General features: G+C 52.2%; 8 protein-coding genes across 8 annotated transcripts; 2 read left to right on the top strand and 6 right to left on the bottom strand.

The window, feature by feature from the left end:
- Positions 1–3354: 3354 nt before the first annotated feature.
- Positions 3355–3855, bottom strand: COL26b_013652 (uncharacterized protein; the record flags this gene model as incomplete). Its single annotated transcript, XM_053186247.1, has 2 exons — positions 3355–3761; positions 3819–3855. The coding sequence occupies 2 exons, from the start codon at positions 3853–3855 to the stop codon at positions 3355–3357; spliced, it is 444 nt and encodes a 147-aa protein (XP_053029815.1).
- A 6487-nt stretch (positions 3856–10342) lies between these two features.
- COL26b_013651 (uncharacterized protein) lies at positions 10343–12348 on the bottom strand (the record flags this gene model as incomplete). The annotated part of the gene is made up of 2 exons (XM_053186246.1): positions 10343–11696; positions 12080–12348. 2 exons carry the CDS (start codon positions 12346–12348, stop codon positions 10343–10345), a joined length of 1623 nt encoding a protein of 540 aa, XP_053029814.1.
- A 5553-nt stretch (positions 12349–17901) lies between these two features.
- On the bottom strand, positions 17902–23381 carry COL26b_013650 (uncharacterized protein; the record flags this gene model as incomplete). The annotated part of the gene is made up of 10 exons (XM_053186245.1): positions 17902–17919; positions 17966–18123; positions 18186–18567; positions 18620–18720; positions 18794–18901; positions 18965–19348; positions 19542–19989; positions 20046–20276; positions 20351–23263; positions 23322–23381. 10 exons carry the CDS (start codon positions 23379–23381, stop codon positions 17902–17904), a joined length of 4803 nt encoding a protein of 1600 aa, XP_053029813.1.
- A 1552-nt stretch (positions 23382–24933) lies between these two features.
- COL26b_013649 (uncharacterized protein) lies at positions 24934–25813 on the top strand (the record flags this gene model as incomplete). Its single annotated transcript, XM_053186244.1, has 2 exons — positions 24934–24990; positions 25040–25813. The coding sequence occupies 2 exons, from the start codon at positions 24934–24936 to the stop codon at positions 25811–25813; spliced, it is 831 nt and encodes a 276-aa protein (XP_053029812.1).
- A 443-nt stretch (positions 25814–26256) lies between these two features.
- On the bottom strand, positions 26257–27087 carry COL26b_013648 (uncharacterized protein; the record flags this gene model as incomplete). Its single annotated transcript, XM_053186243.1, has 2 exons — positions 26257–26741; positions 27057–27087. The coding sequence occupies 2 exons, from the start codon at positions 27085–27087 to the stop codon at positions 26257–26259; spliced, it is 516 nt and encodes a 171-aa protein (XP_053029811.1).
- Positions 27088–27737: 650 nt separating this feature from the next.
- On the bottom strand, positions 27738–28118 carry COL26b_013647 (uncharacterized protein; the record flags this gene model as incomplete). Its single annotated transcript, XM_053186242.1, has 1 exon — positions 27738–28118. The coding sequence occupies one exon, from the start codon at positions 28116–28118 to the stop codon at positions 27738–27740; it is 381 nt and encodes a 126-aa protein (XP_053029810.1).
- A 951-nt stretch (positions 28119–29069) lies between these two features.
- On the top strand, positions 29070–30613 carry COL26b_013646 (uncharacterized protein; the record flags this gene model as incomplete). Its single annotated transcript, XM_053186241.1, has 7 exons — positions 29070–29312; positions 29501–29568; positions 29638–29804; positions 29852–29930; positions 29981–30147; positions 30202–30280; positions 30361–30613. The coding sequence occupies 7 exons, from the start codon at positions 29070–29072 to the stop codon at positions 30611–30613; spliced, it is 1056 nt and encodes a 351-aa protein (XP_053029809.1).
- Positions 30614–38018: 7405 nt separating this feature from the next.
- COL26b_013645 (uncharacterized protein) lies at positions 38019–39375 on the bottom strand (the record flags this gene model as incomplete). The annotated part of the gene is made up of 4 exons (XM_053186240.1): positions 38019–38780; positions 38820–39053; positions 39101–39117; positions 39207–39375. 4 exons carry the CDS (start codon positions 39373–39375, stop codon positions 38019–38021), a joined length of 1182 nt encoding a protein of 393 aa, XP_053029808.1.
- Positions 39376–51864: the final 12489 nt, after the last annotated feature.

Below are 51864 nucleotides of genomic sequence, written 5' to 3'. Positions count from 1 at the left end.
TGATCACCTTAGCCTCTGAAGACTTGATCTACTACAGCCTACGACCTACGACCTACGACCACGACCCCAGTGTACTGTTTAAACGTCAATCCCCAACTTCTGTTAGCAGACCCTACTGTCGGATAGCTGACCGTAACACTTCCATAAATAAGCTGTTGCCTCCTTCTCTATCAGATAGAAGTTAGCTTACACACTTCGTGTCATCAAATCTTAGCCAGTGGGCGCATTGTTTGTTCCACGCCCTGGTTGAATAATGAACAGTGGTCGATGTTTTCTCAATCTGTGTTATAAACGGTGAATTATCTGGTAGTCACCGCATGTAAAAGAAAATATCGCATCTAAACAAATTGAAAATACAGTAAGTTCTTGTCACTAAAAACGTGAGGTGGAGACGAAATATAATGACGTCACACTCTGCCCGCTCAAAAATGTGAAGCCCGGTTAGTGGATAGATCTCACACTCCGCATACCTAGAAGGCCCAGTTAGCGGACAGACCTCACAGTCTGGCCACTAAGAAATGTGAGCTGTGGACAAAGCGCCGAGGCCTCACATTTTGTCCACTACGAATTGTGAGGTTTGAACAGAGTGGACAGACCTCACTCTCCGCACACCCGGAAGGACTGAATTGTGAGGTTTGGATAGAGTGGACAGACCTCACACTCTGCATACCTGGAAGGCCCGGTTGGCGGACAGACCTCACAGTCTGGCCACTAAGAAATGTGAGCTGTGGACAAAGCGCCGAGGCCTCACATTCTGCTCACTAAGAATTGTGAGGTTTGAACAGAGTGGACAGACCTCACATTCTCTACGAAGCACTAGACAGACCTCACATTTTGCCTAGTAATGAGTGTGAGGTCTGAGCCATCACAAGCTTGGTGCCACATTCAACGTGCATCTAGGCTCCCTGCGTTACACACGATCGCAGATATTTCAAAGCTGCTTGTGCCATGTAAGAACTTCACGGTTTCTGTGCATTCCCCGTCGTAAATTGCTGAACAGGACACACAGTCTTAGGTAGGGCGCAAGAGTCCAACTTGTCACAGCTCAGCTGAGCGAATGCTCAAGGTCTTCGGCGTAGCCTGAGTAGACATCCTTAGCAAGATCGCTGGGATCGCCCAAAGCGGTGGTATTGCAAGGACGCTGGAGGTCTCTGGTCATCGCTGACAGCGCGAAGACCGCCGCACAAGAAACGTGCTCATGATTGGCAATCAACTTCGGGCTTCAGAGCCTGTAGAGGTTGCGACTGCATTAATGTGGCCTGGTTCCTGCATTCTCTCCACCTTTAGCATGTTGACAGGGTCGGCTTTTACCAGAGAGACAGCTCGTCCAGACCCATGTTATACCAGGAAGCTGCCTCACCCACAAACCACGGCCACTTCATGTCTCGCAGTCTCTACCCCTGCGACTTTTACCTTAGTCTACCATTTTGTATGCACAAGACAGGTTGCCGCTCCTGTTGTAGGCGCGGTCAACTGGTCCGCTTCAACTTCCGCCGATTTCATGAGCAGCATCAACGATGCTCGAATTGATGGAGGGCTGTGATCTCCCGCAGCAGTTATCTTCTAAATACTAGGGGTCAGCAACATGTTTGAAAGAAAATTATACGCCTGTATTTCTTCCCTTCTAGAATTTCTTATTCTCAGTCTGCCGCCGGGAGGCGCACGTTCAGGCACTATAGTCCTGATACCGGCCGAGTTGGAGTGGAGGCTACAGCAGTCGCGAAGTCGACGCACAAATACCAGCAAAGGTTTCTTAACGCTCTGGCAAGCTTCCTATAGGCGTCACTAAAATGGCCTTATTTAAAAGGCTTATAAACATTAAGCATAAGTTGCGACCTTGATTGCAGCGGTATGCCTCCAAGACCAGCTGCATACCGGTAAGAGTTGCAGCCTTTTCGCCAGCAAGGGACACCTCATAGCTTCACCCTTCCGACACCTAATTTGGTTGCCACCAGCTCTTAAGACCATTTCGCTTTAGGAACGTACATTGAGAAGCGGGCAATAAGCTTAGAAAAATATGTTTGAAAACATTCTAGGGGAATTGTTGTGAAAAGCAGAAAGATTGTCTCTTTGTCCCAGTCGTCTAGAGTTCGGGCCTTGAGTTTCTGTTATTCGATTTCCTCAACAAGGGCTTCTCTTGCTGTGGCCTTTTCGCGGTGCGACTGCACCGGCACATTTAGAGTAGCAGCCGCAGCTCATGTCGTATAAGATCAGATCGCCCTGTCAGTCGAAATGAATACAGCGTTCGTCCTTCTAAGTCGCGCAAGGTTCATTCAGTCTGCTGAAGGGCAGGACTACAGTCCAGTAGCTTTAGGATCCGGTTAGATCTCGCTTTTCACGCAAAGTGTTCCTCAGGGGCGGAGCCCGCAAGGGTACACCAATCATTGGACAAGATCTGTCTTCCAAAACACCTGGTTGAATGAGTTTAGGGTCAGAAGCCCACAGCAAGGCTTATAACCATCCAAGTACTTCATTTCCTTCGCTGAAATATAGCTTAAGGCCATTTGAAAGAGTCGTTAATAAGCGGTCTCTATCCTCGTGCAGACTCGCCGGAGCTTGGTAATGAAGAAGGCGAAGCCTCCTCAGAACGCGTTCAACCTGCTGATGAACCTCCAGGTAAATCTAGATTTTGCGGGCGTGGCCGTCGTCACTTTAAGTAAAGCGGAAAGCAGTCTACTCAAGACTTGTAAGACACGACCCTTGACTGTCACGTATTTCATAAACAATCTTTGAACGAGCAAAGATCGCATCTTAAGAATGCCGACGGCAATTCTCCATATGTTCTGGCCTCGTCCTTAAAGGCGTCCTCCCTCAAGCTTGGATCAGCGTAATGGCGACAAGCGAGGCAAGTCGAAGGACTGACGCCGTATTACTACTCCCGCCCTGCGTTCTTGCTTCTAACGGCTTAAGACTGCAAAATGCCAAGTCGTTTTGCTGGAGTGTGCACGCAGTACCTTGCGATAACTGGGGGGTGGTAGGTCCAATCCTGCCATGCAATGCCCCAAGATTTGAGAAAGTGAATGTCTTTAAGGTACGTGACCTTGGTCTGTAGCCCAGGGGTTGATAACCCATGACGCCTCGCGTCCAAGACTACTGCATATGATGCTCTTCCGCCTGGCCCACCCTTTTTGCTTCTCTTTACGAGATTGGCGCGCCAATCTGATCGCAAACGACCTCACGAACAGTCGTTAGGAAAGCACTAGGTCTTGTAGAGGTCATAGGCGTTATCTATTCATTCTCAACTAGCGATCACTTATCGATACAAGCTGAATGCCGAGGGGCTCTGCACCCACGTATTGTATATCACCCTGGCAGGCCGAACTTTCTGTGCATGGTGTCCCCGTCTTGACTCCATCACTCCTGCTCTCCGTCCGGGAGGGCGTCAAGCTTGCGGCCGAGTCTCCTGGCCATTTCCACCACCTTCAGACGGTCACCTTCAACTTCAGCCTTGGCGTTTTCAAGCTTTGCAAATTCAAGAGCCACTTCAAGCTCTTTTATCTTCAACTGCCTCTGAGCTGCCTCCAGCTTAGCCCACTCAGCTCTGATTGCAACTCGTTCGGCCGCAAGATCCTTCTTCAACGGAGCCTCCCGACTCTCGACATCCTCCTCTTCATCCTCTTCTATGTCGTTCGAGTCCTGAACAACCCTTCTAGCAAAGGCCATTGGTCTGTTGCGCATGGCGGGGGTGCCAAAAAGGACTGCACGCGGCGTCTGAGGTGTATGTAGTCGGATGGGAGCTCGGCGCTGAATCGGAGTCGCGGCTACAGGAGTTTGGGTGGGTTTCTGCGAGCACTCTGCCGGCTCTGCGAGTCGTGAACTCGGAGTCGCAGGGACCTCGTCCGGAATGAGAGTCATGTTGGGGGAATGACTTGTATAAAGAGTTGTAGTCTGTATATACACCGCGCGAATTTCTGAGGCTTGAAGGTGTCTTTACACTGGTGCTGGTGATGGAGCTCTGAGGTCTGCGGGGTGGCTGTTGTTGAAGACGTCAAAATGCAAATGGTGGTGATTTCCGCCAGAGATCAATGCCGAGACTCTGAGAAGGTGAATAGGGGGAAAGCGCCTTCTGAGGCAGGAGGCCATGTTGCCTTGACTTTGATCAGCGTGGCAGGAACTGGCTCAATTGTTCTGGCCAGATCCTCGTGCATAATTGTCGGTTGGCAAGATCGATGAGTCGAAGGGAAGCTCAGCCCCCAAGAACGGGTGATCTGCAGCTGCGTCCGTTGCAGTTTCCATTGCGTCCAGAGTTGCCGTGTTGCCGGGAACAGAGGAAGGAAGGCGGTCTACATCCCGGGACATGTCTCTGGAGAAAGAGTGAAGGTGCAGCCAGGCCATTGTTGCCCAGTGGCCGGTGAACATCTCACTCGCCCGTCTTTCGGCGGTCTTAATCAGCAGGATCCAGGCAGGGACCCGAACCAGACCCTTCCGGCATCTCTCGTCAATTGCGCAGCGCTGAAACATCACGAAAACTTCCTGCGCACAACACAAACCACCGTGAGATTGCAGCATAACCACCCACAGAAAGAGTCCCCCAGCATCTGGGGACTTTCTCAGCCATCACCCAAAGTTGTCTTCTCGACCTCAGCCGCAACATCAGCGTTGGCGAAAGGAGTACGCCGCTATCGCCAAGCTACATCAATTCTTCCTTTCGCATATCCCGAATCGTATCGCTGTTCCGCCGCCACGATTCTCTCACTGCGACTCCGCCGGCCTTGCAGATCTCCAAGCCCTGACGGCCTCTCGAGCCGCGCATCCTGCAGCGACATTATCCGGACATCACACCTCACCACCCCACGCAGACGCATTGCACGACATAACGCATCAATCAAGCTCGAAAGAGATAGCAATGCTGGATTGCAGTTGGCACCGCTACAAGGGGGACGCAAGGATCATGTGGAAACGTCAGGGTTCCGGTTCTATGATGTGATGGAGGGTTCCTGTCATGCCACGTGGCTATGCCCTCACGTCGTCCAAGATGCACCCTCCCCATGATCGAACATGGGCACCTCGATAGACATCAAATGCCACTTCACAGCTAGCGAGCATACAACTGCGATCAGGACCTAGTACCATTAACGGGCCACCCCTCCTTCAACCTCTTTCTCATTCCGAACCAACTATTGGTCGCATCCGGGCCTGCGACACACCAGACAGCGCCTTCAATGGCAAGATTAGAATAAGTTGGAGGAAGAGTACAGTTCAAAAGGGTTGGCGATGTGCACATCGCTGCAGCAGCATTGTGAAGGCCTGCAATGGTCCACAACCCTTATGGACCGGGCAACGTTCCCCATTTTCAATGTCGTCTTGGTCGAAGCTGACCTTCGAGCTTTGCTTCTTCGTGGTGGTGGTTTCGTGATAGGCTCAAGATACTACATACCTGAAGCTAACGTTGAGCATCTGTGCGATGCAGACTCTGGCGTCGTCCCAGCAGATCGTCTTCTATGCTTATAGGTTGCCCTCTGTAAAGTGGTCGAAGCCGCTTGAGATGTTTGCTCTGGTTAAGGTCAATGTCAGCATCAAGCTTAGTGGAATTAGATACTTCGCTAATACCCTTGCATCCTTGAAGGATCATTTCGTTTTTCGAGCGGGGCCGTGCCATTCAAAGGCTGCAGCACACCAGTTGTGGGGTTTTCAACGATAACCTTTTACAGCGTCAAATACCTAGATAATAAGTTCTAGGAAGCTCTATTGCTGACCTTTGTTAGGATATCTTCTGTCGAAGACATGTTCTTGATTGGATTATCTCGAGACTCCTTTGATTACCACAGTCTATCATAGTGAGTTCAAATGAAGAAACAGCTTTCTGTCTTCTCACTATCTCTACGTCAAATCGGAAATCAAAGCTGATTCCATATAAGTACTTCAATCGAATGTCGGGCAGCAGAAGTCGTGAATGAAGAACAGGGCGCTTTGGTAGAAATTCATAACGTAAAAATTCCGGAGCCTGACAAGTCTCTCTCGGTCGGTCACCATCATAATGTGGGACGTCACATCTTCGCAGCCGCGGACGTTCTTCTCACCCGAACCGGACACAAGTAGTCTCTATTACTGGAGTCTGCACTGCATACTACTGCATGCTCATCCGCCCGCCCTCCCTACGCATGAATGCCTTTGGTGTGGCAAGTCCCGGCCATGAAGTATGCGGGACCGTCGTGAAGAGAGGCGTTGACGTCAGAAACTTCGATATCGGCGACTTAGCGGGTTCAAGCCAATTTGGAGTCCATGCGGTAATTACGCGTGAGCTTTACCTCGGAAGTAAGGAAGCCACTGTCCAGGACGAATCAAAACAGATCTTGCCGTCGCCGGAAACCTTCAACATTATGTCGTAGCCAAAGCAGACCACACAGTTGCGATGCCGCAGGTGATCCCATATAGTATGACAGCCACACTCGTGCTCAACTGCGCACTCCTTCGTCGTATTAGCTGGTCTACAACCTGAATTAGAAGTTGTGCTGCTTGGAGGTAGTGGTGATACCAATGCACGCAGGTCCTCGCGAAAGACAGACACTGCAAATTAGGCAATAGCGCCGTCGACTTCTTGACATTCAAGACATTGCCGATTCAGCGGCCAAGCTCTTGAGATTGACCCATAGCAGAGCCTCAGGTCTGTCTTTCACCGCATCATATCCTTACAGTACGGCTTTCAATTATAATGGTAACCGAGTGCTCACAACCATGTGATGCAGGATGGCTAGGCTTTTCCTCAAAGAAGTTCATGATAGCCCAGTTGATCACTGGGGAAATTTGCTTCTTCTCCTCAAATATAGCCAGTTAAGCCGTATTACCTTTACTGCCACATGATTTCCTAGGAACAACTTCGAGATATAAAGTCTTTGAACTATTATCCTATGACCGGGTGGTAACTGACTTTCTGGACAGACTTTCGTCCATACAGGAGTCTAACAAGTCGAATTCCACGTCACACGGTTGTGAACCATCCACCGAGAGGCTGGAAAGAGAAGCTGCAAGGACAAGTGAAGACGCTGCTCCCGTCGACAAAGATACCAGCTCATCAGGTGAAGGCGGGTGTTAGCACCGCTGATAAAATTGACTTAGACAGCGAGAAGCTAGTTCTGACATACGAACAGCTCAGGAAGTGAACAGGGGTGATGTCTAGTAGGCTGGTCTACTTGGAGACTGTCTAGTACCGTCTAAAAGATGTGTGAAGGCTCACAACTCCTAGAACAACAGGAATTCATCGCATAAAATCATCAAAACGAATCAAATCACCCATATGTATAGCTTGAAACATGACGCGGAAGACAAAGACAAAGGTAATGACCGGACATCAAGACACAGGTGTACAACTCCGCACCAGGCGTCGCCTACCAGCTCATCAGTCTCAACGGGTAAACAAAATAAACTACTGTCGCAATCGTTCGCCTACGGCGGCCTGGTTATTAGGCGGCAGCCGCAATTCAACTAAACCGGCGTCGTTAGATCAAACCCGACGCAGAGTTATGCAGCAAGTCGAAGGTCAGTCGTTGCCGCATTTGGATATCCCTGGCGCGATCTCGGATCGCTGGCTAGAAGATCTTGTTACGTGTGACGTCAAAAGAAAACAGGTACCATGCCATTGAAGCTCTGTGGCCTGAACCCACAGAGTCTGAGTTGTCCAAAACGGAATTTATCTAAACTTGTAGCAAGTCTGGTCGTCCTGGAGTAGAGGACTCAGTCTGGGACAACCTGCCCCAGATACTTCCAGGGAGCATTCTATTTAGTAGCAATCGAAGTTCGATTCAGCACAGCTCTGAAGATCTTCACATTTTGTGACTGCCAACTTAACGTCTGCATATCAAATACAATCTTACTTTGCGTCTCCAAAACTTTCTTTGAGCACGCAGTAATTCAAGGGACGTCAATAAGGAGTGATACCTGTATTTGGGCCCTCCTACATGGAAGATTTCCGCCTGGATCGCTAAGGACCAAGGAGCGACTCGTCTTATCATAGTTTCCCTTTTCAGAAGCTCAAAGACACACCGGACCTGATGGACCGCCCGGTTATGCCAGCTGCAATGTCCGAAAAAGACAAGCTTAGACCTCGCAAGAACGTTGCCGTCGAGTGTGAACAGAGCTTTCCGGAGTGTGTCACAAAACCTGCACTCGATGGTACTCTGTGAGGTGTCAACATCCTCTACTGGGTGGCTTCAAGCTCGCCGAGTTGGAAGAGAGCGCCAGACTCCCACCGAATGACTGGCCGTACCCTGAAAATATTGAAGGCGATATTATCGTGGATTTTGCGAAGAATATGGAACGGGCACCTACCGGATGCCGGCTTGGGACAATCGCACCCCCGATCATCTTGCTAGACACGGCACTAATCTTCTCATAGCCTGCCTGCCACATCAAATGTTCAAAATGGCAAGGAGAGACTTCTAATGATCACGCTTTGCGCAGAGCCTATAGAGCTACCTCAGGGCCGTACAGTTCCGCTCCGGTATATGATCAATTCGCACTTCTCAGAGACACCAAAGAACGACGCACTTGGACGGGAGCCCTTCTTTACCACCCTGAGCGACTGATCATTCACGTCGCGTAGGGGAATGGCCCGTTCTCCTCCTGCATGGCGTCCTTTTAACCGGTAAGACGTTCACCACTAGTAGGCTAAATCAGGCCTTGGCTCGACACGACTCAGAAACCATTACAAGCCTGTATGAGGTTTGAAAACAGAGTGCGCTGTTGAGTCTTTCTTGTATTCTAACTCTTCTTTCGCTGTCACTTCTTCGAATCATATGCAGTACGTGAATGCCCCAGCTCATCATTCACTTCGGCTACCAGCGAGTTGCGACATGTGCCATTCGTTCAGAGTTACAAGAAGTGGTTTTCCCCTTCCTGGCGGCCCGGACTGCTTCTTGTGCCTGGATGGAGCAGATATCTTTCTCGCTTGGATGAAATCGATGGATATCCACAGAAGTGCTTCTGTCTGTCATACACTAGCATAAGCTAGAGTCCAATCGCACAGGCGTCGTTGAAAGATGCCTGGCCTTGACCGACTACTACTCTTCTCATACATGCGCTACGACTATGACTATTACCTATTTCTCACAGCGTCAGCGTCTTTAACGAGGCCTTTGAATCGCGTATCTATGTCTCTGTACAACCTGCGGCTGGATCAAACCGGAGCGAGCTGCCTATCCGGAAGATGAACCAAAATGGTATCGAAGCCGATGACCGCGAAGTGATGAAGCGTGTACATAAATCTGGAACTACAAGAGAACCCAGGGCAAGGAACTTAGATAGAAGGTTACAAATCCGAAACGTGTTCCAGTGCGCCATCGCCCTCGCCGGCTTTCGCAATCCTCTGGGCAAGCAGCTCGCCCTGTCTCGAGTATTTCCGCCGCGTTAACGAGCTCTCTGACTAGTTCAGCAGGTAGATCTTCAGGACGAAGCATGACATAACTGACGCCGATTAAAACCTTATGAACATGGCTCACGACAAAAACGGCGACGCGTCCCGCTGCTTGGGAATAATGGTGATGGTGCCGGCAACAGAGCAGGCGCCGATGATTGATTCATTTGGACGGCTGGCTACTGCGGGGATCCACAATACAGGGGCCGACAACGTCATCTCCGAGATCGCATCCGGCCTTTCAACGTCCAGTAAAAATGGAGCAGATACAGATCAACCCGTTCGGGAAAGCACTCGCACTCAAATAATGCAAGACGCATTGCACTGGTTTGCGCGTATTCAGACCGGCCTTTCGCCGTACGCAAGTCCGTGTGAATGTCCGGAGTGGGGCATCGGAGTGGGGCATCGGAGTGCAAGCGCCGGGGTGGCGCCGGGCGGGGGAAACCACCAAATCCATATGGAATATATGTTGTTTGAAGTATGATCGCCCTCCGTAGAAGCCTGAGCGAGAGCGCAAGCTATATAGCGACTCGATTGAAAGTATAGTTGCGCCTACGTAAGCGATCAGCATCTGGAGTTACCTCGTAGCGCGACATCATCACATCTACAGCTCTATCAGTCGCCTCAGGTTATTCTCAGGAAAGGAAATAAGATGGAGTGCGCTTATAGTAGGAAGAGAGGGCTCCGATTAGTAATGGTGTATGCTTGTAGCACAAGCCGGCGACGTGGGTGTTTGCGATGCGGGCATAGCAGAAAGTTCCCGGGAATATCCGGGACATTTTCCCACACGCTTCAGTGACAACACCACTTCTGCAATCAATTTCCGAGTCGACGCCTACTTAGACAGGTGTGCTGTCACGTCAGAATTCATTTTAACCAATGCGACATCTCATATCTATTGTGGTTGTGCTATCTACGTTTGTCGCTATCATCTGTGGATAAACACCCCACACCTAAGAACAATGCAATCTACGCGCGCATCCCTTCCTCACTTCACGTCCACTGCTCAACCATTTCCTTCTCGCCATATGAAATATCATGATCGGTATCTCCATAGTCACGGGCCTTGTCGTCATACAAGGGCGGAAGCTCCTCCATCGCAGCCTCCGCGAGAGCTCGAATGGCCTGTCTAGCGATTTCGGCCTTCTCAGCAACCTTCTGCCATTTCGCGCTCTCCGATCTTATGCAGAGATCCGCGACCTTCCTTTTCCGATTGGCTTCTGCGATGCCTGTCTCGATCTCCTCAGCGGATGGGCCTTTGTTCTTGGTGGCATCTGTACACGCTGCCGCCCGAGTTGCCTTGTCGCCCAGCAGATCGTCGTGTGAAACGCTGAGGATAAGGTCGATACGCGCATGGTGCTTTTTCCGAAGCAATTCGATCTCCTTGTTGGCCTCTTGCTGCTGTTCGCGCGCGCGTCTGCGGTACTCCGAATCGTTCCCTGCGCCGATGACCGCATCAGCCAAGTCTTTTCTCATGTCCTCCACAATGGACGGCATCGCTGGCTGCTGTTCTTCGGATCTACCGAACGTTTCTTTCGCACTTGGGGACTTGTTCCCCTGCGTGTCGTGCCTGATGCTGATGACTTGTGGCAGCGTGATTCCCGTGTCCAATAACGTGCTGCTTTCGGGTTCGTGGCTGAAGACGCTGTCAAAAAACTCCTCTTCCGCACATTCTGTATCACTGTGTTGAATCGCGTCGTCCCAAACCTCGCCGCCGGGCGCTGTCTCTCCAGGCTCTGAGTAGTTTGACTCTGCGTCGAGGAACCCCTGTCTTGTCTTGTGCTGCGGCGTACTTGTGGCTAACTGACTTCTGATATCCGTCCCGAAGGTGTCGTCGTTGTCGTAACTACCAAAGTATGGGTTTTGGTGGTAGCCGTCGTCTTCGGAGTCCTCCTCTCCCCTCCCGTCGTCTGCGTCGATCCCAGCGCGCTGATTGTCAAGTATGACTGGACGAGTGGCGGTAACCAGATTGCCAGGTGCGTCCTCTGCCTCTTCCTGATTCGGTCCTGCCCCGGTGTCACTTTCGTCTTCGCTGTCCAGGTCTGCAGATGCCACTCTGCTGTTCTCGGGGATATCCTGCTGCCCACTGATCTTTGCTAACACAGAGCCGTCAGGGGGGCCTTGGAGCTCTCCTATGTCCTCGGGCATCTGACTGCCGCCCCCAGCCTGGCTGTCTGATGCCTGAGTGTAGGCCTTCTGCTGTCGGCTGGAACTCGCGTTGGTCGACTTTGCCTTGATTTGACGGGTGGTATTGTCGTTGCCGTCGGCTTTGGCCTGGGATGGTCGCGCAGAACTCGTGGAAACTGAGTAAAAGTCAGCGGCTGCGCGTACGGAGCCACCACGGTATCTGCCATGGAATACGCAGTGCACCTACTAATTCTCTTCACCTTTGTGAAGTCGCGGGAATTGAAGGGCTCTCTGATGTAGTTATCGTTTCGGGGCTCCCGAAAACCCGTCTTTCTCGCCTCGAGTAAGTGCCTGAATAGCTGCTCGGCGTCAAGTTTCGCGAGCGCTTGCCAATTTCTTTTCCAGCACTGCTCGGAGCCAACCGCTGTCTTCCCAAACCAGAGATATAGTTCAAAGACGTCTGTGAGGCCAAGATGCTTTGCCGCTCTCGTGCGATAAGCTTCCTGATCTCTTTTTTATGCGACGTAGGTGTCCCAATGCTCATGAAAAACCACTCGCAAGGTTCGGAAGAGGGTGTCTTGTGGCATGCATTCGGTAACCCACACGGCGAATGGGTTGCGATGTCGCCGGGCTCGATTGCCCTTGCTGATGTGAGCGCCAAAAGCGGTCTGGGCTTCGTCCCACCGGGCCCGTACAACGGCCTCACTGTCGTCAATTGCTTGTGCGAGATTGGTGAAAAGCTTTTCCAGTTCGGGCGAGCCTTGATCGGATTGGTCGTCTGACGAGGGGGTTGGAGAGCGCTCCGACTGGGACCTGGTGTCGCGTTCGAGTTGTTGTTGGGCTTTGGTCGCCGCGGCGCGAGTGCGGGGCATTGAGGGATGTCGGCCGGATCGCAGCGGCGGGAGTTGTTTGTGGGAAAGCTGGGCCTTCGCGATGCCGACGACGATGAATTATCGAGGAAGAGCGTGAGGGAGGATCGCAAGCTGATGCTGGAAGAGACCACCTTCACAACGTAGATGCCGTGGGCGGGCGGAGTGGTCAAGGTTTATTAGTTGCTCACTTTTGGAGTTGATGACTGCTGCGGCAGAAATTTCAGGAAGGCACAATTGCACTGTAAGGAAAGAGCAGTTCGCTTAGGTCGTTGCTGCCTTCCTCGGCCGTGATGAATGCGAACCTGGGTGGGGTCGCGCAAGAAGGAGAGAAGGACTGTTCTGACCCCCAGGTCACCTTCTTAGGCAGAAGAAGAACCCACCGCCTTGGGCTCTAATGTCTGCCGCGTGCGAAAAGCTGCCACACCCGTGGCAGGAAAATGCAAAGACCTGCCATGCCTCCCACATCGCGACCTGAGCAAAGCCAGGAAATATGAACCAACGTACTTGGACCTCATGTAAAGACCTTGAAACACGTGCTTTTGTCCAGCACTTTTACACACACACAGTAGAACTTATGCAATTTCAAGCAGCGCTTGTCAACCGTGCAGTCTTGGCTTCAGCGTCATTTGCATTCACCGTCTTCGGCTCCAACTCGGAAGACGTGGCCGGGCCGTCCATTCTTCACCTTGTGACCAGCCTCCCGTGAAGCCGCTATACGTAGTCAAACATTGAGACTGATTTATCAATCACACCCGCGCCATCAACGACGGCTACACATCGGTTCCAGCCTCGGAGGGCCAAGCCATGACCCATGCGTTGGTCAAGTTCCATCCTACTGTGTGTGTGTCTGGTCGCTTGAAAAGCTTCAGTGTGGCCTATATTCGAGTCATCAATACAAAGACGGTGCAGCTGTCTTTCCTTTCATCGAGGGACGTCTTCGATCGCATCGGCTGGCGTTTGTGCGGATCGGGATGTCGGGCCGGGCTGCGTCTTGAACTCAGGTGGCGCGAGGCACCTGGAAAATCATCGAATTAGCGTGGTTTCGTGCACGAAGGGTGGTGAGTCTCCGATCTGGCCATAAAAATAGCGTTGGTTTACTGGGCAACCCTGGCGCTGATAGGCGTAGAGGTTCCAACCAGACTGAGTCCGCCATGATATCAAGAGGAATCGCACAAGACGTTTAGAAGTCAACTTATCTCCACATGGGTTCCTGCGTGGGGATGCCGCATCCACATTCGGGGTACATGAGGTGGAGCACAAGGAGCCAGGTGGACATTTACTTCAACTGCAACCGTCCCCCCTTTCGAGGCCAAGGCGTGAGACTTCAGGGTCGCAGAAGCTGCAACTACGATGGCAAGCCTCTTTTCTTCGTTGTGGCTTTGCAATTTGCAAGTGCTTTTGGACGCTGTAATTGATTAGTCGAGCGACAGCATGGATTACTTTCAAAATCCTTCCACACTGGCGGTAGTCGTCTCACTCGTCACGATAGGACAATACAACTCCTTCCTGAGGAAATTTATTTGCTTTCTATCTGATCGAAGTCCCTGTGATCGTTGTATACTTGATGTTGTGATTTTCGCGGTGAGCCGTTAAAACATGGCGGCTTGGAAGTAGAAATCTCTCCGTTGTACTCGGAGCGGAGCAAACTCCGGCGGTGGGGCACGGCCCGGGACCCACAGTAACTTGGGCCACCGATGTGGTCTGTGCAGTCGGCCTCCACTGATTGAGTAATCGCGCCGCGAGGCCTTCGAAATCGACGCTGGGTTCTGCCAGTGTACTGACAGACATGAGCGTCAATCCATGCGCGCCAGGGTTGGGTTCGTCGGTGATGTTGCCTGGAGTCCGGCTGGGCTTGGCTACCGCTGTCAATGTCGGCGATGTTGGTAAAACTTCAGCGGCTTGTCCCACGTCTGTCCGTGATTGTTGTGACGTGCGTTGAGATTGCGTCTCTACTTGCAGTCATGGTTGGGCAAGTGTTGTTTCCCTTTCATCCGCTTTGCTGAGCGCTTTGCTGAGCGCGAAATCGCATGTTTGCTGAGGCTGACCGCACTTCAACACTACGTCAATCACCATGACACAGAAATCTGGAAATTCTTCGGCCTAGGAGGAGCAAATGCAATCATGTTCGAGCAACCCCTCGCACGAGCCGAAACATGGCATATCCGAATCCTGCGCACGAACTTCACAAATATGCGTTGGCCAAATCTATAACGATTCGTCTGAGCCGGAGTTGTTGCATCATCGTTGGCAGCGGACTGGCCCGATCCGAGCCTGGAAGTGGGGATGGCCCATCTGCGCCCAAGCCAATGTCAGACTGATGCAGCTCAGGTACAGCAAAAAGCAAGTTACAGAATGAACCAGACCGACGCTGCTGGTTGTGGTGACAGCGATAAAATGCAAAATTTGCTGACGCATGCCGAAATGTAACCTTCTTTTCCGTTGAGGGTCGGGTATGAGACATGCGAGAAGGGACAGCAGAGTTCGCGAGTGGCTTTCAAGAGAGGAACAAGGAATGCCATCGTGTATAGTAGCTACGGGGGCTTCACTGTGAAATAGTGTAAGGGCAGTGGGGACTCGTTCCAATGGCCGATGAACTATTTCAGGCACCCATGTACCGAAATACCCGCACATGTACCCATGTATGGGCCCATGGGCGTATTTCTGTGCATGAGCATGCTAAAATGACGTACCCTCAGACGTCCCAGCTGTACCTGTTCCATCATATGTAGGTTTTCCTGCTCATGTAGTCACACAAACAATTGTGTGAATGTGGGGAACTTCTCACACTTGACCGCAACCTTGATTGACAACCTTGGTCAATGACCTCGATCACCATAGGTCGACGACAATCAGTGCACACAAACTGCTTCCAGATTGTACACTCCCATTTTGGGCGTTGAGGTAAGGAAATTGATTCTCTTTCTGTAGCTTCGACGTTTTTCTGCGCAGATCCTTCTCGATGCCCTGATTTCTCGGGACGTGCACAAATGTCCAGAACGTGCTGGTTTCCGTGGACCGAGGACAGATGCTGCTATGAAATTTACTTTGCAAAGAAGCCATTGAATCTAAGGCCAAACTCCGAATTTGACGTCATTCGCAATTAAGTCCGGCGCACTCGGAGGTATCTGCGGAAACCTCTTCCCTCGTTACACTCAATTGCAGGATGACATCACTGCATTGGCACACACCATCCCGTCTCAGCCAAATGACAAAACAACTCTTGGATTTGGGGACCACGAGCTCCCCTTCACAAGCTCCCACGGCCTTCCAGAGCTTACGCAGCGCAAAAGAGCTAGGGGAGGTTCTGGATTCCGCGCCCGCCTTAATCATGGAAGCCTTTCACCTCCGCCGCTCTCCAGAAGCTACTTCGACGGTGACAGAATCTGTATCTGGGGCCCACAAGCTGAAGCTATCACTATCACTCGACGGCATCGTGGTGTAGGCTTTCAGACGGTAATCAAAAATTGGCCTGTCACTCTGCGTCGAAAACTGCCGAACTGTGGTGCGGAGACCACCAGTTTTACAGTGGATATGTGACGAAGGGGAGCTTAGCTGAGGTGGTACAGGGATATATGGGCTTTTCCCCCTTAAAGTTGTGATCATCCCCCGAGAAGTTCGAATGTGCCCCCGGGCCCTGGCATAGAGGATGGAGCGGCCCAGCCATCAGCAGTTCCGCGTCGGTCACAATTTTACCTGTCACTGCTGCTGACGACATGCCTATATAACGTGAATTTCATCGACAACAGTCCCTCCAAATTACAAAATTTACAGTCAATAGTCTGGCTACGTTCATCTCGAGCGGAGGATCCAGCGTCCTACCTGCGTTTAATCACTGGTTCCAGTCGCAAACAAAAACAGCTCTAGCGGCGATCAGCTCGACGCGACTCGCAGTTGCTCCCAGCACAAGCTTTGATGACTGGATATGAAGGCCCACGTCACTGTGCAGACAGCATCCCTTGATTCGGTTGGATTCCAAGAACATCGTAGCTGGGTGCGCTGTGCCTTCTCTTTGACTCAATAGATCTGACCCGGTGACTCGCCATCGTATTCTACGGCCGTCAACCTGACTCCAATGCCACTGTTGTCCAGCATCATGCTACTCAGTACACTCGTTCTCAACTTGCCCGACAGGCAGACACCACTCCGACTTCTAGCTGGGAAGGAGGGTTTCGCGCATAACGGCTGATCCTTTCAACCACACGTTCCACTCACCTCCTTCAAAAGAGTCACTTCTATGGTGCAGGTGCGTCGCGCCCTGGGAAAGACAATCCTTGTGACAGCTCCTCCGACATGTTGCCTGTCTCATCAAGGCCGCGATATTCTTTTTCTCGGGGCTCGACGCGGTACTGTTCAATCTCGACGACACACGCTGCTGCATTCTGCTGGAAATTGAGATCCTTTCACTCCTCTGCAATGAAGCGTCTCCGAAAAGCTCCTGACTTGTTGCGTCCCTGAAGAAAGTTTGATCCGATCTCATTCAATGTGACCTAGGTCAACGCGGCCGAGATAAGACACGTCCACAACGCGAGTCCAAGCCACAGCCCTTCCAGACCTAGAAGCTGGTGCTGCGAAGATACGTTGTGTCGAATTTGTCGTCGTCATGGCTGATTCATGGATCCAAACTTTCAACATCCGCACGGCTGACACTTGCGTCCTTCACCCGTTGTAATTGTCAATTCCTCGCATTCACCACACCCACTCCATCTACGCTGGGGTTGCTTGAGCAGGTGAAAAGGTTCCCGCCGCGAGGGCTGCCCGGATCAAGCTGAAATACCTTTCGAACTCGACAAACTTGAGAACGTTGCTATTGTATTGGGTGCAGATGACGTTATCGAACACTTCATGCGCGGTTACGGACTACGATGTTCGGCTATGTCCACAGCGGCGGTTGTAAGCTTGGATGATGGAGGCTTAGCTGATTCTGACGACAGTGCAGCAAACAGCTCTAGAAGGGGCTTACCGCCGGCGAAGTCGCGAGCCACGGCCGCGGGTTGCTGTCTTGGCTCCAAAAATATCAACTAACGCATCTCCGACTCGCTGCCTCGCTCTACGATGCTGTTGACCTTTCTCCGCTGCACTTCGTCATCTACATCGACGGCGACAGTTAATGCGAGCCCGAGAACCAAGAGCCTTCAGCCAAGGCGCTGGAAACCATTCGAGAGCTCTGCCTGGCTGGCATCGACCCCTCTGCCAAGTCGATGACGAATATTAGAGCCCTGCCTTGTTTAAACCGCCATTCAGCCCGCCCCCCGGGTATTGTAGACCACTTGGGGGACAGAATGATGACTATGTCGACTTCGGGAAAGTCTGGATGTGTTCTGCCAGTGAAGGTCATCTGCGCATTTGACTCCCCGCCGTATAACCTTCCATGAAACCTGAATCTGAGAATTGCAGCATTGATTCTAGTTGATATTGCCTGCTAGTAGTCTTATGAAATATGGAAAAAAGTGAAATGTAACGCGTTATTCTTGGATGGTACAAATGGCGGTGACAGGTGGTACAGAAAGAAAGAAAAAGTGGTTGATGCTCTCTTCCTAGCTGAACCTGGCTGTTTTACTCCTGAGGATCAAGCTTTGTCCAGAGGGAAGAGTATCGCATCTAGTGTAGGAAGACTGACTGAGACGGAAGAGTCGCTAGGGCTGTCTTTCGCGGAAGCTGGAGGTGTCTCAGCTTCGGAAACAGAGGCTTCTGTCTTCTGTCCGGCGTCTTGCTTCGCCAACAAGTCCCAGTCAACGTCCTCGCCCACCACGAAGTCGTCATCAAGCATCGTAACGCCTGTAGGATGACGGGTCAGAATTCGTGCTCAACGGTGTCAGTGCACAGAAAAGAGATCTTACCTGTGATTTCCCACTGGCCCTTTTCGCCTGCCGCGTCGCCTTGCGACCTCTTCGTAACGGCAGCCCCGAAATCAACCTTACAGCGGGAGTACCGGTAAGAGCCCGGCCACCCATTCGCTGCGTATGAATCGCCCCTGTAGCAGAGACCGTTGAACTCCGCCGCATTGCCCTGCCTCGGGTTCCGGTAGTAATCGTCCTGGTCAAAGATGTTGACAGCGCAAATGACGGAAGAATATCCGTTGGGGTTGCGGAACGTGTAGCCGGTGTTTGTCGTAAACTGCTTCCCGGTGGCGTCCCACCAGTTGCTGGCCTGGGAGCCGTCGTCAATGACGCTAAAAGTGTAATTACGTTTGAACGTCCAAGACTTGTCGGCTGGTTGACCCTGGTCGCCGTGTCAGACAAGTAGAAATGCAACGAGGGTGATATCAACTTACACTCCAGTTCACGGGGTCATAACCGACGGGAACGGGCTGGTTCTCTTCATAGCTGCTCCAGCCCTGAGTAACGCCGTCGACTGTCTTTTGGGTGTACCAGACTAGTCGGCAGTTAGTACGATGCGACCCGCTGTGAAAAGAATTTCAAAATGATGAGAACATGAGACCACTCACACTCAGTGTTGGACCCTTGAAACCAGCCTATCCACAGGTCGTCACGGTCGTCAGGATCTGTCTCGGGGTCCATCTTGCCGACGTTCTGCGTCATGTAGTTCATCATCCCTGGAGAATCACATGCTTGTCAGAAACTCGACCCTTGATTCAGAAACACTGAGGGCAACATACCAATGCATTGACCTCCCAGACCGTTTTGGACGCTAGGAACACATTCCTGGCTCCGTTCGTTTGTTGCCCGGAAGTTACCACCCTCCTCGCTCGACGCCCAAGGAAACTCGTCGCACTCGAGTTTCATCAACGAGCCTGAATATCCGATGGCCGAGTGCATGAAGGCTGTCTCGTAAGGACATGAATCCAGGTCGCTGACCAGATTCGGGCATTGCTGTTTGCGACGTTGGTTGGCTCTTTCCTTGTGCTCGGGCAGGATGGCCGGGGCATGGGTCAAGGTGGTTGGCAGGGTCGTCGTCTTGTACCCCTGGCACAGAGGAATAGTTCCCCAGACTTGACCCGAAATATCGGTGAGTTGAAGAGGGGGGAATGCGCCACAGTTGACTGCGGTTCTTGTTAGTTTTATCCGCAGCCAGGCGGGATTGAGCGGCTTATTGACTGACATCGAAGTTCCGGCAGCTTCAGAGAAGGGCTGTCACCTGCAGGGCACTGAATCTGCTGCGTGAATTGGGGCAGCTGGGGGTCTGCAAAGGTTCATCAGCCAAAAGAGTCGATGTGATGAACTGGATTTTCATACCCAGGTCCATGCTGTCATCATCTTGTCGCTTAAAAAGATACATGGGGTCGAGAAGCGCAGTCTCGGCCAGGGTGTCGTTGGCGTAAGACTGTCCGATGTCGTCTTCAGAGTCCGGTTGGTCTATCAGCCTGACCATGCGTTTCCTATTCCCCTGTAGGTCTATTGAGCCCGAGGACTTGTAGATGGTGTACTTCCTTGGGTCAGGTGAATAGGCCAATCGATCTTTGAGCGCCCAATTCGCCCAGTCGAGAACGGTGGCCTTGGCCTTGAACCCAAGTTGATAGTAAAAGTACGAGCCGTAGGTGTAGTCAAAGCGACCGGTGGAGGTACTGATGGTGCCAGTCGCGATGAATTGCAAGATACTGGTCATGAAGGCCGTGATTTGGGCACTGATCAGAGTCCTGCCAGCAGTGTAGGAGCCGCCACCGATCTGGATACCGACATTGGCCTATGGAAAAGATGTCAGGATGGCTGGAGCGAGTGTATTGGACAGGCCAAACTTACCTCTGGTTGTAGAATGACGTCAATTTCGGCCTTTACTTGGACGCCGGCTTCAAAGGTTGGTGTCACGTCGAGTCCATTGGGCTTCTTGGGCTCTTCAGTCAGGCCGAGGTTCAGAATTTCGTCGTACTTTTCAACGTCACTGCTATCCTGTGGCCAAAACACGCGTGACTTATCGAAGGTGACTCTCGCACCCGCTTTCGCCTCTCCGTGAATATTGACGTATCCGTTGATCTGCTCTGTTAGTCGCCAACTTCCGAGAGAACAAGGCAGCTTCGTCTAGCTACAGTAGGTGTTGATTGACTTACTTGGCCATATATATCGAGCGTGGGACCAATCGCAGCAATTCCCTTAACAGCCAGCCCGGGGTATCCAAGAGTGTCGACAATCTTCTTCTTGTTGGTAGTATAGCGGAGCTCTGCGTTTCCAACCATCTTGAGACCGACGTAGGCCTCTGGCTGAATGCCGAAGAAGAAGAACACGTCTGGTTTTGTGGGCGGAATGAACGTGCCGGAGTAGTAGTAGGCATATGTGGACTGCATAGTGATCTCAGCCTCCAGGTCCATGCGCAGGTTCGCCGACCAGGTCTTGCCAGGGCATCCCCACGACGCCTTGAACAAGTTGATCTTGTCGGCCCAGCCCATAGGAAGATCGCCGACTTCAGACCGCGTCACCGTGGTCAGCTTCGCCAGCCAGCGCGTGAAAGTTCCCCACCAGCGTTTGGCGATGTTGCTTTCTCGCGACACAAGGCAGTTGTCCGGCTTCGGGTCGGCCGGCTCGGCCTCGAGGGGCACCGTGGTCAGAATTGTATCTCCTGAGCGTTTGGGAAGACGCTTCTCCAATTCTTCGGCCTTGGCGACGCGGTCACGGAAGTGGCGCATCGTGAATCCATCGTCAGGGATGTTTCTCTTTGCACGTCTCGCGGTGTTTCCGTCTGCTTCCGAGTCTGTCAACTCAGACCAGTACCCCAGCAGATTAGTAAAGTCGACACGAATCTGGACGGGGCCGCGATCTTGACGAGCGAGGTGGAAGTTGTAGTCGACCTTGACTTCGTAGACGGGGTTATCATGAATCCCGTCCAAAGAGCGATGCTGGAGATGATGCTTGGGCAACTGGTAGTCGTTACCCACGGGCATCATCGAGATGACGCGCGCAAATGGTCCTTCGCCGACGTGGTCTGGCAGGCGAATGATGGTATCCTCGGCGCCGCCACTCCAGACGGCCTCGCACTCCTCGGCTCCGGGAGGAAAGTTGCAGTAAACTTGGAAGGTCTCTTCAACGTGCTCAAAAACCCGCTCAAGTACCGTCTGGTTCTTGGTCAAGATGTCTCGCTTTACACGGGGGACCGAGACTGTGCGCCGGACGACTGTGTACGACTTCTGGAAGTTGTCATCTATGGCCTCTTCTTCGCCGTTGAGCATCATAAATCCGTAAGCGTCCGAGCCGTCGGGAACAGTCCCATCAGCGCGAATAGGGTCTCGGTCGTTGCTTTCGTATTGGGTGTCGTACTGCCAAATTGCTTTGTCGGTTTCAGGGTCGTTGAAACTCAGCTCGTAAAGTCGGTCAGGGTCGACAGGCCAGTCTTTATTCCAAGTAGACGGCGGGTCGCAACAGAAACCGAAAAACGGATCGTAATTTGGCGGTAAGGATACACCATCACACGACATCTCGAAACGACCACCACTGTAGGCGTTCGCACGCGGGGGGTTGAGGCCATCTGCAATTTCCACCTGCGTCTGCTTGCAAGGTTGGGGCAGACAGTAAAGTTCTGGATTGCCGTACTCTAAATCAGAAGAGGATTGCGGGTCGTTGGCCCAGTTGCAGTTGCTGTAGCTGCGACCTTTGGGACAGCACAATGCGCTCTTGAAAGGCTCCATCAGAGGACTACCCTTCTTTCCTGAAACGGGTGACACATACTCCTCTCGACAGAGACCGACACCTTCTGGCTTGTTGTAGCGGTACGTCTGGTAGTCGTAGCCGTCGGGGCACTCAGGGTTCTGGCTAGGGGAAAGAGGTCCTTGACAGCCGCTCCAGATACAATCATCAATGACCTTGGTACTACGGCAACACAAGGACCTCTTTCCAGAGTAACATTGCTTGTTCCCTTTGGGCTCCATGGCTGTGTCGGTGTTAAGCTCGAACGTGCCCGGGCCGCATTTCCCGCTGCACCCAAACACGTTACGCTCTGGTTCGCCGTTCCATTCACAGTCTTGCGGCATCGAGCTTTTCGGACAGCAAATATGGCGGTACCAGCCCTTCTTGCATGTTCCACCGGAAAGGGGCATGGGGTGTCTTTGCAAGGGGTTGTGGGCGGTCTCGACGGACATGGTCCCAGCAGGGCAGACTTGACCAGCTCCACGCTCGCCCGAGGTTCCGTCGGTACACTTCTCCGTAACGAAACAGTCTTGGCCAGTAAACTGGCCAAAAAGATCGGATAACCGGTCGGCGGAGTCATGATCGAGACCTTCAAGCTGCAGGTGCGAATAGTCTCCAAATAGCTCGCCCATGGCGGTGAAGTTGGACGTGTCTTGATCAATGGCCCAGATCATGAGACCGCTGAGACATCTGCTGGAAAGACGTTCGAGCTTGGCCTTGAAGGAAACAGCATTGTCGTACGACACCCACTGGCTTCCTTCGAACACGTTATACAGGACCGTTGTGTCTGGGTCGTAAAATGTCTGAACATCGAGGCTGCTGTTACGACTGGCAATCTCCTGGTAGGTCAAGACGCCAGCCGTATCAGAGCAGGAGCCAGGCATGCCTCCAGTTCTGAAGCGACAGACACCGTCAGGTCGGAAGCAACTGGGGTCCGACATCGTGAAGGATCGGCCGTAAAAGCCAAACCCCATGACGACATTCTCAGGCTGAATGCCGTTGCGCCAGAGCAGGTCGAGGCCGTTTTCGATCATGTCCCAGTCTGTGTGGCCTCTGAGGTAAGGACCAGTCCACTCATTGTCTTGATCCCACATGCCGAAAATGTCGTACGACATGAGATTCAAATAGTCGACTTGTCGCTGGAGATTTTCCAGATTGAACCCTCGAAGATACCAGTAGCTGCTGGGGATTGCGATTGATATTTCCCATCCGGAGCCTTCGTCTTCGAAGGCATCTCTCAATTCTGCTAGCAGTTGCACATAAGAGTTGACATCTTGGGGACGACCACCTCGGTCGAGAGCACCAGGGTACTCCCAGTCGATGTCAACACCGTCCAAGCCATAGTTCTGGTAACATTATCAGCTGAAAGTATTTGAGTAGCTCTACTACATGTCCACAACTTACCCGCAGATAATCGACCACAGACCGGATGAATGTTCTTCGGCCATCGTAACTCGATGCCATGTCTGAGAAGTAGGTTGATGTCGGAGGGTCGTTGAACGCCCATCCTCCGATAGCGATGTTGATCCGCAAGTTGGGATACCTCAGCTTTCTGAGGACTAGCCGTCGTACCCACTCAGAATGCTCGTCTATCAACTTGTAATCGCTTCCAAAGTTGACGAATGCGAGATTGAGATGCGTCAGGGGAGCCAGTGGTAGATCCTCAGGCTCCCTGACACCACAATCTCTTCCTCGAGTGAACAACTCATAGTAAGCAATGCGTCTCTCGTATGTCAAGGGGTCAGAATTGATGGGACACGTCTTTCGTCTACCCACCGCCGTTAGTATCTATCTCTTAAGAAGTTCCTTTGGAGGCCTGCGCTGAGCGAGTAGTACTTACGTAGGACTGCCGCAACCTCCGCCCTCAGAGTTCGGCTGGCAGCCGTCATTGCAGAACTCTTCCGTGGTGCCGCAAAATCCATGTTTACTTCACGATGATCACGTTAGCTCAAGTTCCAAAGCCGCATATAGGGGGTAGACAAACCTGCAACAAACGTTGATCGGGCAGTCGAAGTTATCTTCAAGGGCGTACTGTCCACACTCTGCTGTTGCGTTACAGTTGGACTTGCAGCCCTCCCCGCAGTAGTCGTCACCAAAGCCGCATACACCAAAAGGCCCACAGCAGCCTACCCTGCATGGATTGGAGTCGTCACAGAGAGCATTCTGCTGAGCAGTAACGTGAATAGAGTTCAAGAAAAGAGTGACATAGATGACGCAAAGAAAGGGAATGAAGGGCCCAAGTGAGCCGCGGAAGGAAGCCCTCATGATTGAGAGTAAAGGAAAGAGATGATGTTTGGCAACAGAAGGCTTCGCATATACCAAAGAGTGAGACTTGATCATGATTAAATTGGGACCGCCATTTCAGGTCTTCTGCTCTTAGGTCATGAATGCAAGGATGATTAGGGGTGCCATGGTGCTGCATCCCAGGTGAAGAAAGTCCGGAATACAACTTGCATCAACTAAGTAGCAGCTGGATCGGAAGACAGTATACAACGAAACTATCTGCACCATTCAAATGGAACTTTAGTCTGGTGGCCCATTCCACGTGAAGGCTGTCAGTCTGCAGCCAAGAAGAACGCCTTGCGAAGGGGAGATTAAGCCATGCGGCGTAATTACATGAGTAGGTTGCAATGCCAGGAATCCTGCCCCGATAAGATAATATTTGAATAGCAGTGTCAAGGGTTCAGTAAGACCAAGCCCCGCAATTACTACGCTAATCCTGCACCGTGTGATAGGTGTAACAACAAGACTCCAAGTCGGACGGAACCTTGTTGGAACCTCCAACAAGGCCCAACGGCCGCTGGCAGGCATCACATGTAGGCCAAGAGCGCAAGCGCCAACACAAGGCTTGGCGCAAATCCCGCTGCGCTCTTACAAAAGACCCCTTTTCCGTGCGTCGATGTCACTTGTCTCTCTCTCTCGTCATTATTCCCTGCCTCCTTCCGCTGAAAAAAGTCCTTCCGCTGAAAAAAGGCAACAAATCAGCACTCGGCAAATAGAAATCCTCCAATTTAATATGAATGGTGTCACCTCGCCCCCATGGGGAAGCTTCCCAGCCGAGCAGTATCTCATCGTAGGTCGACTATTGCCGCCAAGTACGGCACAGGCTGATATGGTCGCAGCGCAAATGGAACCCTTCCTCCAACCTTTCACCGAATGACCAGATCCGCGAGCTTATCAGGTCCTTCATGACAATGGACGAGATTCCAGCCGAGTGGCGTGCAGGCAGGAACGGCACCATCAGCCGCATTCCCACGACCGAAGAGGTTCGCGAAATTCTTCAGCCTTGGCGGCCGGACAAGATCCGGAAGATTGCGGACCAGCTTCTCCACGAAACCTGCGACAACTTGGTCGTCCTCCGGACGTGCTACGACAGCGAGGGCGGCGATGAGAAAATGCAGCAGCTGATCACGCAGGAGGAAGATGCCGACGGCATGGGTTTTCTTCACGAAGAGCTTTGGTGGCGTTATCTCGACGACCGAGAGCTTTTCGACTTTGGCGATGATTGGAGCAGGGTCTTTGATCTGCTCCCGGAGCTCGTCGGCCACTCTGGACGACGAAGAAGCATCGAACCCGCCAAGCTGGCCGAGGCCCGCGCATCGGAGAATCCCGAGGATGATATACAGTACTTGGCACTGTCTGATCGCCCGCTTCTAATTGCCTCTAGAGACGTTCTTGAGTCGGACGACGAGCCAGAGTACGAGGTGGTGTTCCTCGACGGATATGGAAACCCGGTCCGATACTCCAGTGTTGGACCGGAGGACATGATGTACCTGCGCATGGCTCCCCAACGGGGAATGCAGCTGTCTCAATGGTGGGCAGATGGCGATGTTGCCGAGCCATACGAGGCCGACGGCGAGATGGGCCGGGTGCTTTATCGAGCTGCCGAGACTTAGTCGACCTTTCTGGCCAGATGAGACCACAATAGATAGCTTCGTACGGAAATTTGATCAGCATGTACGTCTGTAACATGCATTTTCCATGCTTGAACACACCGGTCTGCTGCCTACCTTGGCGCTTCTGCTGCTACTGCAACACTGGAAGTGTAAGAATCTTCTGATTCATTTTAACCTTGTCTGGTAAGGGAAGCCTGGGAAGGGTTGGATGCACGTTGGTCTAACGCTCATGTGTGTCCCCTCCAGATGCACTTAAGCAGGCAAATGAGCAATATTAACAGAAGTATTTAAGCCCTTGCCTAAGAAACCTTGCAGACTTCGAACCAACAACCCCCTGTAGCGTCCATGCAACTTCAAAATGGAACTTCGGTGCCCCTCCCCCGCCAATTTCACCCCGAAATGTCTCTCGCAATATAAGAATCGCTCTCCAATCACAATCAGAATCATCTCCCTGTAACCCTAGCCGCCGGCGTTACGGTGGGGACCAGCCGTTCGTCGTACCCCACACAAACCCACACGCCGAGCTGCAGGTTGCGACAGTCCGATCCCACGTCAGGGTTCCACTTGTAGAAGTCATCCAGGTCGATGCCGTATTCACTGGCAACATCGGCACAGAACTGGCCGCTGGCAACTTTGTGGAAGTTGCTGCATCCGGGGGTGAGATTTGGCTGATGCGGGGTCGGGGTGACGACGGGGTCCGGCGCTGGCTGGAGGGTGTACTGACTCCTGTCCGGCGTGCAGACGGCGGGAGCGCGGGTGAGTGGTGTGGGAGACGGCATGCCCTCACTGTAGTAACAGTATGTGTTCATCAAGTTCAGACACGCTGCCGGGAAAGCGTCCGCGTCGTAGCCTTGGGCCCAGTCCTCCTCGGTGATCCAGCAGTACTTTGTGTAGTCGCTGATGATTGACTCTTTGGACGAGTCTAAAGCTGTATGCGTTTCTGCAGGGGGTGTATATGATGGATCGAAAAGAGTTGTTGTGCCCAAGGGCCCCCCTTCATACGTTGTCTCAACGGAGGCCGTCTCGAAGGATGTGAACAGGGGCGAAGAACTGCGATATCATCAGTTGAAAAGTCGTCACAACAGTTGGCTTCCAAGTCTTCATACAGAGTCCATGAACGTTTTGTCGTCGATTCTGCGGTCGTGGGAAATTCGAACGGACCCGGCGCTCTACAAAATGAATTGTGTAAGCTTCCACATATAGTTACGAAGCAGATGCAGGCCGGGGTGAGGGTGCAGCTTACTCGACGCAGATGCTTCTTCCAGCAAGCGCATCAAGATTGGGAGTGATGTTGCTGTCGCACTTCGTCTTCAAGGTCCTGAGTTGGGAAATTGCACAAGGTTAGTCTTCGTCATTGAGATGTTCGGGTTGACTCACGGGTTCCAAGAGGTGAGCTGAACTATAGTAAAGCCTTTGCCACTGGTTATATCCTCGCAAGTCTGCCCTTGTTGGATCTGTGCGATGGTGCAAGTGTCCTGAATGCATAGCTTCATTCCGACCGCCAACTCTCGACAGGAGTAATCCATGTAGTTGTCGGCAATCATTCGGTCTGTAGCCACGCTGTTTGCTCGAGATATCGACTCGCAAGTGTCGCCCTCCTGAACCGTGATCGTCGTCCCACGGCAAGTCGGAGTCGGGGACGGCGGCGCTGAGCTTCCGCCGGTGGTCGTGGCCAGCGGCGGTGGTGGTGTGTAGCTGTAGGTATAGCTATTGGCTGGTGCCGAGCATGACGATAGCAACTCTTGGAATCCTTCTTCGTCTACATGTCCCCGGCCATAGTCGGTGCTGACCATAGTGGCGGCAAATTTGAGACCGCAATCAGAACAGAGCTCCTTTCCGCCATCGTAGAGCTCTGGCAGACAGACACCTGACCTATCATGAGTGTAAGAATCCAGCAGACTTCGCAGTCGGCCACAATTTCGACTTACTCGTCTTGAATGCAAAGGAGGCTATTCGCCCAGAGCAGCCCTTCTGCCATAGCCTGACCGGAAGCTGTCATTGTGCTATTCTCCCACAGCTTGTATTGCGTATGCCCGCATCCAGATGTCACGCTACTCGTGAACGAGCGCAGCGAGTCTCGGCAGGCGGAGTTGCAAAAGACATCAGCCGCTTCGCCGACGACGACCTCTCCGTTCGCAGCGCTATCAGCCGTGACCAAAAAGTCGCAGGTAATGTTGGTGCTCAGCGCTGCACGACATCTGGCTGGCACGTCAGTCGGGATTTGGCCGGGCGTCTTCCAAAGTTGGATTCCAGAGACGGAGGCAGCGGCAAAGAGCCCGGTTGACAGTGCTTTGAGCCCAAACATGATGGGTCGCTTCCTATTCTGCTACCTACGAAGAAAGTGAAAACGAAATTCGGACGTAGGCCTCGAAGTCAGAGTTAACAAAAACCGCGAATGATGGTTTGACTAGATGTATTCGCGCCAACTGTACAAGGCTTCGCTGGATAAGTTCCAACCAGTGACACGCATCGGCAAAAATGACTGGATCCTGCTCAATCCCCCCCTCAAATGGCGTTTGGTGGGTGCACAACCTGCAGGATCACCAGCACGTTGGACGGCTCATTACATTGCATGATAGTGTGTGAGTAATTTAATCTTGATTTCCTGCGAGGCACAGCCACCAAGCCTTGTCATGCAGGCAAGATGTTGTCTTCTTGGGTTTAAAGTGATATGTAGCCTCGCCAGAAACAAAGACATTCGTCCGATGCGCCAAGGAGGCAACGAAGGATTCCGCCGTCTTAGCCGCTGCATGAACGGATATTTGCGGTGGAGAAGAATACAACAGTAAAAGACTGGCTTCGACCCACAGTCAGCTACATGATTGGGCCAGCCAAGCTCCCCTGTCACTGGACATGACTACTGCAAAAGAGAGGCACATAGATCAGCAGACAACTAACATTATGAGTTCAATATTGTCATAGCAGCATGTAATTAGTATGACTATTGGCTTGGCTCGACCCTCCAAGTTCCTCAAGGCACGAACGAGGCGTTGATGAGAAAAAAATGTGTTCTTTGCTGCAGGCAACAGCGTTACGTTGGGCAAGCGCCAATCTCCTGTTCCTTCCGGGCAACTCTCATGGCCTCATAATAATAATAGAAGTTAACTCGACGCCCAAAGACAGGGCGAACCTGCCGTGCATCCTAGGCCAGATCGAAACCCACCAACTCACTCAAGTTGGTCCGTTGAGGCTTCTTCTCTTCTCGTCGCTCCCTCTCATATCCCCCCACCTCATTGCACACACTTCATCTGTCATTATGAAGTCCTTGAACTGGTCCTTGACCCTCATGCTAGGGCTCAGCAGCTCTCTGACAGTGGCCGCAACCCTACGGACTCGCGCATGCACGTTCACCTGGGCGGCTGTGGAGGGCGAGACATGCGAGTCCATGTCGTCGGACTGGGGCATACCCTTGTCTCAATTCCTCACACTGAACCCTTCCGTTGGACCCAACTGCGAGAACGGACTCACTCCTGGCGTGGAATACTGCGTTGAGGGAGAGGTTGGACCCGGAACAACTTCTACCGTGGCATCCGTAACCGCCACGTCCACCAGTGCGTCTTCAACGACTTCAGGCCCCTCTGTCCCTTCGCCAACTCAGCCGGGACTTATTGAGACATGTGAGTTGTTTTCAACTTTGGTTCGAAGAAGAATATCCTATTGAACGTTGCAGGTACCTCATTTTATCAGGTCGTCTCCGGCGATACGTGTGAAGTTATCGCCAGCAAGCATAACAACGCCTTCAGCCTTACGGAATTGTGAGCGGTCCCAGGCCCATTTGTCAATCCAAGATGAGTCCAGAGCAGCCTGACTAACAAGTTTTATAGCTATGCTTGGAACCCAGCGGTTGGCAACGCTTGCACCGGTCTCTGGCTTGGATACTTCGTTTGTGTCGGAATCCCCGGCACCCCAACGGCTGCACCAACAGCGAGCCCTTCCGCCACAGGCGGACCAAGTCCCCCGTCACCAACGCAGCCGGGACTGATCTCATCTTGTAAGATTTCGCACAATAATAGTCACTACTCAGCTAACATACCTCAGGCCAACGGTTCCACTTAGTAGAGTCTGGAAACACCTGCGATGCGATCACGACTCAATATGGCATCAGCTTGTCGGATTTGTAAGCCACATCGTCCTATGTGTCAACAAGATTACTGATTCAGACGATAGCTATGAATGGAATCCTGCTGTTGGTTCCGCCTGTTCGGGACTTTGGCTCGGCTACTACGTCTGCATCGCTGTGCCCGGCACGTCGACAAGGCCTCCGTCCGTGACTCCAACAGCCACTAGCGGACCTAGTCCTCCGTCGCCTACCCAGGCCGGACTTATTGAGTCTTGTGAGTTTTTATCTTCGCTCAGGTAACGTGTAAAGCCGTCTGACCTATTTGCAGGCAACAAATTTCATTTGGTTGAGTCAGGCAACACGTGTGAAATCGTCGCAAACCAGTATGGTATCAGCTTGGCAAACTTGTAAGTGTACAATGACACGACCCTATGTGATAGTCGTACGGCACATGTGGACCTCTGAAATGACACTGACACTATCACAGCTACCGATGGAACCCTGCTGTTGGCTCCGCCTGCACCGGACTCTGGCTCGGATACTATGTTTGCGTAGGCGTGCCAGGCATGTCACCCCAACCAACACCAACTACCAGCACGAGCGCACCGCCGACAGGACCGACGCCCACACAGGCTGGAATCGTGACGAACTGCAACCGATGGTACCAAGCCGTCTCGGGAGACTTTTGCCAGAAGATCGTCGACACTCATAACGGCGCTTTCACTCTCGGTCAATTGTAAGTTCTCGTCTCGTCTCCCCCAGCTCATCGACCAGACTCCTTTGATGCATCAAGAACTGTTGCTGACCCCTCTGAATGAAGTTACTCCTGGAACCCAGCTGTTGGTAGTGACTGTAGTGGCCTTTGGCTCGGGTATTACTACTGCGTTGGCGTTGCGTCTCGGAAGCGAAGCTCGTGGATATCTTCTTAATGTCCTGCAACTTTTCGTCAGAGGTGTTTAGTGGGGGAGCCTGTATGATGGGATTGTGTGAGAGGCAATCAGAGATGTAGGATTGGCTCTTGCAATACCGCCGGGGCCATAATTCTGCGCATAGACATGGGTGCCTCGCGGCGCGCTCAGTCAGGGGGATGAATGATTGGCATCCCGGTTGCAACGCGATCCTGGCGGTCTCTCTGCACACTAGCCGCAGCCAGGCGTGCCTCATGCACTCTCTCAAGTAGTCCGGCTTCTCTTGCACAACCTGATTTTTGAGAAAGTCACCTTATTCTCTTCGTCGGAGCGTGGATATTGAAGCTTTGGCAAGGTGGTTTTATAAATTGGCTGTCAATCTGGGCGCATGTAGGCGTGAGAATATGCACAAGAGGTTTGGCACCCGAATCATTCCGGTCTCATCCAGTGGCGATATGAAGTCATTGAAATGTGGTGCTGCGAGCTTCGTTCTGCTGCGGGTAGATGTGCTTCATAAGCATGCATATTCTTGGGCGTACAAGAAAAGATTGCAATCTTCCCAGCGGCTGATATCCCTTCTTACACAGCGCTTGAAATATCGATAGAATAGTAGTAGTGAGGAAGCAGACAACAGCATTGAGAGCCATGACGAGACCTACAAGTGAGACGCAGCACCTTGTAAGCTTTTATGATGTTTCTGAGGTGCTTTATTGTGATGTTCCTCGGCAAGCTTGTGCCAGTTATGCAATGTATAATAACAGGCTGACAAGAGATCCTTTCATCTTGGGATTTCAAAAATCATCATGAGAGAATTTAAGTTCTGGCAGGTTATGTTATGAATACCAACTTTCGAACGTTTTCATGAATGAATAACCTCAGAACACGACGATTACAAACTAACTTATACCAGCATCAGCCTTTGAGAACCGGAAGGCTCACAGCCAAGCCGCAATAGCCTTTAACTCCAATGGACTGGCTGTTCTCACTGCATTTCCAATGGATCAAGTAATGTAATATGAATGCAGGTATGACGTTCATTATGCTTTGTTTCCAAACCTGCAGCAGATAGCGGTGCATCGCAAAGTTTTACTGCTATATTGAGTTGATCTGATTTAACTGTCCCTCTCTGGCCCCCTCAGCAGCCCTTCATTGGAGTTGGCCCCATCGCAGAGTTCGCTACGCTACTTTGAAGCGCTGCTTCAAGGCAATTTCAAATTGTGACCGGCCGCCGCTGGGGGCAGCATCTGGACCTGAGGCGTGAGGAATCAATTCCGTGATGGCGCATGCTATCACACTCAATCATTGGTCTCTGGCAATGCATCGCGTCGTTGTGTCAGTATTCGCTTGAAGGGATTTTGCCCATGTCGGGGCCGTTCGGAAGGAGCACCTGTGTCCCTGCCTCAAGAGGTGCCTGCCTCCAGAGGTCAGCTGCCGATTTCAGCACCCGAAATGGCGGTCGGTACCTAACAGTACCTTAGGCAGGCGGTTGCCTCTAAGTCCACGAAAGGCAACTGCCAATCCCTGCGACGTGAACGGGCCGCAACTACCGGAAAACACCACATTCACACTTCAGCAAAACATCCGTCGGTACAAGACACACGTCAACCTCGAAGAGATCGACAAACTCTTCAACGTTTCGATAACAGAACCTATTCGGCTTGGTTTGTATCGCCCTTCTTCAAGACCATTGAAAAGGAACAAATGCTAACTGCCAATTTGAGCAGGGCTGACCGCTCCTCCCTCATTCAATTGTCCGATCAACCGACGCAATGCCACACAGGACCCGCACTGTTCGCTTCGGAAGACCCTCGCCCATCTTGTCGCACTCTTCTGTCATGTCAGTGTCTTCTGATGACGACCCTCCTGCCTTCTTACTCGTCGAAAGAGACACGGATCTATCGAGCATCGCCCTGCCGCAGCCCCACCTCGGCCCAGACAGGCGCAGACGCAGCAGCGCCTCGGACGACCACATCACAGCCTAGAGTGCCGTGACGACGACCCCCGCCAGTATCTGGTACCGGTTCTGTGCTGCTGTCCGCCGAGGCCACCATCCCGCCTTGGCATTCGACGAGGACGAGATGGAACGCGTCCGCCTCCGAGCTTTGGCAAATGAATGGGACTGGGAGAGCTGGGTGGCCCTCACCGTCGAAATGGCCTTCTTCATCGGCCGTCAGCTGTTTACGGATATTTGGGAGACAGAGCGGGGGCGGTAACGATGGTCAGTTTGACGGAGTTGCCAAAGGTCGACTGCTGCTGCTGCCGCAGTCAAAGCGATGCGATTTCACTCCTAGTAATGTACAGATGGATGGGTCTGACCGGATAATTAGCATGGTAATGTAGCCCATAAGGGCGTTTGCAAGGATGGAATGATCATGGTAGCTACAGGGACACTTTTTTTGCAGAATGTTCTGGTTTTGTACTCCACGTAGCGATCAATTATCAACGCGTATTGCGTGAAAGGCCCCCGAAGATTTCGTCGAACATCATTAGACAAACACACTCAATCTCTTTCCGCCAAGATCATTTCACGTTGACGGTCTTTTTGCCGTTCTATGCCCCAGCACCATTAGTCCCCACGGCTCACTGGACGAAGGAGCGCTTCTCTTCAGCCTGTCGTCCACCGGCATTTCATCAGAGCTCTCTAGACCTCCCTCGATGATCCCCAATGGCTCTTGTTTGCCACCAAAGCACCCGTTTGCACCAAGCACAATTGATGTCCATAGTGTCTGCTTTCTCCATAATGATATCACCGACGTCAGTGAGAGTATACGTCCAGACTGGCAACTCTGCAGATGATATTTCTTTGATGGATCCTGCTCAACTGCAGGTCGCTACTCACTTTTTCTAAGGACCCATCTTGTTGCCGCAAAGCAGCCCTTGACGAACAGAATGCCTGAATGCAACAATAAAATCTGTTCTTCCAGCCTTGAGGAGTCTGACGCGTGGCAGAGGCAAGGGGATGAACATGTAGAAGGCTCAACATCTTCTCGTTGTCCCTTGCGCCACCTCGTCAGGGATCCATCAATGGCAGATCACGCTATGATTTCTGCCAAACTAAAGTGACAACGACCTCAACCGTGTGCTTGGATGGCCGCCTCCCTTCGACAGTTGATATAGGATGCATGAAATAGGCAAAGCACGCTCCACGGCTGTCTGAGAAAATCCGCCATGACAAGCCAGTAATACTTGCTTCAGATCATCATATGTCTTTCTACCTGGTGTAACCTGGTCACATGGTGAAACAGTCTTCAATTCATTGTATGCGCCCGCGAACATGTCAGGTAGGCGTCAAAAAGCACAGCCAGCAAAAAGGTGCTGATGTACGAAAGCATTCGCGCTTGCCATCCTTCTTTCGGGCACCACGGTTGACGTTGTCTTTGACTCTTTCATCCATCCATGTAATCATGTTGTTAATAGGGCCATCGGGCCTGTTACGCCCCCCCCCTTGCATCAATATCTTGAATTGCAGATCGGGGGCAATTGAGCTGCAATTCTTGCGGATATCGTCTTTCTCAATCGTCTGTAACATGCCCTGCTGTCAGTTTCATGCACGGAAGCCACGCAGCTACAAAGACCTGCAGTAGCCAACATCTCGTCGTGATATCGTCGACTACTACGTGAAAGGCCATCCGTGTCTGTCACGCGCAATGCAGTTGCATGTGTGCTTTGCTAAAACCCATTCGCAACGCCCAAAGACGCCTCGAGGGGACTACGCAGAGACGGCCAAGTCAACCTCGCAGGAACAACTGATTGGCGATGCATCAAAATGATCAACGTTAGAACAAATCACTGGATTTGCCCCCTTGCTGTTTACTCGCTATAGACCTACAACTTGCTGGACGGCGTCAGTAGCCTCAAAAGAGCACAACGTGGACATGAGTCGGAAACGATCCTACGAGGAAGAATGGCGGCGGAAGGAATCTGACTGGCCTCATGAGTTTGCTGATGTATTTACTGAAAATCGAAACACCATCGCGGCGCGGCAGACACGATCGGCCGGATCCTCGTGCCATTCAGCGACAATGTCCTTCCCAATCCAATAATGCACTAGACTTCCAATCGGTGGGAGCTTCTGTTTGACATCTTCTGCCTCGTTCGTCGCAATATCGAGTTGTAGATGTCATCCTTCTGGGAAGCCTAGCTGGTAGCAACACTAGGCCAATCAACTTCAAGCACGATTCCCCTAACACACAGGCGCAGAAGCTGGAGATAAAGAAGGACACGGACTCGCAACACCAAGGATACGTTTATAAAGAACACCATCATACTGGCAGCTACTGGTGACCCTGTTTTGATCGGCAAATAAGACAAGGGCAGGCGCCCGCCGATCTTTGAGTCCACAAAAGGCATGTCTCAGCGTGAGACAGGGGAGGAAAGACAACCACAGGAAGCATCTTTGTTTTACCTGAATACCAACAGTTTGAGTTCATTTCTGACCTTTGAAGCCAGAGCACAGTCGTAGCAATTGGAACCGTGAGGTTATCGAATTCACATCCCCAGCAATTGAAGCGGGTGTTTTCACTAGGACATCGTCAAATATAATCGGGCATGGTATGAAGCATGCTTACGTCTGTTGAAAGAGATGAATCCGTATTTATGTCCGCCCCCGGGGTTTCTGGCGTGACTTTAAACATGTCGGTGTGCCCAATGTTGATTTCGGTGTATTCTGAAGCGGCACGAAGCAAAAGGCGCTTTGGAAGAAGCTAAATCAAAAGGCTGAGAAAAAGGAAAGCCAGAAATAAACCTCCAACAACGTTAGGTCTAGACTCAAATAATAGAGCAAGCCCAATCTCTAACTCATATCATTGTTTGCATATCATTTATTGTGACTAGCAGCTCGATTTCTCATGCGCGCCATGCCCAGTAGCTCGCTTTGAGCTTGGTCTATTTGCTTTGCGACGAGCTGCAACAACCTTTCCAGACTCTCCAGCCTTGAGCTGGGCCGAAACTGTGTGTTTTGCGCGAGACGTGCGTCGTGAGACCGTGGATGCAATATTACATCCCGATTCTCCTGTTTCTTGGCCCTCCCTGCATGGACAGCCCCCACGTCTAAGACTCTGGACACAATGCGGAAAGCGGGGTTCATTTCTACACGTGTGAGCTCCAGTCTGCATACCTCACTACTCATGAAAGCTACTAGCGAGTACTTTGTTTTCATCTGCCAGTGTCCAAAAGCCACAGTCGCCTCGTCAAGGGCATCAGCAGTCGCTATCTAACCTGGAATGGAGAACGGAACGAAGTTTTGTTGGATCCTGGGACTGACTATGGTCCAGTCATTGAGGGTGACGCCTAAAAGGGTGGCCATCACACATCGCCAAAGCTCCGCATCAAGTAGTTTGCGGAAAGGCCTTCTGACGAGGATATGCATCGCCAAAGCAAAGACGGAGACACCGCAACCAAGTCCGTTGTCTTGCTCGCGACAGAGGACTGCTTCAATAGTGTGTGGGGGTGTTTAGGGGTGTTTGGAAGATACTGTTCGATGAAGCTGACGGCGATGTTCGCCATCTGGTTGCTGTGGCCCTAAGGGACGAGCGTGTCCGACGCGTCCATAGTAGTTCCCGATTGATCCCGTGTCTCGAGGACGACCAATGACTGATGACAGACAGCAAGAAACATCGGCAGTAGGACTTTGTCGCACTTGGCCACGGAACGAGTGATATGTGCCTTGACTTGGTAATCGGAGGGTAACAGTTTGTTCAAGCCCCCGTATCGATGGCCATTGTCCCCATAAGCTTGTGAATTGCACTGCAAAGGTCATTCAACTATGTCGATGAGACAAGTGTTTTGGGCTGAAGGGTGTTGCTCGATTCGGCCCGCTGTCTGCATGGTGACCTTATAGGGATGCCCAGTGGCGTCAGAATTGGCCTTTTCCACCTATATGCGAGGCTTCTTGGCCGCGATGGGCTGCTTTCTTTGTATCCATCGTCTGACTTGTGCCTCAAGGTCTGCGAGATAATTCACTCGGCGACGGACGGGGGTTCTCAGTTCAGCACGTCCATCTGTGGCCAGACGCCCGTCTGCCGACTGACACATTGGCGGACAGGCCTCACCACTGGCGTCCCTCTCCCTTGGGCTGTAACTTTCCACCTATAGCATGCCCCTCTTATGCTCTGCTCATGGTTTGCTGTCCACGCCAGAGCCTGCCCTTTCGAGGGAGTCAGCTGAGACCTCGGTAAAGCTGTCGATGTGGTGTTAGTTAATTGCATGGCCGTTAATGATGATGCTCAATAACCCCTGCCTATATCCAACGACTACATGCACACCACTTTTGCGTGCTGCCCAAAAAGATCGAAAAGGTCTACGAGGACCCTAACAAAAGCAACATCAGACTGGTAAACGGTCACTCATTTTTATGAGTTCACTCCTTATGGGTTGTCATTTGTGTGTATAGCAACGAATAGGCTGAACTTAATGTGCGTGGAGTTGAAGTACCTGTGTGTGTATGGATAGTGAAGCGGTGTGGCCTACAGAGAAATCGTTGGGTACAAGCTCGTCGAAATCCAAACGACAACGATTTTGACTGCACAAAGGCATTGAAGGCTTGTATTCAAGTAACGGCCAGCCATTCCCCTAAGAAAACTTCCGTGAAGCGGCACCAATAATGCCAACGACAAAGATGACAGCCGCGCATATGTGCACCGCGAAGTGTTTGGGGTGGAGGCTTTCCAAATGCATAAAAGCTCACACTTGTGGGTGTTAAGAACGCACAAGGGGCCTACCCGACCTCTAGACCCATGTCAGGCGCGGTAAGCCACATGAACGTCGAACACCAGACGGCAGAGTCAGAGGCAGCGGGATTCTGACCAGCCTCAATGAATGCCCTCCACCGCCCATCGGGAGCATTACCAAGAAATGAGTCCTTCTCCTTTCACAGTGCGCCGTGCCATAATATTGGAGTCGCAGGGATCATCGCGCAAATCTTCTGTGACCTTCGGCGCAGCAGCAGCAGCAAGCCCTTGCAGCGAGCGACTCGAGATTTGGATCCATCCCGTCACGAAGGCAAATACAGGCAACAGACAAAAAATTATCAAGTCACTCGTTACAACAGATGATTTAGAAACACTAGATATCCATCTAGTCATCTCCGTATCATGGAGTACATTTTCCAAATCCCCTAACTACCCTGTCAGCGGTGCCTTGAGCTTGATCCTGGCATCAAATAGCCATGCTGGCGATGGTAAAAAAGCTTCGCGCATCAATGACCTGGCATTTGCCACCTTGCCTGAGCCAGCCGTGCTCAGCCATCTACTTGAACATCTGCACGCTGAAGCTGCTGACGGAGCATGCTGTTCCGCGCCTCCAACTCAGCGATGTACCCATTTGCCCTGTCAAGCTGCATCGACAGCCTCCGGGTCTCTGTCTCGGCCACTTTGAACTTCTCCCGATCTTCGAATGCCTGCCGCCGCTCCTCGACGCTTTGTTCCGCCTGTCTTCTTAGCTCCCGTCCTAAAATCTCAACTTGAATGGTCTTTTCTGCCAATGCACTCTCGGGGGACAGTCTCATGTCGTTGATTTGATTGATGAGGCTGGTCTCGTCGGCGTAGGAAGTTCCGGTCGCCGTCAAGGCATTGTATTCGATCTGTCCGGACATCATGTTGACACGTAATCCTGGGCCGCTCCATCCGCGGGGGCTTTCTGCCACTGAAAGTATGGAGGCTTCTTGTTGGTGGCAACCGGAGGAGCAGTCCGGGATGTTGGGTCCATGACCAGAAGCCGGGAGACCACCAATGCCAGGGTATCCTGCGAAGGAGGGGCTTCGAGGAACATCGCCGTGATTGGGGTGAATAGTACTCTCGTCGGACTGGTTGCGATGGTCAACGGAGACCGAGCTTCGTCGAGGATGCTGTTTGGCGGCAATGCTTCCGTTCCGAGCTTTGGCCTTCGGTTTTCTGCCAGTCTTCTTCCTCGTTCGCAGCATGCGCGTCAGGTTGTGGCAGGCGAGGTAGTCGTTGAATAAGGAGCCAGGAATGGTATCAATAAACGCGGGGGTGGCTTTTTCCTAGACGGCCTCATCTTCCCTGTGTCCAACCCATTGTACCTTGAGCTCGCCAGGCTCGTGGTTCGGGGCGGCGGCATGTCGGCGGTGGTCGACGATTCTCCAAACGTAGTAAAGGTTGTCTGTGTTGTTCAACGTCTCCGATCGCGTGCTGCCCTTGCTCTTGACGTCGTCCCAGAATTGGAAGACCTTTTCCTCATCCACAGCAAGCGCAAACTCTTCCTCTATCCAATCGTGCAGGGCTTGGCCATGGTCGGCGGGGTACGAGAATCGGAACTGGGCGCGGCCATCGTTCCGAGCGCATCGGCATTCGTGAATCGTACCAATTCGAAAGCCTGGACTGGAGATGCAAGTTAGTTTGAGCTTGGAACATGCAGCGAAAGGGCAGAGCAAATGGAAAGAGTGCCGCGAGACGGAGGAAGGACTGACGCTGTGCCAGGACGATTTCGCCGCGCTCGTCCAGCGGGGTCTCCAGTTTGCGACCGAGCTCTTGATCCAGGAGATCCGAGGCATTAATTGAGGCATTTGAGGCTGCATTGGCAACGTCTTGATCGATTGCGTGGCCACAAACGGGCCCGATGGCGTCGAGAGCGGACATCCCGGGGCGACGGACCAGTTTTTGAGGCGTGGGGAATGCGAGGCAAGCGAGGTGCTTGCAACACCAGAGACTGAGATTGACGCGCCCGAGAAAAAGGCCGTGGCGCTTCGCGGCTCGTCGAAGAATACACGGTAAGGTAGAAGAGGGCGCTGAAGAGCTACATATGGACGCGTCGCAAAGCCGGTGCGTCGGGGTCGCGGGGGCCGAGCATCAAAGAACGGACAAAAGAGTAAGGAGATGACGACAAAAAGAAAGAAATTGGAGGAAACTCGTCGCGTGGAGGGAGGTACTTAGGAGGCAGGAGAGAAAAAAACACCAGCAGAACAATTTTTCTTGCTTCTTTTCGAGTCGACGGGTGCCTGCAGGAAGTGTGAAGGCCGATGGTGGGTACCCGCCCAGCGGAAAGCTCCCACTATTCGAAAAGGCCCTACCTACCTTACTTAACAAAGCTGCCACTTAAAAAAAGCGGGTACGTACCAGCTAAGGGAGGCAGTCACCACGCCTACTTAAGCACCGTCGTTCTCTCTCCTACGGCGAAAGCTATGCCCACCCTCCGCCTAGCACAACATCATCAGGGCATTGAATGCATGGTTAGGGTATTATGCGCCGATAATTCATTGCCTGCTGCCTCAAATCAATCATGGGCAGTACGCATGATAGGATTGGATCGACGGAACCGGCCACGACCACGACCACGACCACGATGCAAGGCTTCTGTCTGCGTGAGTCGTTTCGCGCACGCGACAAAATGAACATGGACGCGGAAAACGCGACCCTGACCTAGGCAGGCAGTCATGCTGAAACCACGTGTTGCAGGTGCATGCTCGTGGTCCGTGGCGCCATCCATGTTTGGTGGGGCAGGCCATGATGCATCCAGGAATGAGCGGGGTGGGTAAGGTGAGTTATTGCCCAGGGAATATCCCAGCACGTCAAATTGTCTAAGCCGACTCCACGCCCTGCAGGAGAGTAAGGTACCGAACCACCACAGATTCCCTTGGCCCGCCTTCTGCTGTCTGCAGCACAGCAATCCCAATGTCAGTCCCACCCGTGCGATTTTCCATCATCTTGCGCGCGTGCCGAAACGATGCTTGCAAGACAACACCATTTGTCTATCCTCGACATCCTCACAAGTAGCTGCCGCCGGTCTCCCGTCCGGACCAACGGCTTCTGCTCTTTGAACAACTTCCTGCCCGGGAATCATACACAGCTGGAAATCATTGCCACCGCTGTCTATATTGTAGCCTCAACTGCTCTCTTTTCCGCCAGCATCCCTGGCTCGGGAGTCGTTCGTTCATAAGCCACGATCCCAATAGCTTTTCGTTCATCACGGCCGTTCCGGGGCAGCCTGCGAGGAAAACCTCGCTCCCAAGACTCATAGTCAACCCAGATTCGTGTCAGTTATCGCTGTTATTGCTGTCAGGGCGATCCATGACACGGCAGTCAGCCCATGCATCACATTCGTCTGCTGCAGCCGGCACCACAGCTCAAGCTGATCGCATCGCAAGTGGTCTTGCTGTTACTGCTGCTGGGTGTTGGCGCTAGCAGCCAGGGCTCCAAGGTGATTATGAAGAAGATCTTTGTCTATGACGGGCATTTGTTGTTTGTCGCAAGGCACGCGGAGACTCCACGACGAGATTCCGTGAAAAGGTGTAGAGGACTTGACTAATGGTTTGTCACAGAATGGAGAGAAGCTCAAGTGTTCTGGCATGCATCAAATCGAGAGTCCAAGCCTATCGGGCTGGGGAGATGGGACGAGGACGGTCGTTATCCGCAGATATTCAACGCGCGATTGACGGCAGCCCTACCAGGCAGCCTGTCCATTGGGAGATAATGGAGGCGGTCGACGTGGTGTAGGCAGGCTCTGAATCGGCGCACCTTCCTTTCTTTCATAACAATACTTGGCTGAATCTCCCCATCATCAAGCTGGCTGCACCTGCAGCTACACATCATCATCACCACGCTGCTTTCCACCCTACGTTGCAAGCCCTCAATCCAAACCCAATCACAACTGTTTGCAACTGTCGAGGGAGTTGCTGTTGAAAACCGACAATATCCGAAACAAAGATCAAGCTGGGAGGGCATTGGCAGCACCTTCTCTGTAGGATGCACGCTGCGCCCGTCAATTCAACCACGGCTTCCACATCGCAGGGGCAAGGTGCCGGCCACCGTGGCTGCTCCCGTCACGCAGGAGCGAATTCGATATCGTCTCCCATCTGCACCTGCCACGGAACATCACCGTCAAGTGCGAGGCCGCCTTCTACGTCGCCGAGACTGTGCTCGTCCACCTCCCAAATTCTGTGCAATTTTGCTGAGGGTCGCCGCGTCTTCAAGGTCTAACACCGTCACAAGGTTGGGATCACTCTCAAAGATGTCGAGAAAGCAACTTGATTTCACAATAGACTGTCTAACAAAAAGTCTTTGTTCCTATTATTATCAGCAGGCATCCCAGCGACTTCTTCTGCGGAAACAGATTCGTCCGTAGCACTAGCAGTTATCTAGGCAACTTCCTAAACGGCAAACATCTTGCCCCCGGGTAAAAGACAGCAGCATACGATGGGCGTCAACGCGGCCGAGGAGTTTGTCAAAGTCAAGGACATCTACGTCTCGTGCATGGACACACGGATTGGAGTTGTCTGCCTGGCCTGCGGACTGGTGACTCGTCTGATCGACTTGAGGGAGCTTGGCGGATTGTGCATCCTAGAACAACGCGGGGCCTACGATGGGTTGGCTGCTTCGATTAGACTTTCCAAACAGATGATGGTCCTATTCGCGTCGGGTGATAGATAGAGATTGTTGAAACTCGATCGAATTGGGAGGGCTTTCTGAAGTCCTATTTTTTTTTATTGGTTCTTCGCCTACCTCTGTGGTCCTCCACGCTAGTGAGGTGATTTCGAAGGTCTAGAAGCACTACTTGCTCGGATTATATGCTGGTTACGAAGACAGAGGGGCTCTTAAATGCGGCATGCGTCTGAGGTTGAGAACCGCGAAGATTCCGAAATTTCCATATTCGTTTGGGCCATGCACATTTCCGCCCAGAGACCGCTGCCGCACAAGATAACGATCGTCTTGTGGCGCAATATAATGACTTCGCTTCTTGGTGCGGCATGGGAGTTGTTGCTTCCCAGCGACCACCTCGGCCATCTCCCACCTGATCCTAACGAGCCAGCAGAGAACAGCGAGCGTATGTACGAGAATCTTTTGAAGAGCAACGGTTCGCTAAGCATGAAGCAGACCACCTGCACGCTAGCAAAATCTCATTTGCAGAGTTCTTGCTGCAACACCGATGCCGCGGTTCCCATTTCCAAAATCCTGGACGGGCGCAACGCAACGCGCTAGAAGAAACGACGAGTGCGATGTTTGATCTCAACGAAGAGATGGTATCCAATGCTAAAGACATCCAAACCGGCCGCGACAATGTGGAGCACGTCCACGCAAGTCTTCTCCGGTTGGTAGACAAAATGATGGAACCGTTGGACCGGATTACTCGACTAGTACAAGCCCGGTGCATCGTGATAAAGAAAGGGGATTTATTCTTTTCGAATGTCCGCAGAGATTGAGGGGTAGGTCGGCGCGCTGTGGCATGCACACTACCATTCGAACAGATTCATGTCTGGCAGGGAGCTATTTACGACTTCAAATGGCATGTTTGTGTTCTTAAACTTGGCACAAGGGTAACTTCATCGCACGTTGTTTGACGGTGCACACAGTTGTGGTGTGATGCTCTTGATTGCTTGCTTGACGTGGAAAAGGATGCGTGCTGTTGACGCTGACCTATCAATGGGAACGGTGATGGGGTGACACACGCACTCTGTTAGCTCATTAAGGGAGATAGCTGCAACGAAAGTCGGGCAACCCATGTAGGCACACACTATGGAAGCCGCCGTTGCTAGTGTCCTAGGAGTTGTAAACGATCAAGGTTGGCCTGGCATTTCTAATGCAGCATCAGTGATATCGTGGCCGCACAAGAATTGAGACGGGCGCGCTGCCGCGGCCAGGCCACGGCCAGACTTTCAGTCCGCGGCCGACAAGTCGACCATGGCGCTCGCCGAGCCCGTTTGCCGCAGACCGGACCGATAAGGTCAGCTAAGAACAGGCAGCGGTTCGGCAGCACACACCCGACGATAACACGGCAGCAGGCGGAGAAGCAAGATGGGGTCTTTTTGGACATGCTCGACCACGGCATCGACCTCCTCCGTCCCACTCGCGTCATCTTCCGTGTAAGAGGGATACTAATGAGGATGAATTCGCCTGGAAACGTAAATATCCATTGAACTACAGGAAGAAGCCCCGAAGATCTAGGAGGGCTGCGTCCTGAACTGGGAAGCGTGGCTGGGTGACCGCAGCCACAGAAAAGAAGTGGGCCATTGTGCATCCCAGGGGGTACATTGGCCCACATTAATCCCTGTGGGTCGAGGCTCTCGTTCGCCCGCTGCGCTGCCTCTCCATCGCGAGTTGCGTGGTTGCACAATCTACCTCCGGCGATGAGCATCACTCACTAAAAACTCCCATTCTGGTCGCAAAAGCTACTACGTTGAAAACCCCCCACTTCTCTTTGCTTGCTGACGCCTTCGGTCCATGTCAAACAGGGCTACAAGTGCAAAGCAGTAGCGCTCTAAAGTTTTCAGAGAATGGCCCTGAATGATAGGTCTAAGATGAAAAGAGTCCAGAAAGCTTTCTGGTGTGCACCGGTCAACGGTCAGCGGGGGGATTTGCTGCGCAAGGTGTTTGCAGGCAAAAGTCGTTGAATTCACCATAGATCTTCCGCAGTCTGCGTGCTAAGCCCTGCAAGGTGCCGTACAAGGTCCAAAGTGCATGGGGTATCAATCGATTGCCCCCTGGCGGCATGGCATTTGGGATGATCTTGTTTGGCGATGATTGTGGCGGCTGTGGTGAGAAGAATGCGTGTGCAGACCGGTAGTTGTCGCACAGGCGGAATAGCGCCGTTCGGAGAGAGCACGTGGCGGTACGTACCGTCCGGCTGCTTGCTCAGTAGGCTAGTTGCAATCGAAGCCGTGGCAGGGCGGAAATGGGCACTCGACGGGATCTCGTGCATCCGGCAACGAAAGTGTTTTCTGGCGAAAAAGACACACAAGCAAGCCGATGGCAGTTTCCAATGATGCTGTTGACGTACGCCGGGGTGGTAAAGGGCAGACATCTGGCGTCAGCACCCTCGCCCGGCCCCGGGTTTGCGCGAGGTCACACCCGGGACCCGACTGCGCGCCGGGGCAAGCTCGCAGCAATCGCATCGCGCATCAGATCTGAAGACCAAAGGTTTTAGTGGATTGTCACCGGCACTGCATCAGCACTTTCTGAATACCCGTGGACCTTCACCCCACTTTAGAATCATTGCGACGATAACGAGAAACAGCACGCTGCAGTTCCAAACACAGCTTCAACAGTCCTCACCAAGCCGTCGCCCAGCAGCCGCAGCGTCTGCAGGCACTCGCGGTCGCACTCAATGCGCTCCAGCCACGCCCTGCTCATTGGCACGGGGACTGTCAGCACCCGGGAGAAGGACCGAGGTCAGCTGTTGTCGAGTCCCGCGCGCGGTAATTCGTCCTCTTGCGTGACATCGTCTGCGGTCATCGCGACAATTTCGTCAGCTGACTAGCCGCTACAAGTGCAGCAACTCCTAATGTAGAATGCGAACTCTGGAGCGAAGCTCGCAGGCCCATCTGTTACTCAGTGGTGATTCACGAAGCAGGACAGTCTGGACGGCAAAACATGAGCTTCATGAATACACTAAGTTAAATGGTGGAACGCCAACGTTTGTAACACCAGGCTCCTTGGATGCGTTTCTTTGAGTAAAACTCTTGAACCTCCTAGTTCCGACAGTCCCCGGTCGCGAGGCACCGCGAGAACAGGAATTGCGGGGCCACAATGATGTTGCGGCGAGTGGCCAGCGGCGCTGAATTGAGGTACTGGTGGTGTCAGGTGGTGACGGTTGGAGCTGCCTTTTCGTACCACATGTGGTACATGATGACATAAGGCTGCGGTGCAGGTACGTGCGCTGGTCTGGGACAGCTAGCGCCTGGCCCCGGCCGAACACCGGAAAGGAATTGACTCGACCTCAGAAGACGACTTTACTTCAGAAAACTTGTTGATGGTTTTCGGTGGCAGAAAATCCACTTTATCGAACGTCAATCAGATATGCATAACTTGCACGCAATGTTACCCATGGGACGTGAATAGCCTGCGTGTATCTAGTAGGGTGGTGCCCAGAAAAGCAGCCAGTGGTCAAGAATCAAGATGGTCAAAATCGGCAAGTGATCAGGAGCAGCAAATGGACGCAGTGTTCTGGCGGAAAAAAAAAGCCAGAACCCCAGTGTTCAGAAAGTGTGTTGGCGACTTCCAGCCGACAACTCGCGACAGAAGAAGTGGACAAATGCTTCAATTCGGAAGTACCTTGTGGAAGCATCTCGTGCTGGAAGCTCACGAATTTCACACTCCAACCCAGAACCCCACATCACGATTTGACGACCAATGAGAGCAGGCTTCCCTCTCTCCTTCGGACCGCGCAGGGAACACTGCACTGTTGCTCTAGTGAGAGAGATGACGATTTCTCGCGCGACGGAACAGACCACAGTAGTGGTTGGCGCCAGCTGTTCTCATTAGCGACGTCAAACAAGCCTTTGCCCGGATCCTCAGTCAGACACACATCCAGACCCAAGATGATGTTCGGTTCTTGACGGACGAGAAGCCGTCCAACCAATATCCCAAGCATGTGCAAAACGAGTATAATCACCCCGAGGGTCTGCTGCCCAGATGCACTCCTGATGCCTACCTAAAACGTCATGCTCTATAATGACGACATCACTTCCATCGTCCCCGACCCCGGAGCTCATGAATGGAGCGCGCGCTTTTTTGCGTCCCCCGTCCTCCAACTCCTGCCATCTCCAGTCCTAATCAGCTGTCAGAATCACCATCCACACTTTGAGCGCCGCTTATGGCTGTTGTTGGTTACCTTGGCCCCTTGCCAGGCACTACAGAGCCCCCTTGTGAGCCAGCGTGATCAGGTTCCGCATCGCCGTACGAGACGGCAGCCGAGCAGCGGCAGCTGGCAAGGGCTTCCAAGAATCAAAGCGCCTTCTTTTGCGTATTTCCCCTGCCACGTCTGACATACGCACTTCGTTCGATGGTTTTGTCGTTTTCAAACCAGCTGCTGACGCTACCCACAACTTTCTTTTACTCCCTCACGAGGGCTTATTGGTGGAAGTCACTTACAGTGCTGCCAGCCCTTACTTTTCGAGCTCGCCTCAATTGTTTTCAGGGAAAACCCAAGCGAGTCACCAGCCAAGTCTGATATTGATCCTTTTGACGAAATTACCCTCCCTCCGGTACATCCGCAAGAACCGCCGCCACGGTGATCACGAACGAAGAAGGGGTCATCAGGAGCAGACCTGGGCCGAATCGACTGGGCCTGCGCGTGGGACGCAACAAGCGGAACTTTGGAATCCAAGATGATAACCAAGACGCCAACTACCCAGGCTACGGGGACGAGGACGTGTGCGGCAACAAGTCCGTTGTTTGGCGGCAACCAGGGTTCAAAAGACCAAACGGGTCTTTCGCCGGATGCGATGTAGTATTGAGATCACGCAGCTCAACAGTCCTGGAATCGAGAAGGAGGCGATGACCGCACCGTCGCCCCACCAGAGCTCAAGAGCTAACGCTGCGCCGACGCCCTCCCCGAAGCGGCCCGCGACTAAGATGACTCCTGATGGGTCGTAAGCAGAAATACCACCGCGGAACCCATCACCCTGCTCGTCCTCTACAGCTCCGACTGTTATTTCAATGGCGCCAACGGCGCGTTTGTCAGCATCACAGCCTCGGGTGGCCTGGCGTTTTCCTGGTCCGCCAAGCTCAACGGCCCGCCCATCGGTGGCAACCCAGCCAAAGATCAGGCTGAATGTTGGTTCCGCTCGCGCCTATTCCCGTCCTGGCTATCTGCAGTAGGGTTGAGGCATGAAGTAGACGACCTTGAGTCTTGTTGGCTTCTGAAAGTAGGATGACTCCTTAGGTACAATTTAGAATTCGACGGTGCCTCGATATTGTGTTGACGGGTTTCTTAATCTCGGCAGTGACAGGAGGCTAGGATGATGGTCGTTGACCAAAGCACAGCGCACTGGACTGTCGAGCATCTGCCGCAGTCTATATCCTGAGTCATGGCTTACCGGAACGGAGAAGCTATCGCCAGTGTGCTTTTCCAGCTATTAGGCCACACTGCCTGAGCAGTCCTGCTCGCACAGATAGAGCCCGCCGAGTTGGCAAGAACCGGTATGCTGCGCTGGAACTTGGCCAAACATTACCCAGACAAGCGTGTGCTTCGAGCTCAAAACAGGTGTTCGCTGTCGCATCAGAAAGAAATCAAATGACCGATCTTTGTGGCTCCCTGGAGTCTCCGCAATCAAGTGTCGAAGCCACAGAATGAAATAGCCGTCAACAGCCAGGCTTGTTTTCCCTCAGCCAAGCCCATTCCCAAGCTCTTGCGGGTGACAATCCTCGCTAATGCAAGACCATGGATGCTATAAACGGTGGGGTTTCTGCCCGTTGGGGTTCCTCTTCTCCATTGTCATTCGGCACTCGATGATGTCATCAAATAAACTAAGACAATCTACTCCTCCAACTCTCCTAATATTTGGCCCTTGGATATCGCTCATCGCTGGTGGTTCGTCGTCTTTGGTGTTCGGGTCATGACCAGCTCCCTGGGCGTGCGCACAAGACACAGCCATCACTCACTTTCGCGGAGGCTTGGCGGTTTCTTCGCTCGAAAGGTATGACTAACCTGGGTCATATCCGTTGCTTGAGCACCCTACGACACGAAATGTATCATTTCGACACCAAGGTTCAACACGATGGTGCGCGTCTTAACTGGGCGCGTCAGCATAGCGATCAATGAATAGTGCTACTCCCATGTCTGGCTAGAATGGTTGTCAGGTCCACAGCTGAACGTAGGGGAAAACGGAGTTTTGCAAGCGGCACCGACGAATGGTCCAAGTGGCAGTGACGGAAAGCCTAAAGTGACAGGTCGGCTGAGGCGCGAATCGACAGGCGAGAATCAGCGACTTGTGAGAGCAAACAAGGAGGGCGACAAGTACGGCTTCAATATGAAGTCGGAAACGCTGGCGAGGAGCGAAGTGAAACAGGCTGGTCCTCTGAGAAGATGATGGGTTACTGTGGATACTGAACCCGGTGTCTCCAGCGAAACCACCGGAGCGGAGCTGGAAAGCCTCGCCGCTGTCTAAAGCCGCCCTTCTTCCTCCCCACGCCTGTCTTTGACCATCCCTCAAGCCCTTTATAAGATGTCACGTCCTTGGTTCTTATGACATACGACCATACCCATTGGAAAACTCGGGACCCCGTCCGCTCTCCCATAGATAAGCCGATGAGGGCTGGAGTAGTAGTCGGGTCGGTGACGACCGGCGAATGCCCGGTGTTGTATGTTTTTTGCCGATATTTTGGCCCAGTTATTAACTCACCCCAATATTATTCCACTGAGTCTCCGCATGGCTACAACTTCTTCAGCTCGAACCACTTCATTGGAGTCAGGCTTGTTTCCACCCTCTGCATGTTTTTCTTTTTTTTGTACCACTGCGGCGCGAAGTAGACAAGAAGACACCCCTTGTAACATTGCGTGAGACGTGTTAATATTCCCACCTTCTTTCTAGAAGGCTTATGAATGGGCGAAAGGATACGTTCGGCCGGCGCATTGTGTGGTCGTTCTTGTAGAACCTGCCAGTCATTCTGAACGACCCTTGTGATAGGTGGTCCTCGGTCATAGACTCAGAGGTGCCCTTGATCAGAAAGGTGCAGGTACGTATGCGTCTCATTCATGCAGAGCTCTTTGCCTATTGTCGATATGGGGTACTTTGAACGGGTTGAGGGGGGCATAAAGCATCAGCAAAGCGAGTGGAAGACATATTCGGCTCTGGAAACATTCGGCGTTTTTCCTAGGAGGAGTTTGTGAGATTTCATCTGAAATTGCCAGAGGCTGTTTTCCTCCTTAGCAAAGTAATTTTCCGTTGTTGACGCTGCTGTCCCGAGTGTCACCCGCATCGCCGTCTTCGTTTTTGCCATTCCTCCGAGCGTTATTTTGCCTTCATTTATTGTCTTTGGGAACAACACGAATCCTCAATGCGTTCAGGCAGCTTCTCGAGGGGTGTTCAGACTTGAAACCTTTCCATATAAACCGAGCTGCCAGTGGGGTCCTCGCGGTCTGTACGCAACCCACGAGTCCAACTCAAATAGTAGACAAGACTGGACTATCAGAAAGAGGAAGAGAAGCTCGCGCAACCTCTGATGATATTTATTCATCTGAAAGACGTTATCCCAGGCCGGGAAGCGATTGACTTTCAAAACAGCATACGAGGAACAGGTCGCAAAGACCACTCTTCTGGGAAGAAAGAGTCTCTGCGTAGAAGACGTGGGCCATCAAGCCCTATTTTTTGGCGTGAAGCCTATCAAGGCCTTCAACTGGAGTATAATTGTGCTTTGGTGACCGAAACCCGCATCGAATCCGACTTACTTTGCTGCTCCTCCTGTCCATTGACATGGTGATGATTGCCGATGAGGCAAGTTTTCCCAACATGTGCAACAGGTCCCGGGCATAGTCCAGGGCATATTCCCGCATAGCACGTCGAGAAAAGGCATCAGGATCATCGTATCCCCGCCATGTCGACGCAACTCTCAACCCCATGGATCACTTATTCAACAGATTGACAAGTCACCCAGGGGTTCACCAAGCCCTACGATTCTCGAACCTAAGCCATCGAGGCCACAGGAGTACATTCAACCACCAGAGTTCCCAAATATAGTATGAGCAGGCAATTCGTATATGCTGAAAACTCTGCCATTCGGGGAAACCCAAACGTGGAAGATTTGTGCCCTAGCCTTCAATATCCGCCTTGTGCGTAGACAGAACACTGAATGGGTCATCTGAATCGCCAATGACCTGTGAAGGGATTCTTACCTTATTGTGAATGGCAAAGAATTTGACATGGCCAGCTTACGGAGTGCGCTGCCCTTATTTTTGGGGTGAATTCAAGTATCCAATCATAAAACATGCTTTTCCGTACCTTCTTCACTGCCCCACATGAGACATTCATAGATATTTGCTAGCCTAGATTATCACATTGTTGTCTGCGGACTTTGTCAACTTCCTCGTCATCGGAGGGGCTACAGAAACATCGGGTTTGGAGGAACTTTGAAGGCGCCCATGCGGTCCTCTTCAAGATTCAGGGAGACTTCTGTACGTACACCGTGAGGGGTGAGGTCGAGGTCGTATGCATTCACATCTATCAATTGTTTGCCCCCAAGAATTCGGTGCTCAATCGCCCGTCTGATTATTGAATAGCTGGAGGAATGCTCTCTGGGTGCCCTCAAATGTGATAACCAAAGGACACCATCGAACTCTCTTGAAAAATTTGAATAAGCGAAAACCTGAACAAGTTTCTGCCTAGATGAAGGTCATACGAGGTAATGAAGACAGTGGAGCCATATTTGGGTGTAGACCAGTTGGAAAAGATAGAATGTGTTTGGCATTAGTTTTCAGCGAGGAAACCTTTCTCAGAGCAGGCTCCGCGAGCTCGACATTTGACGGCCCATGCATTTCTCGTGATCTGAACGTCTAGCGTATGCGACAAACAAAATATTGAACTCGTCCAAGCCAAGTTCACTGTGGCACGGAAGGTATTGAAAATGGAGATGAAGGTGCCGGTGATGATTGCTGACACAGTCCGATGGACCTTAAAAGCACACGTCGACGATCATAAGCCGGACCTCTCAATCCATTTGGATTGGGACTCGAACTTTCGTAGGTCCTCGAGCTCTACCAGAACAAAGGGATAGACAGCAAGTATGATTACAAAAATGTACAGGCAGAGTTTCGCCGACTGGAAAAAGAATCTTGGAGCCATTCGCTTGAAAAAAGAAGACATGGGCCAGGTCTGTACCGTGGAAAGCAAAGCGCTGCAAATCGGAATCGCAATCCGGATCTTAGCCGAGCTGATCTGAACATCATGCTGCGTAAACAAACTCAGACCGTGATACAGCATTTTGTGCTGCTGGTATTCGTTGATACTTGTTTGTGATGCTGCTTTCGGAGCAAACGAAAATCTGAAGCTGTCAGTACAGTCGGCGAACTTCTTTTCGACAAAGAGACGAGAGTCACCAATTAGAATCGCTCCTCATTCATTAGCCCCCTCCTTCGTGAAGCCTCGCAGTGTCTCTGGCTGATTAATTCGCTTGAGTCTTAGTTGATTTCGGTTGTCGGTGCTTCATTGGGAGTTCGTTGGGTTTGAACTTCTGCTGTTACGAGATGCTCGACTCCAGGAGAAGATTGGACTTGGACATGTTTGTTTGTTTGTTTTGTATTTAACGCCTTAGCGGCAAGGGCGCAGCCGCCCTTGCGGCAGACCTCCCGAAGGGTATGTGGCGTGGAGGGCCGCAGGCTCTAGCTACATACTCTGCAGTACACGCCGCTTCCTAACGTCC

This window comes from Colletotrichum chrysophilum (assembly GCF_026319265.1).
Source record: "Colletotrichum chrysophilum strain AFK26 chromosome Unknown scaffold_244, whole genome shotgun sequence".
Lineage (NCBI taxonomy): Eukaryota > Fungi > Ascomycota > Sordariomycetes > Glomerellales > Glomerellaceae > Colletotrichum > Colletotrichum chrysophilum.
Note: the sequence above shows the minus strand (reverse complement) of the source record. Positions and strands in the feature narration are given on the sequence as shown.